The sequence below is a fragment of the Elgaria multicarinata genome, chromosome 11 (assembly GCF_023053635.1).
Source record: "Elgaria multicarinata webbii isolate HBS135686 ecotype San Diego chromosome 11, rElgMul1.1.pri, whole genome shotgun sequence".
Classification (NCBI taxonomy): Eukaryota; Metazoa; Chordata; class Lepidosauria; order Squamata; family Anguidae; genus Elgaria; species Elgaria multicarinata.
Genome location: NC_086181.1, coordinates 24,519,394 through 24,591,271, shown reverse-complemented (window position 1 = coordinate 24,591,271; position 71,878 = coordinate 24,519,394). Strand labels below are relative to the sequence as shown.

Here is a 71,878-nt window from a genome sequence, read left to right as displayed (position 1 = left end):
CTCTTTTTGAGGGTGGGAATGGGAAAAGTGCCCGTTTGCAAGAGGCACGTGGCAGCAGTGCCATTAGAGGAGGAGGAGTATCCCCAACTCCTTCATTCTCCTTTCAGCCCACGAGCCCGATGATGGACCTAGACGAGGTCCTCAGCACAGTGGAGGGGGGGGGAGGAGGAGGAGGAGGCGGTGGGCCTCCAGGATGTGGGGGCTGAGGAGGAGCAGCAGCAGGCCGAGGCTCTCTCCCCAGTCTCATCCCACACCCCTGTTTCTGTGGCAACACCAGAGAGCTCAGGCGGGCAATTGGTGGTGTCACCACGGAAACGAAAGACAAGCATCGTGTGGGACCACTTTGAGTTGGGAGCGGATCCCCGCTTTGCTGTCTGTCGCCACTGCAAACTCAGCCTAAGCAGGGGTTCATCGACAGGGCATTATGGAACCAGCAGCATGAAGATGCATCTTAAGAGGCAGCACCAGTCGGTCTTGCTGGGGAAAGAGGCGGGCAAGGCGACTGGTTCCAGGGGAAAGCCGAAGGCGGCGGCTGCTGCTGCTGCTGCTGCTGCTGCTGCTGCTGGCACTTCCAGTCTCAGCTCTCCATCTCCCATCCCCACAAGGGTTAGGCAGGCAACCCTGCCGGAAATGGGGTGGGGGAAGTATGGAACCACAAGATGGCGTTTTCCAACGCCCTCCCAGATCACCACGTCAATCGGTGAGATGGTGGCGTTGGACGACCAGCCATTCAGCCTCGTCGACAACGCAGGCTTCAAGAGGCTGATGGCGCTTGTGGTGCCATACTACAAGCTGCCGTGTCGCACCACCCTGAGCAGGCGGGTGGTGCCTTCCCTGTACCGTTCCTGCAGGGAGTTAGTGCTGGGTCGTCTGTGCCAGGCAGAGGCACGGATGGTGCACTTCACCTCGGACATTTGGTCCAGCGAGGGCGGAGTGCACGCTTACCTGTCCCTGACGGCACACTGGTGGGCAGCCGTGGGGCAGGAAGGATCCAGCACTACAGGGACTGGCAAGGAGGGCTACTGCTGGGCCCTCCTCCACACGCAAGTGATGGACCAGTCCCACACGGCAGGGGAGATTACGGAGGCCATGAACCGCATGGTGGATGGGTGGCTAGCTGGGCAGAAGGTCACCCGCGGTTACATGGTCACGGACGGGGGAGCCAACATGGTGAAGGCGGTGCGCGACGGCGGATTCGAGGGCGTCCGCTGCATCGCGCACGTCTTGAACCTGGTGGTGAGGGATGGCCTTGGGATGGGCAGCAGCAAGCCCAACCTCGGTCCCCTGTCCGGGATCCGTAACCTCCTGGAGAGCTGCAGAAAGGTGGCAGGCCATTTCCACCACAGCGTCAAGGGCAGTCGCTTGCTGCGGGAGAAGCAGGAGGAGTTGAATCTCCCGCAGCACAGGCTAGTGCAGGATGTGGTGACACGCTGGAACTCCACCTACCTGATGCTGGAGCGGATGGTGGAGCAACAGCGTGCCATCCACGACTTGTTCAGGGTCAGGGACATGGGCGTCCACCACCTGGGCAAGCAGCAGTGGGACGCCATGTCCCAGCTGGTGGCGGTCCTCAAGCCGTTCCTGAACGCCACCGAGACCCTGAGCAAAAGCTCTGCCCTCCTCAGCCAGGTGATCCCTGTATGCAGGCATCTCCAGAAACAGATGGGCGACTTTCTGGAGTACAGGGATCCCGTCACCGGCAGGCGCTTCGAGCCCGAGGTCCGCGAAGCGGTGACTAGGCTGAGGGACGGCGTGACGCGGAGGCTGGAGCCCATCCAAACCGACAGGGTCCACATGTTGGCAGCCATGTGCGACCCTCGTGTGAAGGATGGGCTTTGTGGGCCAAATAGCAGGCAGCACTGGGTGGAAACGCTGGTGGGCGAAGTGCGGGCGGCATGGGCCAAGAGGGTGGGGCAGAGTGAGGCAGAGGAGCAGGCCACCCCTCCCCGCAGCAGCACCAGCAGCACCAGCAGCAGCCTCACCTGCATCCCTCCCAGCAGCAGCACAGGCGAGGGGTATTGGGAAGAGGCTCTGCACACCGTGTTTGGGCAGAGACCCTCCCCAGCCACCAGCCAGGATGACGCTGCAACCACCGTGCAGCGTTACCTGTCAGAGCCCATCGAGGACTCCTCCATGGACCCCCTGGCCTACTGGTCATCCCGTTTTCAGATTTGGCCGGACCTGGCGCGGGTGGCCATGGATCGACTCAGCTGCCCACCCACCAGTGTTCCAAGCGAGAGGGTGTTCTCTATGGCGGGCGACATAGTGACCCCTCACCGCTCTCGCTTGGAGCCGGACTTGGTGGAGCAGCTGGTCTTTCTGAAGGGCAATCTCCCCCTGCTGGGATACCCCACCCTCAAGCCCTCGTGGGAGTGACAGGCAGGCTCCCTTTAATTCCACCCCTCCTTGGGTTGGCAGGCACACTACAGTTCAGGCAGGCTGGTTTTTTCTCTGTAGGCACTAGGCAGAGTTTGTCACCGTGCGTGTGTGTGACTGACTGTGAGGGCAAAGCACCGCACTTGAGTTCATTTCATTTCTGTGGCGTCCGGTACAGCTTAGTCAACTCATCCGGATAGTTTTCCACCCAGTTCCAAAAGACTCCATTTATTTATTTATTTATTTATTTATTTATTTAATTAATTACATTTATATACCGCCCCACAGCCAAAGCTCTCTGGGCGGTTTACAACCGTTTGTCCATGATTGACTGCACGTTTAGGTGAGGTGCAAGCAGGGGGCAAGGCAATGCCTGGCACCACCACCACCACTAGCCAGGCTGCCTCTCTCCAGCAGTCCACGGGTCGCCCTTTGGAGTGCCCTGGGAGTGGAAGACGTACTCCCTGATCCAGAAGTATGGTTTTTTGAGAAGCAAACAGGCGAGTCCTCGCCTTTGAGAAGCAACCTTTCACTTGAACTCATGGAAGTCATTGACTTCAGCACAGCCACTACATAGAGGCTGTGGACCTCTGGGTGACTCCATCTGTGTGCTGATTTTGAGAAGCAACCTTTCACTGAAACTCATTCACTTCCCCAATTGTGGCTGGTACTCCAACAGTCCACCGAACTCCCATAGCACAGCCACTTAGTGCATACTAGGGACAGTTTAAGTTTCCTCCTGAGAAGTCAGCACTCACTTCGACTCATGACAGCCATTGACTTCACCACAGCCACTTTGTGTGGGATGCTGTGGTCCTCCAGGATGTGGGGATTAGTAGTAGTCACTGGTCGAGCTTGTCTCCCCGGTCTCGTCCCACCCCTCTTCCGCTGTAACCCTGTCTTTGAGAAGCAAGCTGTCACTTCAACTCATGGACTTCCCCTCAGAGAAAAAGCTAAGCTCCAGCAGTCCACCGATCTCCCGTAGCACAGCCACTACATTTCCTGAGAAGTGAGCTCTCACTTCAACTCGTCTTGTAGTGCGCCCGCCGAGTTGAGCACAGCCACTACAGTGGAGGCGCCTGCCCGCCTGCCTGGGAGCCATCCTTGTGAGGTAGCTGGATCTGCTGGGACTGACTCCCCCACAGATCTATGGCTTACTTGTGCAAGGTACCAGCTTTTCTGGGCCCGCCAACCCATGCCTGCCTGCCTGTCTGCCCGCCTCCCCCGGGGTGCTGCTGTGGTGGGGCATCTGCCAGGACTGACTCCTCGCCTGCTCTGCCCGCCTGGTGCCTGGGAGATGGGCTTTGCGGTTCGTGGCCAGCACCCTCCGGCACGCTTGCTCCCAGTCGTCCTCCTCTGTGCCCCTCAAGGCGTAACTGCTGGCTTAGAAAGAAAGAACCAGCCATCTTTGCCTCACTTTGCGCCCACTTATGGGTTGGTTTGCTATGCGTTAGTGCTCAAGCCATCCTTGCGGCACTACAATGCATGCTGCCTGCCTGCTTTCCATTGATGGTGCTATATAAATAAATAATAATAATAATAATAATTCTCCCCTTCCCGCCTTGCAGCGATGGTGTATGTGTCTTGCTTTGACTAAGGGGAGAAGTCCTTCCTGCGCTCACTTAGACTTTATCAAATTCAATAATCCCTTTTTCAAATGTGCCAGAAGATTTAGGGTTATCTCGTGGCATGTTGGGATTGCCTTGGAACTGGCCCCATTGAGCTGTCTGCAATTGCAACTTTAAATCCCTGACATACTGGAGTGTTCAAATTTCAAAAGTTCCCCTAACATCAGGGGATGATGGGATTGCCTTGAAACTTGGTGTCCATGGGGACACATGGGTAAGCTGTCATGGGACCAAAGGATAGGTTTCTAACGTGCAAATTGACGTAGTTGTAGAATGGGACTTGATTTGGGGTGAGTTAAAAAGTTTAAGCCGCGCCAAAAATCAGGGGATGATGGGATTTGCTTGCAACTTGGCGTGCATGTGGACACATGGATAAGCTGCCCTGGTGCCGAGTTTGAGGTTTCTAACATGCAAATTGACGGAGCTATCCCAAGGGGTGTGAATGGGGTGCCCGATTTTCATAAATTCCCCAAAAATCAGGGGATGATGGGATTGCCTTGAAACTTGGCGTGCATGTGGACACGTGGATAAGCTATCATGGTGCTGAGTTTGAGGTTTCTAACGTGCAAATTGACGTAGTTGTAGAATGGGACAATTTGGGGTGAGTTAAGCCATGCCAAAAATCAGGGGATGATGGGATTTGCTTGCAACTTGGCGTGCATGTGGACACATGGATAAGCTGCCCTGGTGCCGAGTTTGAGGTTTCTAACATGCAAATTGACGGAGCTATCCCAAGGGGTGTGAATGGGGTGCCCGATTTTCATAAATTCCCCAAAAATCAGGGGATGATGGGATTGCCTTGAAACTTGGCGTGCATGTGGACACGTGGATAAGCTATCATGGTGCTGAGTTTGAGGTTTCTAACGTGCAAATTGACGGAGCTATCTAAAGGGGTGTGAATTAGGGTTATGGGAGGTGCGTTAGAGGGTAGAGCCGCGCCAAAAATCAGGGGATGATGGGATTTGCTTGCAACTTGGCGTGCATGTGGACACATGGATAAGCTGCCCTGGTGCCGAGTTTGAGGTTTCTAACATGCAAATTGACGGAGCTATCCCAAGGGGTGTGAATGGGGTGCCCGATTTTCAAAAATTCGCCAAAAATCAGGGGATGATGGGATTGCCTTGAAACTTGGCGTGTGTGTGTATACGCCCATGAGGTGTCATGGTGCCAAACGTGAGGTTTCTAACTTCAACGGAAAAAAAGTTGTTTACTTTTTTAGCTTTCAATGCAAGCCTATGGGGGGGCAAAAACGGAGCTCCGGATCCGATCCGGAGCTCCGAGCGGAGCGGAGCGGAAGTGGGCGGAGCGGGGGGCGGGGCGGAGCGACCCGCTCCGAAAAATGGCGGATCTGCAAGTGAAGCGGAGCGGGGGGTCCGTGCACACCCCTAGTGCTTACAGATTGACTTCTTTATAATCTGCTCCAAAATTTCCCCACGGATTGATGTCAGATTGACTGGTATGTGGTTCCCAGGTTTCTCCTTTTTGCCCTTTTTGAAGATTGGGAAAACATTAGCCCTCCTCCAGTCACCCAGCACTTCACTTTTGCATGATTTTGCAAAGATAATAGACAGTGGTTCTGAGAGATCTTCTGCCAGCTCCTTTATTACTCTAGGATGCAGTTCATCAGGCCCTGGAGATTTGAACTTGCTCAAAGACTTTAGGTATTCCTTGACCTCATTCTCAAACTGCAATCCTGCCCCTACAGCTTGTACTTAACTTTTGCCGGGGGTGGGGGAGTTCATAGACCCCATTTTAGGAGTAGGAATTGAGCACTTCTGCCTCTTCTTTGTCATATGTTATCAATTTGCCATCCTCATTGAGTGCTTGAACCACCATTTCTTTCCTCTGTGTTTTACTGTGCACCTACTTGAAGAAAGTTTTCTGTTTCTTTAAGCATCTCTCGCTAGCCTCAGCTCATTCTCAGCTTTAGCTTTCCTGGTGCCATTCCTGCACTTTTGTGCTACCTGTTTGTACTCTTCTTTTGTAGCCTGGCCATTCTTCCACTTCCTTTATGCGTCCTTTTTGTTTTCATGTCATCTCCTAACTTTTTGTGAAGTCACATTAGTTTCTTCCGTTGTCTTCTGTCCTTTTCCCTTTTTGGGATGTTTTGTAATTGTGCCTTTAAAAATTCCTTTTTTAAAAATTCCCACCCATCTTGGACTCCTTTTTTTTATTAGGATCACTTGCCATGGGGTGTGTGTCTTACTTATCATTGTTCTGAGTTGATTAAAAATTGACTTTTCTAAGATCTAGAGTACATGTATGGCTACATTCAGCTTTCGCTTCCTTTAAAATCAAGAACTCAAGTAGGGCATAGTCACTTTTCTCCAGAATTCCTGTAACTGCCACTTTATCTACTAAGTCATCACTATTTTTCAGAATCAAGCCAAGGAGAGCCGATCCTAGTTCCTTCCTCCACTTTATGTAGGAGACAGTTATCAGCCACACATGTCAGGAATTTCTTTGAGGGGGCAGTTTTGGCAGATTTTGCCTCCCAACAGATATTGGGATAATTTAGGTCCCCCATTACTACCACGTCACACTTCCTTAAAGCACTGGCAATTTGCTTTTCAAAAGTTTCATCCTTGTCATCTCTTTGATTGGGTGTTCAGTAGTAGATTCTGACTATCATGATCCTTTTATTCCTTGCCCCATTTATTTTAATCCAGATGCTCTTGATGGGGTTACTTATCATACTCCTACTCATGTGGAAAATATTGACCAACTCTTGACTACAGAGAACTTGCTTTATGGATGCTGATATTGTCATGGTCCCAATCTACACCCAGCAGAATATAACACTTTGAAGGCAGTTCAAAAATGGTATATGGAATTATGGTCCCCAACAGTTGTCAGTTCAATGCCATTATAAAGCAGTAGTCTAGATCATGCCATACTGTGGCAACAGCAAGTTTAGTTTCAATTAAACCAAACATCATTGACATACATTTTCTCATAGTTAATTCTTGATATTCCTTGAAAAGGTGGTGCCCATTTCTCTCTGTAATGACAACTGCCATCCTGGGTATCAGAAGAAAAAGAAGGAAGGGGAGCCATTTTGCTGCTATGATTGTGCTCAGTGTGAAAAAGGAAAGGTTTCTCATCAGAAAGGTAGAGTATACACTGCATTGAATAATCAAACATATTGAACTTTAGAGTATGTTCTCAAGAAAGATCAAAGGTAATAATGAAGTCCCTATTTGATAAAGTGGTTGGCAATAGCTGTCATAGTTGGGCCATATTTCTCATTGTTACCGCAGTTGAAAATAGTAACAATAGACACTTTTTATATAGTCAATGAACTGCTCCATCTGGGAACTGTTCTTCCAGTTCTCATCCAAGCTATTTGAATCCACACCTTGGTACCCTCAAAACTAGGCTAAAGACAAGCATTGACATGCCCAAGAGTAATCTAGACAGGCACTTTTTAAAAAGCTGCCTTATTTATAATGACCAAAATTAAATAACCCAATACTTCTTTAAAATTGAATCCAGTCTTTGGGCTGAAAAAGTTTCTCTGCTTTAAAGAATATAAACCTTTTGAAATACATTGGCTGAAAAGCCCAAGGCAATTACCTGGGTTGAAATTCTGAACATTTCTCCAAAGGCTTTTAATCTGCTGTATCAGTTTCATCACAGAATTGACCTCCAAGCACAAGGGAAAGAGCTTTTCCTTTCCTGCTTTTCCACTACATAACCTCTAGGTGGTATATTGGAATAGTGCAATTACACGAGAGCCAAGTGTGTTTTCTCTTGCTTTCTTTAAATAATATTGCTGAAACTGCTGTTTAAAAACAGAAGCAAAACCTAGGGATGGGTGATCCCTCTCTCAACTGCCTCAAGTGCTACTTGCCAGACCCCGACCACTTACCGAATCCCTGTTCTTTTACTTAAAGGACCATTTATTCAAGTAAAGATTCAATACAGAGTTTAATAACCTTAGTACTGTGTGCACTATCCCATATGTCCATCCACTGCAATCCTGCTGGTAGAAACACAAGAAGAAGGGCCTCTGAACATGGCCTACATGGCCTAGCAGGCTAAGGTAGAAGAAGGAGGTATCTTTGTCTCAGATCACTGAAGACCTTAAAGATCAAACCCAGATGAGGAATTTTTGGAAGTGGCGGAGTTGGTGACCAGCTCTGTCTGATAAAACATAGAGTTCACCAGTCCAAGACATGGAAGTGAACCAACAAAGCCAGATACAAAGATGAGGTCCAACCGTATTCATTTATTCAGTTTATTCATTTCATTCAGCCCAAAGCTGATCTAGGAAACAGCGAAGCTGTATTTTTTGTTTATCCTTAGGTCTGAGAGAACTCAAGTACTCCAAAACATCTATCAGATGCAATTAGCAGTGACAGAGATCCTTGCGTCAATGTTAATCCTTAAAACAAAGCCAACTCACAATGAAGGTCTATGCCATTCTTTCAGAATCAATGCCTACTGTTATTCTCCAACACAATTGTTTGTAGAAATAGGAGATATGTCTGCAGCTGCAAAATGCAGCATTTGAAATATCTAGGGGGCCTCCTCTGAAAATACATCTCATCTTTTCTCAGATATGGATACCTGCACCACCTGCAAAGAAGACCACTATCCAAACAAGGAGCAAGATCTGTGCATTCCCAAAAGAGTAACGTTCTTGACTTATGTGGAACCTTTGGGAATGAGTTCAGCATTGTCTGCACTTTTATTTTCTTTGATCACTGCTTTGGTATTAAGAACATTTATGAAGCACCACAACACTCCCATTGTCAAAGCCAACAACCGGGACCTGACCTACACTCTCCTCATCTCCCTCCAGCTCTGCTTCCTTTGCGTGTTGCTATTCATTGGACGTCCTCAAAAGGTGACCTGTTTCCTCCGACAAACTGCTTTCAGCATCATCTTCTCGGTGGCTGTTTCCTGTGTGCTGGCAAAAACCATCACAGTGGTTCTGGCTTTCATGGCCACTAGGCCAGGAAGCAGCATGAGGAAATGGGTGGGGAAAAGACTGACCAGCCCCATAGTCCTCCTCTGCTCTCATATTCAAGCAAGCATTTGTGCTGTGTGGTTTGCAACCTCTCCCCCTTTCCCAGACGTTGACATGACCTCAGTGGCTGAAGAAATTGTACTAGAATGTAATGAGGGATCTGTAACTATGTTTTACTGTGTTCTTGGCTATATGGGCTTCCTAGCATTTGTGAGCTTCACTGTGGCTTTCATTGCCAGGAAACTACCAGACAGTTTCAATGAAGCCAAATTTATCACTTTCAGCATGTTGGTGTTTTGCACTGTCTGGTTGTCCTTTGTTCCAAGTACCAGAGTACCAAAGGGAAATACACGGTAGCTGTGGAAATCTTTTCCATCTTAGCCTCTAGTGCTGGGCTGTTGGGTTGCATCTTCTTCCCTAAATGCTACATTATTATTCTGAGGCCAGATCTGAATAAAAGAGAGAATCTCATGAAGAGAAATGCATAACAAAATGTAATTGTTCTTTTCTAATGTTCATCTATGTGTGTGGACACTCTGTAACTCAATTTCCATAGTAGCCTTCCAGCATGGCTTCGATTCACACACACACACAAAGAGAGAGAGAGAGAGATGCAAGCCATGGGTTTGGGGGAGAAAGTAACACCATATTTGAATATGACATTGTTCTGAGCTTATATAGGGCTTCCCAATTCAACACCATCTCAATCTGTCTAACTCTTACTCTGTCTGAAAAAGCTCCTCATCTGTAAAGAAGTGCCTCAATGTGCTCACTGCTCCTATTAGTAAGCTATTTCCAATCATTTAACAGCTTGCAAAATGTTGAGTAACACCTAAATGTGGTAGAAATCCCTGACCTCCTCCTCCTTCTACCAACACCATCTACCAGCACCATTACACACACACACACACACACACATAATGCACAGAGAGATTTTCCTATGATCTATACATTTGTAAGATGTAGGAGGCTAAGACACAAGATATTAATTCATTGCATTTAAAGATAACAACCAGCAGGGACAGAAATCACCTCTACATTTACAAATCCCAAAATTAATGAAAGTTTAAAATTTCCTTATTAATTGTTTTTTATATTTTGATTGTCTTGAATCCAGATATATTATGTAAATGTGAACTTTATAGTTATATTCAAAATCCAATAAAATCATTTTCATAAATCTAAAGCCACTTGTTTACAGTGCATATTTAATGCTATGTCAATATTTTTCTAATAGTCTCAGCATCATCTATAATGGCACAACCTTCCAAATAATTTATTAATACTTTTACTGGATCATTCAGATAACTGGAACTCATAATCTCTTCAATACAGCAGAATACTAAGAGTCAAAAACTTTTAATTTCATCGCAACTCCAAAATATAGACATATTATTTGCATGGGATTTCCCACATATCCAATAATTATCCTGAGATAAAGTGTAACTCAAGTTCATATTAGAATCTGCATTGACTCCCTATTTCAACTCAGACCCCAGTTCAGTTTTGGAAAGGTTGATTTGGCTTGGACTGAGTTGGGATCCACCCAATCCATCCTTGTGAAGCATCGAGTGTTATTGCAGGAAGAGGATGCCCTCTCACCATTTTCCCCATCCTGCCTGCTATTGACAGGGATGGATCAATTCAAAGGAGAATCCCTCTCACAAGACAGCAAGGTGCAGGTATTATTAATAATATATAGTTTGTCGTCCCTTTTTGACTGCTTTCTCGTTGATCAATTCTCATGAAACAAACTGTATTGGAAAGTTCTTGACACACAGATTCCACAAATTACAATAGTTTTCAAGATAATTCAAACTTTTTTCTTTCTTTTTTTTCAGAATTAGGCTATCTTCTATAAAACATACTATAAAGTTTTATTTTAATATCAAAAAAGTCAAGAATAATTAAACAAAGATAATTAACTGCAGTTTGAAGCAAAATGAAATATGAACACACTCAAAAGTCTCTGCACACCTTTATAAATAAAAGCCAAAGTACAATGATGTGACAGTAACATCTGGCCTGTAAACAAATTATGAAGGGATTAAGAGACTAAGACCTTAGCTAGACCTAAGGTTTATCCCGGGATCTTCCCGGGGTCCTCCCTGCTCATGTAAATGACACACAGGATATTCCGGGAGCAGGCAGGGACAATTCCGCGATAAACCTTAGGTCTAGCTAAGGCCAAAGTTAAATGTAACCCAGTCAAAGTTTAGTTATTTCTCAGAAAGACCATCAGTGCCTGCTTCAGTTGGACCCCCCACCTCCATAGGGCTAACTCATCTTGACCCTGTGGGGAAGAAGAAGTGAGGGAGAAAGGAGCAGGTACAGACCATCAGAGCCTGCTTCAGTTGGACCCTTCCCCACCCCCCACCCCACACACACAGGGCAAAATGTCATCTTGACCCTTTGCAAAGAAGAAGGAGCTGTTGGTCTGCCCCTCCATTGGGAGATGAGAGGGGGGAGCAGGGCCTTCCCACCAGCCTGAACAGTCTCCTTAATTTCTTTGTATTTTTCCCTCTTCCCTCCCCATCCCCTTTCTGATCAATTGTAAGCCGCTCCGGGAGCCTTTTTGGCTGAGGTGCAGGATAAAAATACTCTAAATAAATAAATAAATAAATAATGAGGAAACTGGAAGCTAAGACTGATGCCTTCATTGATATGCCCTGTGATCAGTCATGATGTTGTGCAATGTCAGAAACTGTGCTTGTTTACCCTTCATGCACTGACACATTCTGTTGATCAGCAAATATGTTATCTTGCCCTAGACCTGTATTGCCTTATGAAGCATCTAGTCTTACTACTAGATGAGGGCTCCCCCTCAATGGCTTGTTTGAGATCAACTGAAAATACCTGCCAATAGGGCTTCAGTTCTTTTGTAGGATAACCACCAGAGTCTTCCTCTTCCTCCAGACCAGTTCCAGCTGGTGCCCACTGCTGCCAGTGGGGTGTAAGGTGTGTCACATGAGGCAGAGTCAAAAGGTCACCAGAGGTAGAGTAGACTTTTTAGTCTCCAGGAGCCCATATCATACAAATGGCAAACTGAGCTATTTACTGTTTTACTCTGTACAGCACCATGTACACTGATGGTGCTATATAAATAAATTAATTAATTAATAATAATAATAATAATAATAATAATAATAATAATAATAATAATAATGAGTGTAAATGTATGGGTCAGGGAATCCACACAGCCACACAAAAGCACTGCTTTGGAGCCACATTCCCTGTTCAACAAGTAACTCCCATTGCACAGAGAATTAAGTGACTATAAGATCATGAGTGCAAAACAGTGCAGGGGAACTCATCCACATCACCATCTTCATCTCAGTGCTACACAGAAAAGCAGTTTTTGGAATCCAGTAAGTTCTGAGAGTATCTAAAATGTATTTATTTGATTTCTATACTCCCCAGTACCCAAAGCTCTCTGGGAAGGTTTACAAAAAGTAAAACCATAGAGTACAGCCTGAAGCATAAAATATGGAAACTTAAATTACTATATGAATCACAATATTAAAGTGAAACCAAAATAAAACCAAGCAGTATTATTATTATTATTATTTATTTATATAGCACCATCAATGTACATGTACAATGTACAGTAATGCAGAGTTTTCACAGATTCAGAATATAGATTTAAACCTGCAGTACAATTAAAAACATGTTGTTGTTGTTGTTGTTATTGTTATTATTATTATTATTATTATTATTATTATTATTATTATTTAAAAAAAACAGTAACAGATTAAAGGGGGGGAATCCAATACATTAACACAGGTCCAGAGTAGTTCCAAAAGCCTGCTGAAACAAAAACAGGTTTTGCCTGCCTCCAAAACTGTAACACAGAGAGGGCCAGCCTAGCCTCTCTGAGAAGGGAGTTCCAGAGCCTTGGAGCAGCCACCGAGAAGGGTCTTTTCAGTGTACCCATCAGATGTGCCTGGGATGTTGGTGGGACTGAGGGAAAAGCCTCCCCAGAAGCTCTCAGAGCATGGGCAGGCTCATATGAAAGAATACGGTCTTTCAGATTATAGAAAAGGGCCCCTGAAGATGATCTTAAGATCCATGCAGATACATATGGGAGGAGGCAATCCTTCTTTTAGGGCTTTGGGTGTAAATACCAGCACTTTGAATTGGGCCTGGACATGGACTGGCAGCCAGCAAAAGTACCATTTGCATAAAACCCACCAAATTGCATAAAATGATGGTGATCATAATCAGCATAATCAACATTTACACAAAAGCATTCCTTTGGAGCCACATATATATCCAGTAACAACGAGACAGTGGTAATGAATGGGAGAGGCCTGGGGGAGGGGGAGGGTCAGCTTTCTGCAGGTAAAATTTCCACACTACCCCCTCACACCTACTCAAGACAAAAAAATCCACACACTCAGCAAGGGAGAGGTGTGAGAAGTTGGCTATGAGTCAAATCCCATGACTTTTAATATGCAAGTAGGTAACACTACTTTAATTGGGCTCCGATCTCTGCAAAATGGGGGTGATCCCCATCCCTGGTCTGGGCCCAAAGTATCATTTGTCAAAAATAAGGATTATGAAGATATTCAAGACTGACTAAAATGAGTTTGGATTTGTAAGAATCCACCCTGTGGAATCCGCTGTATACCAACCTCCCCAGGCTGCCTGGAGTCAATGGACTTTTGGATATATATTCTAAATTTATTTCCAGGAAGATGCATATGATTCTGCTAAGACATATGGCCTGCTGGAAAATATGCATGGGGAAAAGGGGAATGGAATGGGGGACAGTACACTATCACAAATTATGTAAATAGTTGCAAACTTCCTTATGCAATTATTTATGCATTTTTCTGCATAATACAGGGAGAGGAAATCAAATCTGTCTGTGAACAGACACTGTAATGAACAACACCACATAATACACAAAAAACACACCAGATTGATTTCACAAAATCCAGACATCCCTAGCTACCACTTACTGCCACAAAGACCTTTCACTTCTCAACCCTCCTCCTCCTCCTCTTGACTCCAACTCTGGACTCTAATAACTAACAGTATTGTGCCATCTTTCCTCCACCCCACCCCCCGCCATTTCAGTCAGAATAATCTACCATCCAGTTAAAGTTCACACTCTCTTACTCTAATAGCCCTTTCTTTCTCTTTCTTTCTTTAGCTAAAGACTAATGAGTACAGATGGAATGCCCCTTAATGATCACTGCCTGACCTTTGTTCTCTTTTTGATTCCACTGCCCACTGCTTCCAAAGAAGCAAGGGCCTGAAATGAGCATTTGAGGCACCCTAGTCTTTTGTACCTTGGATCGAGAATTAGTCATCCTTAAAGTAGACTGATTACAAATGATGGGACTTCCATTAGCTTTGACTAACTTAAATTTCATTGATATTTATTTATTTATTTATTTATTACATTTTTATACCGCCCAATAGCCGAAGCTCTCTGGGTGGTTCACATCAATGGCCCTGTTCAGACAGCACACTAAACCGTGATCATTAAGTGTTTTGAGCTAAACGTTCTGGCTTAGCATAATGTTAACCATCTTTTTAATTCCCCCCTCCTTTCACCTACAAAGGACTTCAGTATACCTTTCCTGTGACATTCTAGTTTCTAATGTGTCAGGGCATTTTCATCAGGAGGGGAACATTTCATGAATTTCTCTTACTCAACTGTATGTAAATTAAAGATAGTGGATCAGGGCTCTAGATTTGAGGGAAAACTTTGTAAGTTGGTCTCAGGTGGCTTCCATTCTACCTGGAGTCACCTCTTTCTTGCATTTTAAATATTAAAATATATTTTGGGGACTGCTGTCAGCCTTGGGCCTCATCTACACCAAGCAGGATATTGCACTATGAAAGTGGTATATAAAAGGCAGGAGCCACACCAAGCAGGATATAGTGGCATGAAAGTGGTATACGTTATGTGTCAATGGGCCCCAACAGTTGTCAGTGCACTTCAATACCACTATAAAGCTATAGTGTGGCTCCTGCCTTTTATATACCGCTTTCATGCCATTTTCATGGTGCAATATCCTGCCCGATGTAGATGAGGCCTTAGAGGCATAGGTGGTTTTGAAATAGTTAAAAGAAATACTTTCCCATATTGCCATAGGCATATGCTAGTTACTTTTATCCCAAATATATCTCAATTCCTGGACCTACTTCTTCAATTATTTTTTCAACACACTTAAGGATATAGAAAAGTTATTGCTAATCCAGTCAACATGTTATCTTTAACCGAGAAGGATGCTATACATAATGCCACTAAAGGCCCAATTCCTGGGGGGGGGGGCATTATTATTATTATAGAGCTAGTTATTTTCAATTATATACCCTATAATTTTCATCAGGACCTCAGTGGATTACTTGAATGATATATCTTGTAATTCTCCCATTGGAAAAGTCTCCATTAAAACAGAGCTAAAGATTTTTAGGTGAGGGAAGGAGGGTAAGTGCTTCCAATATTTAATGAGCTGTGTCTGTCGCATTTCAAGACAAGGTGGGAAATCAGGAAGCTGTATCTAGATGGGACATAATACAATGAAGATGCTGCTGCTGGAAGGGCTGCTGTTGTTATTGCAGATACCTCAGGCTGAATTTTGGGTAGATTCTGCTAAATGCCCTATCCAGAATGACATCTATACACCTCATACATATTGTAAGACTGGTGACCTCATCATTGGTGCAACTGCCTCTCTGATGCTTGCATTTTTTGATCAATTTTCCTTCCGTGAATATCCTAGCTGGGATTCTGACTTTCCTATGTAAGAACTTATTATTTTTCTGTTCTATGCAGTTACCTTGGGACTTTCCAATGATTAAAGAGGTGGATGTAAGTCCCACTAAATTCTGCTGGACTTACTACCATGTAATTGCACTGATTGGAAACCTAGTTGACTTAAAATACTAGCCTGAAAACTATTTTAAATAACCTTGATTCAACATTCATTCCTTCATTCATTTATTCATTCTTTTCTTCTTCTTCTGTTTTTTTTTTTTATCATACTGTTACATTCATTTTCTGTCTTTTCTACTTTATCTACCACACCACATTTCTATATGATTTTAATCATTCCTGTCCATATCATATATAGGTCTCCTTTCATCCCTGCTCTCTTTCTGTACCACTTTTTCTCAACTATGTTTCTAGTACCATCATGGCTTTTAATTTCAGTATTTGTAAATTACTGCATGAGCATCTGCTACCAGCACCCCTCCTCTGTGATGATATTTTTGTTATTTAGCTTCAAACTATGGTGGGATAAGGCATCATTGTGTATACACTTAAACACTTGTGTGCAAAAGGTAAGTTTTTTTGTTTGTTTTTTACAATGTCTCCTGCTCCTCCCACACCAGTAACTGCAAGGAGCCGGGACAAACCACGACACCCGCCCACACATTGCATGGTCTCAGGATCATCTCAAGACTGTGGAAAAAGTGGGCTCAAAGGATAGGGTGAGATCCCGGGGAAAGGGAGGGGTCATCTCTCCCTGCTCCTGGGATCTCCTGTGCATCATGTGGATATCACCCTGTCTAGCTATGACCTAAGGCTATCTCACGTTGGTTCAAACTCAACAAACCCAGGAAATTGGAACCTAAGGCTGATTCCTTATCTGGTGTGCCCCGTTATCAGTCATGATGCTGTGCAATAAGATAAATTGTGTTTGCATACAAGTTACCCATACTTTCCTTGGGTCATTCAGTCCCAAATCCAGTCTCATCTCCCATAGGCTTTCATTAGCAAATAACATTATTTTAAAAATGAGTAAATTGAATAGAAAAAGAGAAGAAAAGAAAAGAAATTCATTTCCAACAACTACAATATAAAGGGAATGAGAAAATAGCAATGTTTAAAATATGGAGTCTATAGTGTTTTTACAAATGATGCACACGACACATGTTTTTAGGAACTAATAATAATAATAATAATAATAATAATAATAATAATAATATTTATTTATTTGTTTGTTTGTTACCCACCTCTCCCTCTGGATTGAGGCGGGGTACAACACAATTAAAAACATAAAATACATAAAACTAATTCAAACTTTTAAAACCAGTGCATCCTTAAAAGCAGCACACCATTAAAAAAGGCATCTTAAAATTCAGCTGGGTAGGCCTGCCATAAGAGATCAGTCCTTATGACTTTCTTAAATTCTGGAAGACTGTTAAGTTGATGAATCTCTCCCGGCAAGCCATTCCACAAACTGGGAGCAGCAGAAGAAAAGGTCCTCTGGGTAATAGTTGCATGGCTGAAGGTTTTTCTCCCCACACTTTTTTTTTACGAGAACTATCTTTTCTCCCTCGGTGTTTAACCAATCTTTCCAAAATTTTCAGGTATGTAAAATAGACATTTCTTTCTAGCATGAACATTTTCAGGATGTTTTGTGAAACCAATCCAATTTTGTTAAGGTCGAAAGAACCCCCCTCCAAGCTTTCCATTTAACCTTATTGAATTCTTATTTTGATGATTGCCTTTATTGGAGCCATAAATGGAGCTCCAATAATTAAAGAAGAAAAGGAAAGAAAAGAAACTTCCACAGTTGTTGCATTCTACCGTGACAGATCATATATGTTTTGCTACAGGGTAGTGACAAAGAATTACCAGCAAGTCCTGGCTTTGGTTTTTGCTATAAGTGAGATAAATGAAAAACTCCAGATCTTGCCCAATATGTCCTTGGGATTCCACATCTCTGAGAGCTACTTCAGTCCAAGAAGGATTTACAACATCGCAATTGAATTTTTTTCCACACTACATAGATTCATCCCCAACTATCAGTGTGGCATTCAGAACAACCTAATAGCAGTAATTGGTGGACTGGGCACAGAAATCTCCCGTAATTTGGCTGATATTTTGGATTTATACAAGCTACCACAGGTAGATTGTTCCCACATTTTCAGAATGATGGCATAGTATTTTCCTGTCCCTTCCCATTCTGGTATGTATGTGTAATTGTTTATGAATGTATATTCAGAGAAAATAGGTTACTTAGACTAACATCTTGATCATACCTTCTTTTCAAAGGATGAATCCAATTTTAGGGGAAGCAATACTCCCAGATTATCTTCATTATTCTAGCTAGTCACACATCTGTGAAGGACCATGTCTCTGTTGTACAGAACTGATCTTGCATGCAAAAGGTCTTTGGTAAAATTCCTCACATCTCTACGTAGAGTTAAGGACATTTTCTGAAATGTGGCAAGATGCTAAATGAACACAGCTAGTTGGACCTGTTGTTTAACTCAGTATAAGAGACACTTCTAGGTACAGTATCCTACACTGCCCCACACTACTAACCATTCATTTCCAGTGATGCAGGTGAGGAGAGCTCTCAAAATAGAGCTCTACTAACTACCTAATTCTGAACTTGACCATTTCCGCTGGTTTGCATTTGATGTGTTCTGCCAGTGGAACAGAAATTGTATGGGTACGGCAGTGGTATATTCACCCACAGCAGCATGACCGGAGCAATTTTCTTGGATCTATATTTCTGTCCTTGTTTTCTATAAAGGAATGTCCATTAAAATAACTAAAATGAGCAGGGTATTTTGATTTCTACTACCCCCTTATAAACAATCCACTGACTCAATTTCCAAGCAACATAAGGTCTATTTCTCCATATATTTATTTTTTCTTAATTTTTCTTCTTCATACAAAAGTAGACTGTTGTTTGTATCCTCCCCTTGCTCTTTTGATCTATGCCTCTATGTTTTGAATAAGATACACCCAAATAACATTAGTGATGCATTTTTTTTTAAACTAAACTAAAGTAGGATACAAACACCTTAAAAAGGAGAGGGATACTTAGACAAATGGAAGAGGTCGTTACAAGGAAAGGGGACACCATATATTTCAGCACTGATGAGAACTGTCAGACCAATCAAAGACCTCCAACAGACAAGCATTTTATTGCATGTTTTTTATTGGGCACTCATGGGTTTTCGCAGGTCCCTCTCACAACATCATCTGCCTCCTGCCCATTCTAGCTTTCTTCACACCACAAAAAAACACCCCAGTAAATCCGACATAATTTTAAAGATGGAAGTTGCCACTATCTCCTGCTGTGTGCAGGAGAAGCAGCACAATCAAAATAGCCCACTTAATGGGCTACATGCACGTTGTTTACTACGCCTTTCAAAAAAGGAAGTAATGAGGGACAAACCTGTGGAGGGAGAAGTGGCAGTAAGCAAACACGATTTTCCTCTGTGTGATCATGCTCTAAACGCTGATGCATTTTGTTTCAAACATCTGTTCAGCTTGAATTCTTAAGTAAGCAAGCCACTTCTTAGAAATTAACCATACCATTTTTGTTACCCATGTTTGGAGTGTTTGAGTGTTGTTGTGTTTGTATTTGTCAGATTGTTGCCTATGTTTATGAAATCCCTTGAATGAGAAGAGTTCTTTGAAATTTTAATTCCTTAGCCACATCTAACTAAAAAAAGATGCCAGGACTTTACAACATTATACATTTTGAGTGAGATGAGCCTGGCTTTCATTATTCATACTGTAACTATACCATTTTTCACCCTTTTAGTTCAGCTATGATGATTTTGCCCCCTTGTTGAATGGGCAATCTCATTTTCTTACATTATACCGGATGGTTCCAACTGAAATCCAGCAGTACAAGGGGATTGTTCAGCTACTTCTACATTTCAGATGGATGTGGGTGGGTCTAATGACTATGGATGATGATAGTGGAGAACTTTTTGTCAAGAACATCCTGCGAATCCTTAATCAGAGAGGTATATGTCCCGCCTTTACAGCAAAAATTGCCAAAATGGTGTTTTTTGATGACTTCTTAAATGTGCAAGCAAACTGGAATAAAACATTTGTGGATCTTATAGAAAAGAAAGCCAATGTTATTGTAGTCCATGGGGAAACTAAGACCATGTTATGTTTGAGAATGTTGTTGCGTGGAGGAGAAAATGATTCGGATAAAGTGTTCGGTAAAGTATGGATTATGGTGGCCCAGTTGGATTTTGCTGCTTTGGCCATTCATAAAGATTGGGATATAGAAACCTTCCATGGTGCCTTAGCCTTCACAACCCACTCACATGAGGTGCCAGGATTCCAATATTTCCTTCAGAATTTAAGGCCTCATTTAGACCATGGAGATGGCTTCATCCAAACATTCTGGGAGCAAGCATTTGGCTGTTCATTTGCAAATTCTGGTTCTAATGAGGAAGATGTAAAATCATGCACCGGGGAAGAGAAGTTGGAGAGCGTTCCTGGGCCTTTCTTTGAAATGAGCATGACTGGCCATAGCTACATGATCTATAATACTGCACATATTTTGGCAAATTCTGTACATGCCATGCACTCATCCAAATCCATGTTCAAAGTAATGGCAGCCAGAAAGAGGCTGGAGCATAATTATATGCATCCGTGGCAGGTAACAGCTCTTAAAAGATTCTTGTCAAATGCAATGGGCAGTATGAGATCACAAGAACTTTGTGACTCTCGAGCAAGTGTACTTCAAGCCCAATTTATATCTCCCAAAACACTCAGCCTCTGCTGAGAACACAACGCCATTCAGTGTCTTTGATTTCAGAATGCTAATGTGTTTGAATGCATAAATGCTGGTTGGTGTCCCCACTTGGCAACCCCAATAAAACTGGCATTTCTGGTTCCAGGCTGCTAATGAGGGCATAAAAACAGCAAAGTTCTTCAGGTTGCTAGGAGGGTGGAGGAAGTTAAAGCCTCCTCCACCTGGCAGTGACCCCATAGGAGCTGACATTGCTTCAAAAAGAGCAATGCCTGTTGGAGTCACTGTACAACTTGAGAAGGCATCCCTTCTGCATCAGCTGTCAATGCCATAGAATGTTAGTGTGCACCTTGAATTTTATATGAGTCCACATTAAGCCAGTGAAATTTCTCTTACATCAAGTTTAGCATTCAGTACCCTTGCCTCTAGTGCAACTTTTTTCCTGTGTCATATTTCCCTTCTCTACTTCTATAGGTTTTAGAACCCAAACAAACAAATTATAAAAGCCATTTTCATAACAGCTTCTTTTACAGAATAAATCTGATCTAGGGCAAAACAATCTCAGCCCATCAGCATTTTTAAAGCCATCAAAACATGCCAACATGGGATTCTTTCTTCATTTCTTTTCCCTATTTCTGTGCATCTAGAATAACTGGTTTTCCCAAAACGTGTTATTTCTTTTGTCTTTCCATTTAGCTCCATCATATTCTGAGGAACTTCTCATTTAACAACAGCGCTGGTGAGACAGTGTTTTTGAATGAGAATGGGGAGTTTACAACATGGTTTGATATTATAAATGTGATTACTTTCCCCAATAACTCCTTTGCCAGAGTGAAAGTTGGAAGGATGAATCCTTGGACTCTTTCAGGCAAAGATTTCAGCATTGATGAGGATGCCATTATATGGCCCAGAAGCTTTAACCAGGTGAGACAACCTTTAGCTTCCATAAGATATCAGTATGATGGGAGGAATGGGCCCCTTCTTTGCAAGGCTATTACAGTCTTTATACTGGGAAATTTATCTTGGTACATTTACAGCACAACCCTATACATGTTTACCTGGAAGCAAATCCTATTGTGGCCAGTGCAGCTTACTCTTAAGCAAGTGTGCACATGATTGAATTCAACCAGTATGGTTTCAATGACTATGTGGCATTCACCATCAAAACCCCTTAGGAACAGCTGATGGATATCAGAGTAGTGGGACACAATATTTGGGCATGGCGCTCTTCCTTTTCTTCACTTTCAAAGGAGCTTCATATTCCTGTAGCTTTACAGGGCTCAGAACCACAATACTTGACAGAGCATCTCTCTTGGTGTGAACCTACCCATACACTATGTTCAGCATCTAAGAGCCTCCTCCAGGTGCCTGCTCTAAGGAAAGCTTGGAGGTCAGCAACAATGGAGAAGGCATCCTTGATGGTGGCTGCACAATTGTGGAATGATCTCCCCAATTGGGCCTGCCTATTGTCAATGTTATTATCTTTTCAGTGCCAGGTTAAGATTTTTCTCTTCTCTCAGGCATTTGGCAATATACAATGAACATAATCAAGACCTGCAGTGTTCTTACTGTTGATTGTTTGAAATTGTTTTAGATATAAAGTGCCTTGCAGAAGTATTCACCCCTTCCTTTGACATGGCCATATTTTGCTGTGTTACAACCTGGAATTAAAATGGAGTTAACTGGCATGTTTACCATTTGATTTATACAACATACTTATGCAACCAACAAATACCGGTTTGCTTTTATTTAACTAAATTTTGTGCCACAATAACAATATTTTGCACCTTCAAAGTGTTAAGTCTGTTGTGTAAATCAACATGCCAGTTAACTCTGTTTTCATAGAATTATAGAATAGCAGAGTTGGAAGGGGCCTACAAGGCCATCGAGTCCAACCCCCAAAAGTTGGACATCAAGTCCAAAAGTTGTATTACAACTTTTAATTCCAGTTGTAATACAACAAAATGTGGTCAAGTCTAAGTGGTATTGTGAATACTTATGCAAATTCACCTATTCCCAGGTTAATGTTACTCTCCAGACATATACTAAAATATTTTCTTGGCCCTACAAATTATTGTTTACTGTTCAGCTCTTGCTGATGAAAATATTAACAGAGAGGGACACACACAGAGAGGGACCAAATTCTCACATGCTTCAAGAAGAGCTAGAATAATGTATGTGAAAATTATATTACATGGGCTTTAAAGTGTGCATGATTGTTTGTGTCATTGTGTGAGGACTTTAAGAGAATATAATTGGTTCATCTTTGTAGTAAATGAGTATGGGAAAATGCCATTTTGGACTAAAGAGTAGGGTGTAATTATTTCAAAAACAAACATATTTTTCTTGAATAGGTGATACCCCTTTCTCTCTGCAATGATGTCTGCCATCCTGGTAATCAGAAGAAAAAGGTGGAAGGGAAGCCATTTTGCTGCTATGATTGTGCTCTGTGTCCAAAAGGGAAGATTTCTCAACAAGCAGGTAAAACTATATGGTGTGTGGAGTGATCAAAATGCTGCATATTGCAGCCTATCCAGCCAAGAATAAGATGATGTTGGTAATATGTTCCTATTTTCTGAAGTGGTCGGCAGTAGCTCTCATTGCTGTGCCATGTTTCCCATAGTCACAATCCTTCTTCATGTGCTATCCTTCTTGGAAGCACACCTGTGCATGATCAATTAGTTTAAAATAGACGTTATTGTCACTTTGTCACTATGTTGTGCCATATCTTCATCTAGATTCCATCCTAGCAATAAGACACCAGCAAGTAGTATTTGTGTAGCGAAAGCCATTACAATGAACAAAACACATTAAAAACCAAACCAAACTAAGAGCAAGATATACATCAGTTTCAGGTTAGGGTTAAAACCTAAAACCTAACAGGACAATTCAACTTCTCACAGATCCTTCTTGGAAGCATACCTGTGCATAAACATTTAGTTTATGATAGGAGTTATTATCACTTTGTCAATATGTTGCTCCATATCTTCTTCTAGATTTCATCCGAGCAATCAGAAACCAAAGATTGTTGCCATTAAAACTAGGCCATCAATATGCTTTCACAGACCTAAGAACACCATTCATTGGCACCCAAACGTCCCAAAACAGTGATGGAACTCAATATGAGGAGTCGAGGACAAACCTATCCATTACTAGCAATTCACCAGGCATATTTCCAGCTTTTTTTTTTTTAAGCTTTCAAATGCACTTGGTTATACCTGGGATATGTCCCCCCCCAGGATCCCCCCTCCTGGCCTGATGGGCACAGCGCTGAGCGCTGTGCCCAGTCCGTGGCTTTCTCGGCTACTCACGAGTAAGCGAGCAGCCGCAAAAAGCCACGGAAGTCGCTAGACGTTCCGCAGCAGTGGCCTCAGGCCGGGGCTGCGGAAAAGGCGCACCATAAGCGACTTCGCTTATGGCGCGTTAAGGGAGGCTTTAGTGCGGCCTGGGGCCAGATTCCCCTGTGCGTCATGTGGACGCACAGCAGGGAAACCGGCTCTCAAAGCGCACTAAGGCCTCGTCTAGCAAGGCCCTCAGTCTACCCAAGTAAGGGTGAACTACTTCATCATGAGGTGACTCTCTGATTATTCTGATCAGTCATTTGCATCAACATGGATGCAGAGATCTGTGGATTGAGGGGAAATGTTGTTTATTTATTTCATTTTTATACTGCCCATCAGCCGAAGCTCTCTGGGCAGTACACAATGTGTTGTTGTTGTTGTTGTTGTTGTTGTAAGCAGGTGGGCTTCCAGTTCACCTCACTCATACTTCCCTGCACAGGTTTGATATCACTGTGTAACCTACCAGATATAGCAGAAAATGAGGGAATGAGTCTCCCTAATGCTGGTACTGATGTCAGATGAAAGATTAGCACTGTTCACTTCTCCTGAGAATGTGGCTTTAACACACACACACACACACACACACACACACACACACACACTATTGTTTGTAGAAGACAGAACAATGGCTGCAACTGCAAAAGGTTGCCTTGGTTCAGCTCTGAAATACACATTTTCTTTCCTCAGACATGGATTCATGTGCTACATGCCAAGAAGATCATTATCCAAATGTGGAACAAAATTGGTGTGTTCCTAAGGTAGTAACCTTTTTGTCTTATGCAGACCACTTGGGGATGAGCTTAGGCATTTCCACACTTGCCTTTTCTTTGATCTCATCCCTGGTGCTAGGAGTCTTTATAATGCATCACAACACTCCTATTGTCAAAGCCAATAACCGGAACCTCACCTACACTCTCCTCATCTCCCTCGAGCTGTGCTTCCCTTGTGCTTTGTTGTTCATTGGCCGACCAGAGAAGGCGATGTGTCTCCTCCAACAAATTGCATTTGGCATGGTCTTCTCACTGGCTGTGTCTTGTGTGTTAGCAAAAACCATCACTGTGGTTCTGGCTTTCATGGCCACCAAGCCTGGAAGCAGCATGAGGAAGTGGATGGGGAAAACAGTGGCCAACTCCATTATTGTTTTGTGCTCACTTGTTCAAGCAAGCATTTCAGCTGTGTGGTTGGCTACCTCTCCCCCTTTCCCAGACAGTGACATGAACTCAGTGGCTGAAGAAATTGTACTGAAATGTAATGAGGGATCCGTAACTATGTTTTATTTTGTCCTTGGCTATATGGGCTTGCTGGCTTTTGTCAGCTTCATTGTGGCTTTCCAGGCCAGGAAGTTACCTGACTCTTTTAATGAAGCTAAGTTCATCACTTTCAGCATGCTGGTGTTTTGTAGTGTTTGGTTATCCTTTGTTCCAAGCTACCTGAGCAGCAAGGGGAGATACATGGTAGCTGTGGAGATCTTTTCTATATTAGCCTCCAGTGCTGGGCTGCTGTGTTTCATCTTCTTCCCTAAATGTTATGTTATTGTGCTGAGGCCTGAGCTGAACAAAAGAGAGCAGCTATTAAAGAGAAAAAAATGAATACACATTATTTTTCAATTATACTGTTCCCAACATTTACTGGTTTCTTTGGACAGTTTGCAAATATTACTCAATTTACAGAACAGTGTTGCAAAATGTCTTCTACTTATACATTCTGTAATATGGCATAAGGGAGAAAGAAGGTACCTGTGGAGATGCTTGTGGAGGGTGACCATATGAAAAGGAGGACAGGGCTCCTGTATCTTTAACAGTTGCATAGAAAAGGGAATTTCAGCAGGTGTCATTTGTATGCATGTCACACCTGGTGAAATGTCCACTTCATCACAACAGTTAAAGCTGCAGGAGCTATACTGCAGCTATACTGTGACCAGATTTAAAAGAGGGCAGGGCCCCTGCAGCTTTAACTGTTGTGATGAAGAGGAAATTTCACCAGGTTCTCCATATACAAATAACACCTGCTGAAATTCCCTTTTCAGTACAACTGTTAAAGATACAGGAGCCCTGTCCTCCTTTTCATATGGTCACCCTATGCCTGTGAAATCAATATCTCTTCCCTAAATAAATAAATAAATAAATACTCTTTCTCAACATGAACTAGAAACTTCTTTCCATATTTTGGCACTTTGTTTTACCTGTTATAATTCTTTTTACTGCTTTTAAATTATATATTGTTTTAACTTGGTTCATGGTTTAATTTGTTTTTAGCTGTGTATATTTATTGTTTTATACTGTATGCTTTTATCTGTACACTGCCCTGAGATCCTAATGATATAGGGTGGGATACAAATGTTTTAAATAAACAATAAATAAATAAATAAATAAATAAATATTTTCCTTTTGCCCCTTATTGAGCATCACTTGCTGGAGTCTGCCCCATTCCCTTGACAGTTTCTCTTTCTGACTATTGTATCTGAAGACAAATACACATTTCTGCGCAAAACTTTTTTTAAATCAATCAATCAATAAGTAAATCTCAAAGTGTAGAATAAACCAAATTTAAGAATGGAAAATTTCTCAAATTGTGAGATGAACTGAAACATAGCTTTGATGAGAAACTGAAAGAAACCACAATTAGCAGATTATGCCACCCTTACTCAGCACACATTCTGTGTCACAACTGTTGGCAATGTGGCACTTACAGGTGCAACAGGATCCACCATGACCCCTTTCTCATTACTCACCATTTCCTTCCTCACCACTAAACCCTTAATATCTTGTTGCCACCATTTCCTACCTCCACGGCATGGAGATAACAAATAACAATAATGGAAGTGGCTGGGAGAGAGAAGTGGGTGAAGCAGTGACAAAAGGAAGCAAGTGGGCAGCTAGAGCAGAAGCGGCCACCTTGTCAGGAGGAAAAGGAAGAAGTGAATGGGTGTGCAAGCAAAAAGCTGGAAGCCATAGCTCAGTGTGGTTGTTGTGGCCACAAAAAGGAAATTGTGAGTAGGTGGGAGGAGGGGGAGGAGGAAAGGAGTTCAACAGCAGTGAGGAAGGAAATCGTGTGGTGGGCAAGGGGAGGAAGTGAATGTGAGTGCAGTGGCAGTGGTAGTGGGGGAAAGGAAATGGCATATGGGGAGGAGGAAGTGAGCCCGATGGCAAGGAGAAAGAAGAAGAAAGAAGAAATCCTAAGCAGGGAGGATAAGAAGGTAGTGTGTGGCCGATAAAAGAGGATCAAAGAATCCATGGACTAGTTGGAGAGAAGAGATACTACCCCAAAATGGCAAGTACACCCCTAGGCTTGGGGGGAGGGGATGACAAATACACCCATGGGCCCAAAAAGGATTCATACTCCACTATATATTCTCATAATCTGAGCTTCATCACACCTACCCATTTCCCTCGAATTATCCCATAGCATATGAAAGTGGTCGTTGTTGTTAGCTCCATCACATCAACATTATACTTCCTATTTCTGGCCTGAAGCCTGGGGTGCAGTTGAAGCTGCTGCCTGGACCGCGATGAACCCAGGTTAGTCCCCCTTCCCCACTTACCTGGCTCTGCTGCCGTCGCCGCACAGACTGCGGCAGCAGCAGACGGGGGAACCAGGTAAGCTTCCCCTTCCCACTTACCTGGATCCAGAGCTTCAGACTGTTCTGAATCGCTTCAGACCGTTCCGAACCGCTTTGAGCCTATCTGGACCTCCCCCAATCTGTTCCGGAACCAGGCTTTGGAGGTCCGGATCGGCCCACTCCGCTTCAGATCCAGAGATCCGTAATGGAGCGGAGCACACCCCTAGTAAAGAGAAAGAAAGCAATCTTTATTTATCGGAGAAGGGAAGGATAACAGGCTGAATGCAAAAATGCCAACAGAGAAGGGGAGACGGAGAGAAAATCCTATAGCTAGGCAGCAAAAATCATTTGTAAGAAAGAATTTCCTCCTTAAAATTATGCCTTCCCCACACACAATATAAGGGCTGTCTGTCAAAGTGAACACCAAGTAGCATCAGGTACCTCAGTTACTCCCAAAGAATCCCCTAATTTATAGCAAGGTACCTCAGAGTATTTTTAAATATTGGGTATGTTTCCTCAATTTGCCATAGTTTGCTGAAATTCATATTTCACAAGTCTTCCCCGTGATGTGAACCAACCCTTAGGAAATCCAAAGGCCTTTTACAACTACTTTCTCAAGCCCTTGAAGTACTCTTTCATATGACAACATTCCTTTCATCAATAATGTATCTGGGCAAGTGACTACATCCCAAAAGCCTAGCAAGGAATCAGCCACAGACCCAGTGAACCAGCACTCTTTCCTGAGATTATGAATGCACTAATTCCAGTGGTGGTAATGATTAGGGATGTGCTCCGCTCCGATTAGGAGCGTAGAAGCAGTAGCGGATTGGCCTGCTCCGCCTTACCCAGAGGCGGAGTAGGAGCGGACCGCGGACCCCCTAGAAGCAAGGCGAAGAGAAGCGACCATTTTTCGGAGCTCCGAGTTCAGTCGGAGCGCTCCGGTCGCCATCTTGAAAACATTTCGCCATAGGATTGCATTGCGGCAAATAATCGCGCATAACTACGTTGTTTTTGAAGCTATCGTTCTGGAAATTCTTGTGCACAGAGAGTCGTGGATGGGGGTCATTTTGAGACCACTCTCACCTCTCTGCGTGCTGTGGTTCACGTGCAATATTTTTTTAAAAATCGGGTCAACCGCGGGGCTCAAACTGCGTTTCGGCTTTTCGCCCATAGGATTGCATTGAGGGAAAGAATCGGGGATAACTGGGGGGGGGTTTAAGCTATCGTTCTGAAAATTCTTGTGCACAGAGAGTCGTGGATGGGGGTCATTTTGAGACCACTCTCAACTTTCTGCATCGTACGGGTCGCGGGCTAGAAGTTTTTTAAAAATAGGGTCAACCGCGGGGCTCCGTTTCGGCTTTTCGCCCATAGGATTGCATTGAGGGAAAGAATCGGGGATAACTGGGGGGGGGTTTAAGCTATCGTTCTGAAAATTCTTGTGCACAGAGAGTCGTGGATGGGGGTCATTTTGAGACCACTCTCAACTTTCTGCATCGTACGGGTCGCGGGCTAGAAGTTTTTTAAAAATAGGGTCAACCGCGGGGCTCCGTTTCGGCTTTTCGCCCATAGGATTGCATTGAGGGAAAGAATCGGGGATAACTGGGGGGGGGTTTAAGCTATCGTTCTGAAAATTCTTGTGCACAGAGAGTCGTGGATGGGGGTCATTTTGAGACCACTCTCAACTTTCTGCGTGCTGTGGTTCACGTGCAATATTTTTTTAAAAATCGGGGTTTGGGTTTTTTTTTTTTATTATTATTATTTTTTTGGAAGCGATGACAGGCACATTCAACTCCCAATCCTGATGAGAATTCATCTCCTCAGAAAGCATCCTCCTCCAATCCCAGCGTTGGAGGGGGGACTAAGGCAGACCCACCCTGAGAACTTTCTGTTTTGTGTCTCTTTGTGGGTTGGCGTTCGTGGAGGGAACACTTACTTAGCTAGTGCTCCTGCTTTGGAGATAGATTAATTTAATATAGGTTTAGTTTGGCGCGTGTGTGTGTTTGTTTGCTTCTTTCTGACTTGTAGCTTAGTTTGCCCTGTGTTTTCCCCTTACTTTGATTTAATATAAACTTTATTTTTGAATTTTGGAGTGTGTGGTTGGGTTGGTTGCCCCCCCCCTTCCCTGTATTAAAGCCTGACTGTTCTGCTTTTGTGAAAGCTTTCTTTTGAAAGCATACACACACTTTTTGTCCCATTTCCCTACATTTATATTCTTAAACATATTTTATTATATTCTTTCACATAGTCCATTAGTATATATTCTCATACATATTATATTAGTATTCATATTTTGTTCTTCTTATAGTAGTGGTTGGTTCTTTTTCCCCCTCCCCTCTCTTAAATCCTGATTGTGTTTCCTTCTATCTTCTATATACCAAATATACCAAAAAAATTGGATTCTCTTTTTCTTCTCTGTGTAACTTCGACGGAGTGGGCTGCTTTTGTCAAGTTCAACAGGCAGCCACAGATTGAGCATTTGGGGGAAAGCATACGCACACCATTTCCCTATTCTTAAACATATTATTATTATATTCTTTGACATAGTCTTAGTAGTCTATTAGTATACATTCTCATACATATTAGTAGTAGTATTCATATTTTGTTCTTCTTATAGTAGTGGTTGTCCCATTTCTTGTCCCATTTCCCTACATTTATTAGTAATATTCTAAAACATATTATTATATTCTTGTAGATATTCTTAGTAGTATATTCTCATACATATTAGTAGTAGTATATTTTATTGTTCTTGTCCCATTTCCCTACATTTAAACATATTATATTCTTCTTATACATATTCTTAGTAGTACCTTATACATAGTATTAGTAGTATTAATATTTTGTTAGTCATCATGAAAAGAGAAAGCAGGCGTGCTGAAAGCAGCAAGGCTCAGTCTGCCAGCAGGGCTTCCTCTCCTCCTGTGAAACTCAAACGGGCAACTCCTTGGCTGACTGCTCCAAAACAGAAGCAGGACAAGCAGCAGGCAGAGCCACTCTCTTCTGCAACTTGTGCCCGGCGTTCTCTTTTTGAGGGTGGGAATGGGAAAAGTGCCCGTTTGCAAGAGGCACGTGGCAGCAGTGCCATTAGAGGAGGAGGAGTATCCCCAACTCCTTCATTCTCCTTTCAGCCCACGAGCCCGCTGATGGACCTAGACGAGGTCCTCAGCACAGTGGAGGGGGGGGAGGAGGAGGAGGCGGTGGGCCTCCAGGATGTGGGGGCTGAGGAGGAGCAGCAGCAGGCCGAGGCTCTCTCCCCAGTCTCATCCCACACCCCTGTTTCTGTGGCAACACCAGAGAGCTCAGGCGGGCAATTGGTGGTGTCACCACAGAAACGAAAGACAAGCATCGTGTGGGACCACTTTGAGTTGGGAGCGGATCCCCGCTTTGCTGTCTGTCGCCACTGCAAACTCAGCCTAAGCAGGGGTTCATCGACAGGGCATTATGGAACCAGCAGCATGAAGATGCATCTTCATAGGCAGCACCAGGCGATCTTGCTGGGGAAAGAGGCGGGCAAGGCGACTGGTTCCAGGGGAAAGCCGAAGGCTGCTGCTGGCACTGCCACTCTAAGCTCTCCATCTCCCATCCCCACAAGGGTTAGGCAGGCAACCCTGCAGGACATGGGGTGGGGGAAGTATTGACCCACAAGATGGCGTTTTCCAATGCCCACCCAGGGTGCTACTGTGTTGGGGCATCTGCCGGGACTGACTCCTCCCCAATACTAGATCTATGACATGTCACTCTGCCTGCCCCTCTGCTAGCCTGTCCTCCTCGGTGACCGACTCGCTGGGATGGTTTGCGTTTGCAATGCGTGACTAACTGCAATGCTGGCTTAGAAACCAGCCATCACTTCCTTGTGCCCCCAGAAATGCCCGCAGCCTGCCTGCCTGCCTGCCCGCCTCCCCCGGGGTGCTGCTGTGGTGGGGCATCTGCCAGGACTGACTCCTCGCCTACTCTGCCTGCCTCTCTGCCCGCCTGGTGCCTGGTTTGCTCCCAATCGTCCTCCTCTGTGCCCCTCAAGGCGTAACTGCTGGCTTAGAAAGAAACAACCAGCCATCTTTGCCTCACTTTGCGCCCACTTATGGGTTGGTTTGCTATGCGTTAGTGCTCAAGCCATCCTTGCGGCACTACAATGCATGCTGCCTGCCTGCTTTCCATTGATGGTGCTATATAAATAAATAATAATAATAATAATAATTCTCCCCTTCCCGCCTTGCAGCGATGGTGTATGTGTCTTGCTTTGACTAAGGGGAGAAGTCCTTCCTGCGCTCACTTAGACTTTATCAAATTCAATAATCCCTTTTTCAAATGTGCCAGAAGATTTAGGGTTATCTCGTGGCATGTTGGGATTGCCTTGGAACTGGCCCCATTGAGCTGTCTGCAATTGCAACTTTAAATCCCTGACATACTGGAGTGTTCAAATTTCAAAAGTTCCCCTAACATCAGGGGATGATGGGATTGCCTTGAAACTTGGTGTCCATGGGGACACATGGGTAAGCTGTCATGGGACCAAAGGATAGGTTTCTAACGTGCAAATTGACGTAGTTGTAGAATGGGACTTGATTTGGGGTGAGTTAAAAAGTTTAAGCCGCGCCAAAAATCAGGGGATGATGGGATTTGCTTGCAACTTGGCGTGCATGTGGACACATGGATAAGCTCTCCTGGTGCCGAGTTTGAGGTTTCTAACATGCAAATTGACGGAGCTATCCCAAGGGGTGTGAATGGGGTGCCCGATTTTCATAAATTCCCCAAAAATCAGGGGATGATGGGATTGCCTTGAAACTTGGCGTGCATGTGGACACGTGGATAAGCTATCATGGTGCTGAGTTTGAGGTTTCTAACGTGCAAATTGACGTAGTTGTAGAATGGGACAATTTGGGGTGAGTTAAGCCATGCCAAAAATCAGGGGATGATGGGATTTGCTTGCAACTTGGCGTGCATGTGGACACATGGATAAGCTCTCCTGGTGCCGAGTTTGAGGTTTCTAACATGCAAATTGACGGAGCTATCCCAAGGGGTGTGAATGGGGTGCCCGATTTTCATAAATTCCCCAAAAATCAGGGGATGATGGGATTGCCTTGAAACTTGGCGTGCATGTGGACACGTGGATAAGCTATCATGGTGCTGAGTTTGAGGTTTCTAACGTGCAAATTGACGGAGCTATCTAAAGGGGTGTGAATTAGGGTTATGGGAGGTGCGTTAGAGGGTAGAGCCGCGCCAAAAATCAGGGGATGATGGGATTTGCTTGCAACTTGGCGTGCATGTGGACACATGGATAAGCTGCCCTGGTGCCGAGTTTGAGGTTTGTAACATGCAAATTGACGGAGCTATCCCAAGGGGTGTGAATGGGGTGCCCGATTTTCAAAAATTCGCCAAAAATCAGGGGATGATGGGATTGCCTTGAAACTTGGCGTGTGTGTGTATACGCCCATGAGGTGTCATGGTGCCAAACGTGAGGTTTCTAACTTCAACGGAAAAAAAGTTGTTTACTTTTTTAGCTTTCAATGCAAGCCTATGGGGGGGCAAAAACGGAGCTCCGGATCCGATCCGGAGCTCCGGGCGGAGCGGAGCGGAAGTGGGCGGAGCGGGGGCGGGGCGGAGCGACCCGCTCCGAAAAATGGCGGATCTGCAAGTGAAGCGGAGCGGGGGGTCCGTGCACACCCCTAGTAATGATGAAGATGGCTACCAGCTCATCAGGAGGACTTCCTTTCTCTGAGTTGTTATGGATTTGTGTACACTATTACAAATACTGGATAGTGGATGACTCAGCCATAAATGCCTCTGAAATAGAGAACTTTGGCCATTGGATGGGATAGAAATGAAATGAATGAATGAATGAATGAATGAATGAATGAATAATGGAATGAGTTGGAACTCAGTTCATCACTTTCAGCATGCTGGTGTTTTGTAGTGTTTGGTTATCCTTTGTTCCAACCTACCTGAGCAGCAAGGGGAGATACATGACAGCTGTGGAGATCTTTTCTATTTTAGCCTCCAGTGCTGGGCTGCTGTGTTTCATCTTCTTCCCTAAATGCTACATTATTTTGCTGAGGCCAGAACTGAACAAAAGAAATCAGCTAATCAAGAGAACATAAGAGCATAAGAAATGCCAGGCTGGATCAGACTAAGGGTCCATCTGGCCCAGCACTCTGTTCACACAGTGGCCAGCCAGCCATCAGCCAGGGACCAACACACCGGACATGGTGCAACAGCACCCTCTCACCCATGTTCCCCAGTGTTTAAAAAAGTGTTTAAAAACTTATTATTCAATTACATATTTTCTAGTTTTCGCTAAGTCATGTGGAGGAAGTGAGAGATAATGTTCTTATCAACAAACTATAGTTGAAAAATTATGGTCCATATGGCACACCATTTATACCTTATAATGGGTATTATTTAGATAGAAAGAAATTGTTTAATTCCTACAAGATATTTCCCCCACACCTGAGTTGGCATATTGTGGCCTATATCTTTAGACAACAAAAATTTAGATGATTCTTGCCTTGTTTTCAAATTTAATACAATGTGGCCATCAAGATTAGTTATTCACAGAAATTTGTGGGTCCTTTACATGATGTCACCCTCGAGGGCCTGTCTCATACTTTGTGACCAACTCCACAGCTTTATTTCTCATGGTAATAATGAGTTATTTAAAAATAGCAATTTGAAGATCAATGTAATGATGGACTTGCAGTATAACCACAGCACCACCTAGTGGCAGTATAATAAACACATAGAACTTGCAGATAAAGGAAATCCCCATGGGGAAGGGGGGAGTGCATTTAAAGGGAAGATCTTAATGCCTCAAAGAATCTGAAAGCTGAAGCCCCAGTAAAGTTGCAGGATAAAAAGCTGGTTTGGAGAAGCCCCTAGTCTCTTGAGAATATACATGTCCCAGAGTTCATGAGTTGATCATGGTATTTTCTGTGTTCTTGAAATCAACAAGGCAGTCAACTGACAGTGGGATAGGGAAGAAGCATGAGCAACCAGAAACCAGATTCCTGAGCCATTTCCATTTCAAAAATTTACAGGGTTAAAAAGATATCTGAGCAACTAAGTTTCCCTTAATTTAAAAGTGTATCATAGATTTTTGCCCAGAAAATTTTGTGATATATATATATATATATATATATATATATATATATATATATATCAAGTTTCCAGACATTTTTTTAGAGTAATGATAACTTTCCTGTAAAATTCTTAGTAGTTTATATTAAAATGAATGTGTCACAATATTTCTTGATTGGAATAAAGATGTATTTAAAGAAAAAAAGTAAGTACCTCTATGTAATTTCTTACCCATATAAATAATGGGTATTTATATGGCTACCAGGAGGAGGGCCTTCTCTGCTGTGGCACCCCAGCTGTGGAATGAGCTCCCTAAGGAGGTTCGCTTGGCACCTACATTATATGCTTTTAGACGCCAGGTGAAGACCTTTTTATTCTCCCAACATTTTAACAATCTATAAATTTTAAATAACATGGTTTTAAATTTGTAATTTTGCATTGCTGCTGTTTTTATCTGGTTGAGCTTTTATATTGTATTTTATATTATGGTTTTATACTGTTGTTTTATACTTTGAATGGTTTTAATTTTTGTGAACCGCCCAGAGAGCTCCGGCTATTGGGCGGTATAGAAATGTAATAAATAAATAAATAAAGTATTGTTTCTGATTAATCGTTATGTATCTCACTGTCTTTTTCATTGAGCTTCTCATTTTCAGTTTCAGGTTTGCCAGATAAAAGTGCAGCAGGTGGAAATGACCATATGAAAAGGAGGACAGGGCCCCTGTATGTTTGACAGTTGTATTGAAAAGGGAATTTCAGCAGGTATTACGAAAAGAGAATTTGAAGGTTGCAGGTTTGCATATGGAACTGTTAAAGGTAAAAGGAAGGAAGCTGGGTTTCATAAGGAGGGAAAAGATCCCGGAATTGCTCAAGGGGTCCAGGACATTGAAGGAACCTTGATATGATAATGGCAGCAGTCTACTTGGCATGGCCCCATTCCTGCTTATGCGTTGAGTTCCACCACTTTTCATCATTTCTGAAAAGGGCTCTAGTGTACAGTATTTCCCTCAATATTGTTTATTAAACCTGTTATTAGAAGATCTTCACAGATCTTCATTGGGGATTCCTAAAGTAGATGTGGGGCTCCATAGCCTTGTGGTTCTTCTAAACTCATCACTCTATCTGTGATATCAAGATATTACTCTGGCTAGTTCAAGGTATGTTTCTCAAATTGGCCTTTATGATATAGGAACAACTTTTTTGTCCTTAACAATCCAAGGGTGTTAGCTAGGTCATCCCACTGATGACCTAGCTAGGTCATCCAGCTAGGTCATCCCACTGATGGAATGGCTTCTGACATTAGAACAAGGAGGAAAGCATTTCCCACCTCCACTCCCTCACAGCTCTGTGGCACCCTGGTAATCCGCTTTGGGGTGTTGGACACTCCCCCGAGCCTTTTCATTCTAGTTTCTGTCCATCCTAAGGAACTGAACCAGTCTTAGTAGATTAGGTGGAGAATGAAAAAAAAAAAGAGTTTTCTCCCAGCTTCTATTTTGGGGTCGAAGCGTTCAGCGATGTTCTCACTATGGGCCAGAATAAGCCCATGAGTTCCTTCTCCCTCATTAAGAGCGGGGGAGAGGGGAGATGAGACATAACAAATATGTGTTCTTCAACTATTCTTCTGCACATGGTAAAACACTACAACATTCTCGAGGGAGACGACTTTGAGAACTCACTATTATCTCAAATTACTAGGATGAATACTTCATCATGACAATCCCATATGAATTTTCTATGGCCACTTTCACAATCAATAATAGAGCTTGAAAGTTATATGTCATATCTGTCTGCTGTTGAAAATAGAAATAATGGACTGTAGCCAAGCAGAGCTGCATCAGTCTGATCTTTCAGATTATCAGAGGAATCTTTTGACATTGAAGGAAAGCTATTTTGGCTGATAACTAAGGATAATAAAAGGTTTAGTTCACTCTGCATTTTTAGGTGAGCCAATTTAATGTCCTGGACTAATATGTGTATTGGAATATTGTTATTCTTTGCATTGTGCACTTCTCTGATTTTGCAATGCAGTTATTGGTTTAAAACATATATAAACATGCATAGAGGGGAAATGCATGCAAAGATGTGTATATTCAGGAAAATTGATGCAAATAAATTTCTGTTTTAGGAAAAGTGCATACAAAAATGCATAGTTTAGGAAGGAACTGTTCAATTTATTTATTTATTCCTCTGGATTATTTTTTTAAATTGCAGCGATCAAGAAACAGGGTGGACGATACTTATAACAGAACATACACAGACCTGACACAGTGCATAAATAGACTAGTCCCTATTGGTGTGTCCATCTGTATTGGGGACTGATAGTGGTTTAGACAGAGACTGGACATCTTGTGTTAAATTGACCTATGTTATGGAACGGTTATTTTGGCTACAGCTATTTTTCTGGAATCTCCCACAAATGCCACAAACTAAGTGCAAGCCACAAACTACAATGTACACCATGAATGAGCTCTACCAGATCCCCTACGAGTATAGTAAGACAGGTGATATAACCATTGGAGAGATGACTACGCAATTTGACTTCCTATTTGACACAATGTCCTTCTGTGAACACCCTCAAACCGCTGTTGTAAATGAACTGATGTAAGGCAATAAATGTGTTTTTCTCCATAATATGCACTAGACCAGGTTCTAACCACAACAACTACTTCATATGAATGCATGAAGATGAACTATACTTCATCTAATACTTTTTTTTCTGTATAGCCCAGGAGTATCTATTTTGACTGCCAGTGGCTCTCCATAGTCTGCTTAAGCATGGCATTTCCCAGCAATCTGAGACCTTTTAAAATTGGATATGCCAGTAACTCAAAGTAGGATATTCAGGGCTCATCTACACCAAGCAGGATATTCCACTATGAAAGTGGTATGAAAGCAGTATATAAAGGGCAGGAGCCACACTACTGCTTTATAGCAGCATTAAAGTGCACTGCAGGATCTACACTACTGCTTTATAGTTGTACTGAAGTGCACTGACAACTGCTGGCGCCCATGACACATCTTCATTGTAAGCCTATGCGGCAGGGCCTTGCTATTTACTGTTTTACTCTGTACAGCACCATGTACATTGATGGTGCTATATAAATAAATAAATAAATAATAATAATAATAATAATAATAATAATAATAATAACAACATTGTGAAAGTGGTATGAAAGTGGTATATGGTATGTGTCAAGGGCCCCAACAGTTGTCAGTGCTCTTCAATATTGCTATAAAGCAGTAGTGTGGCTCCTGCCTTTTCTACACCACTTTCATACCACCTTCATGGTGTTATATCATGTTTGGTGTAGATGTGTCAATGGGCCCCAACAGTTGTCAGTGCACGTCAATATCGCTATAAAGCTCCTGCCTTTTATATACTGCTTCCATACCACTTTCATAGTGCAATATCCTGCTTGGTGTACACGAAGCCTTAGTAACCAAATCATGTGCTTTATAAATAACTGTTCTCACCCCAATAAATATAGTTTAGAAAACAGATTGCAAACATTTTTTTTAAAAAAAGTAAATTTAGGATTGTCTTGTTTTATCTCATATTCATATATATATAAATGAGGTATATAAATTTAAGCTTAAAATATGTACGTTTGATGATGTGCACAGGAATAGTTTTAAATCCTTATTTATAGCTCTGTATTAGTGCTATTCACTGACTACAAGACTTGACAGTGACTCCAATTCTACTCAGACTGCTTAGAGGCCTTCTACTTCAACTCAAGTACTGACACTGATTTGAGGTACAGACATCTAAGACGTTTTGCCTCCCATTGTCTAAAATGGGAGATTAAAACACAATGTCTCTAAATTGTTTGTCACAGGCAAATGAGATATGCACATATAACATTGCTTTAGGGGGAATTATGCCTGCCAGAAAACTAGGTGCAGCATTTTTTGTAGCATATGCAGTACATCAGGATTGGTAGTGACTTTTGCATTACTTGGCTTTATTGGATGGAATTTGTTGGCCCTTCTGAAAAGATAGAGCCTACCAAGTTTCAAATGAATATATGCAACAGGTTGTTGTTGTTTTGATTGGTTTTGGTTTTGGTGCAAGAGCACCCTTCACATTTCTAGGGTATTCAAAGATGTATGAGCATAACCCACTTTGTTCTTTCTGGACCGTTCCTCTGAAAAAGACTCAGCGATAGGGATGGCCCTAAGTAAAAGAATAAAACGCAAAGTTTTAGAATGATAAGAGCAATTGATTGCGTAAAAGGGGAGTCCAGAAAAGGTATGTTATTGGCTTCCCTTTACCTCCCCTATGATTTTATTGGTATTTGTTTTTAAGAGGGGAATCCTTACATTTTGCATTCGAGCGCTCGTGTGCTCCTTCTCCTTTAAAAACAAAAACAAAATGGCGGGTGTGACATCATCTTCCTCCTGGGATGTCCTGTGCCACATGTAGACAAAGGGGGAGATCTCACGATAACCATATTGCAAGATACTCCCCACTCCATTGTGTTAGACCTTGTAGGTCTAGCCATGGCCTATGTATGAAAATAGCACACGTCATAGATGTATCTCCAGGCAAGGGGTAGTTGCATGAAGCTACAGAGATATGTTGATTGAAAAGCAGTTTAAGGGTTGTTTTAATACTGAGGTCAAGGTTAGGGATTAAAAGAATGGTTGACTGACAAGCCCATCCATGCCCTCCTGCAAAGCATAGTAATTGGTAAAATGTGCCCTATGATTACAAGGTGGACCTATCAGACACTCAACCACCCCCATCAGTGTTTAGAGTAAGAAAATAAAAGATGCTATTTATGGAAACACACTGTTTGCCTTTCAAAACCTAAATTGTGTATGATGCATCATGCAGGGTCCGGCTTTAGTTCTGACGGCTGTCTATACATTCTGGAAGCCCCAAGGTGGCTCTGCAGTGGTGCTGCATCGATTATACAACACAGCAGCCACCTCAAAGCTATTGTGGGGCTTTCCAGAGAAGCTCTGCATTTTAAAAGTCATGGTGTTACCCTGACTTTTCAGCATGGAGCAGCCTTGCCTCATCATTGATGCTGAGACATGGCCAGGCAGATGACACCCCTGATTGGTTGCCATCCCCTCATGCAGATGGCAGGGGGTGGAGCCTGACTGCTGGAAACCCTGCACTTTCACTCTGCATCTGGATTAGCCAGCATCACCCCAATGCAGCAAAGATAAGGGGGTTGGTTATTGTGGCGGTAATGTGCTGCCATATAGACAGCCCCGTGATCACTTCAGAGGGAAGTCCACTTCACTTTGGGGGAAACACCAGAAATGGTCCACAGCTTGGTGCTTTGGTTGCATTTGATGCATATCCCCACTGTCTATACATATCAGTATAATAAGACTTATTCATGCATTCTTCCTTTAGGGCAATGACAAAAAACTACCAGCATGTCCTTTCACTGGTATTTGCTGTGAATCAGATCAATAAGAACCCAAAGATCTTGCCGAATATCAGTCTTGGGTTCCACATCTATGACAATTACTTGAGTGCAAGAATGACATATCAAAACACCATTAAGCTCCTATCCAGTGATAATATGATTGTCCCTAATTACAACTGTGAGAGACAAAATAATCTGATAGCTGCCATCGGGGGACACAACGCTGAAATCTCTCTTCACATGGCCAACATCTTTGGCATCTACAAAATTCCACAGGTACAATGAGGATGTGGCTACTGAAATTTTCCAGTGCTATCATATTACTCCTTTGTTCTCTTTTGGAAAAGAGACTGGATAGAGATGGACAAAGACATGATCTTTGCAATTGCCAAAAACTAAAATAAAAAATGTCTCATTGAAGTTAGGCCCATCTCATTTCCATGCTCTGTGGTGCTCTCTTTTCATTTTATTCAAATGGAAAAAGAGAATGTCAATTAGGAAAATGTGATTTTTTTTAAAAAAAAAAGGAAAATTTCGGGATTTCCCCCCAAAAGTGTTTGTATTCACATTTGTGAATGGGACATGTTCTCATGATTTGTAATCATAAACAGAATTCTCATATATAACATGCCTAAGGGCTCATCTACACCAAGCAGGATATAGCAGTATGAAAGTGGTATATAGTATGTGTCAATGGGCCCAACAGTTATCAGTGCACTTCAATACCGCTATAAAGCAGTAGTGTGGCTCCTGCCTTTTATATACCGCTTTCCTAGTGGAATATCCTGCTTGGTGTAGATGTGCCCTAAGACAGGATGGGAAATGGACTATACTAGGCTTTTTTTGTTGTTGTTAGATCAGAGGGATAAACCTATGTACACCAGTTGCTGGGGAGCATGGGTGGGAGGGTGCTGTTGCACCATGTCCTGCTTGTGGGTCTCTGGTCAGCAGCTGGTTGGCCACTATGTGAATAGAATGCTGGACTAGGTGGACCCTTGGTCTGATCCAGCAGGGCTCTTCTTATGTTATTCAAACACCAAATGTAGAAGGGAGGATATAAATGAATACATGGGAGAGGACTTGCTCAGTTTTCAACAACTGAAAAACCCACACTGAGAAAAACATTCTCTCTCATGACCATCCTTTTGAGGAAAGCTTCCCATTCAATAATAGAAATAATCTCAAGCACATTTCCCTCTTTTGATGGTGCCCTGTTCAGACAATGTGATGTAATATTTCAAACCAACTGGTTTGTTGCATATCTGTCCCTGATCATGGCAGTTCATTCACACCAAACCTTCAGCTCACAAAAGGGGAAAAAAATGAATTAAAGCTGCAGAGTTTCTAGGTGACTGTTTTGTGATCTTTCTCCCTGTGTCAGTTTTAGTGCAATCCTATACATGTTTACTCAGAAGCAAATCCCAGTCTATTCCAGGGGAGCTCAGGATATTACTCTTTGCCTCACCTCCCCACTCCCATTTGCCTTTGCCCTCCTTCCACATGGGCTTATGAAGTCTCCGGTACGATTGAGCTCGACACTGATATAATTTTCTCAAATATCTCCATTATAGCATTATTGCAGAGCACTGCAGGAAATTAAAATGCCACCTTCTGGCTGCCAGGCATTGATAAACATCAAAGGAAAATAAGTTGGGCCCAGGGAAGGTATCAGCAGTGAAGGTGCTTTATTACACATATTGATGCCGGGCCGAATCTAATACTAAATGCTGTTTCTTACAGTACTTTGTGATTGCTGCTTTTTCTACTCATGGCAATGGGCATCATAGGAACTTCAAGAACTCTTTGAAAGAAGTTATGAAACAATGGGCAGATTCAAAAAGAAATGTATCATGCCAAAGTACAAAGCAATAAACATCAGGCCCACTCACGAAGCAAAACCAATATTGTATGAAAGTCTGACATTTTGTAAGAAATGAATAGAAATTATTTACTGAAAATTATGTTCACCCAGGCTGAAAATTATGTTCACCCCATCCAGTGCTTGAATGGCATTCTGGATGATTAAATTGGCTTCTAAAGGCTTGTCCTCCAGTCCACAGGTGAAGTCCATCTGGCTAATAGGCACAAGAGACAGGGTCTTTTCAGTGAGGGGTTTCATCACAGTGGAACTCCCTGACGTGAGAAAACCATTTGCAGGTCTGTCCCAACATTGAAGCAGCCTGATTCAAGCACAGCAGGCAGCGGTATATGGAAAGGGCACCAAATTGTGCCACTCTCCTCTCCAAAGGGCCTGCTGCTGCTTCATCCTGCTGGTTGCCTGCATGGCAGCCAGCAGGACCAAGAAGCATCCATTCACTTGCCCTCTTGCCTCCTGCTCTGCTTGCCTGGTTGTGTGTCTCCTGCCACCATGACCTGCTTGGCCACCCAACACAGCTGGCCTGCCAACCTGCCCAACTTATTTTTTTGCACACATACCTGTGCCTGCCTTGCCAGCAAGCCACCTGTCGGGGGTTTCCAAATTCAGGAGCTGACGAGTACCTGTGAGATCAGCTAAAATATCACAAAAAGTGCTCAAACTTCTGGAAACATGCAGGATGTATCATGATACTTTGCCTGAACTCACACTGACATTGTTTGCCTGACATTGTACTGTTGAGAAATGTGCCAAAAATGGTAAGCTGGCCTGCTGGCAGGTACACACATTGGGTGGGAGGGGCCAAAGTAGTGGCTTCCTTCTACAGGTGGTGTCCTGCCTAGGGCCAGGACTATTCTCTATTTCAGTATTTTTAAATGTATATATCTTCTTTCATTTGTTAGCTTTAATTAGTTTATTTAAAATTACCTCAGGCTTTTAAGGTGGAGTTAACTTCACTGTTGCTGATTTTATTTCATTTTTGTTGGTCTTAGATGTTATGATTTTCTATTATTTCTTTTTTGCTCTGTATTGTTTTCACAATTACATGCATATGAATTTGTGTGTGTTTTTACCAAATAATTTTATTTGGCAGATCTGTAGAGCTCAAATTTTATATGAATATTTAAAATAAAATAACGAACAAGCTAACAAAGAGATGGTCTCAATGAACTTTTTTTTTTGCTTAGATTGCATACAGTATATTAGCTCCAGCAAGAAATGTTAAAATACAGCTCCCTTCCTTCTATCGGATGATCCCAAATGAAGCAAATCAGTATGCAGGAATTGTCCAGTTGCTGCTTCATTTCCAATGGATCTGGATTGGAGTCATTGCTTCAGATGATGATAAAGGAGAACAGTTTCTGCATACATTGTTACCAATGCTTACCCAACATGGCATCTGTACACCTGTCATTGAGAAAACACTAACTCTATCTGATGTTTTAGAGAACCCAGAAACATTAGAAACCCTCCATGCTATTACCTTTTCAATAATCAATTCCAGTACCAAAGTATTTGTTGTAAATGCAGACCCTCAAACAATTGCATGCTTGAAATGGCTGATATACCTTTACAAACAGTTAGAAGACATCATACAAGTATCTATAGGCAAGGTGTGGCTTATGACAGCCCACTGGGATTTCTCATCAGAGACATTTCACAGGGATTTTGATGTACAGGTCTTCCATGGTGCCTTGTCTTCGGCAATTCACTCAAATGAAGTGTTGGGTTTTAGAGAATTCCTGCAGCTCCTTCATCCTAACTTGCCAAAAGGAGACGGGTTTATCAGGATATTCTGGGAACAGGCATTCAATTGCCTGTTTTCTGATTCAAATGGAGACAGTGAGAACTCAAATACTTGTACTGGTCAAGAGAAGCTGGAGAACCTCCATGGGACTCATTTTGAAATGAGCATGACTGGCCAAAGCTACAGCATCTACAATGCAGCCCAGGCCATAGCATATGCTTTACAGCAGATGTTGTCATCTACAATCAAACACAATAGTGGTAGACTGGATCCCCCAAATTTTACTCCTTGGCAGGTAATATTTCATTTCAGGAATATTTTCTTGCCATCACTAGTTCTATATACAATAGCTTTTTGATTCAGAGAAACCCAAGAGATCCACATTTCCTATCTACAGTTACCTTCCTGAAAACCACACATGCTTAGATAGATGTCTTTCCTCTCCCGCTAGCTGAAGGTACTACAGATTTCTACAAAGTCCTGGCCTGGATTGGATTGATTGTGTTTAGGGATCAAGATGATAATGCCCCCAGCCACATTTACAGAGCCTATGTGCTTATGCAACGTGCATAAAATTTGGCTGGGCTTTGCCTCCAGGACCCAACTCTCTACAAATGTACATTCAGTCCAGCCAGATTGGTCAGTTTATAAGTCTGAAATTATCATCCCCCATGCTTTCCTCTTCCTAGTTGGAGCAATTGCTTTGGGGAAATTGGCAAAATTTTGTAAGGTTGCATTAAAACACAAAAGTGAAGAAATGTTTTCCCATTCATTAGCGTTGGGCCTTCCAACTTCTCTCAGAGAGTCTTCAGGAGTATTGGAAGACCAAATACTCGATTTTCCATTTTAATACAAACTTACCAAATTTTGCACTTTCAAACCAAAACACAAATTGAAATGCGGTTATCTTTTATAACTGGTACCAATGGAGTTTAATTATTATTTTTTAAAGGAGGTGTGTAATACTGGAATGTGCACACAAAAATGTGCATATCAGTGAAAATAATATTAAAATGCATTTTATAATAAAAAAAATTTCAAAAATATGTATGGCCAGATCTACACCAAGCAGGATATGATACTTTGAAAATGGTTTGAAAACTGCATATGCATTGTATCCTGAGTCCCAACAGTTGTCACTACCGTTATAAACCATTTTAAACCAGTAGTGTGTAGATCCTCCCCATGTTATGCAACATTAACTTCTTCTTTTTTAAAAAAAGGCATGTATTGGGAGAATTATGAACAAAAATGTACAAATATTCATGAAAAGCAATGAAAGAGAGAGAGAGAGAGAGAGAGAGAGAGAGAGAATGATAGAAATCAAAAAGTTGTTAATTGTAGGATTAGTTAGGGTGACCAACTGTCAGGATTTCCCCGGATTTGTCCTGGTTTTTGTTCTTTCCATGGTGTCAGGGGGGATTTTCTATAATTTTCAATAATGTCCTGGAATGATACACCTTCCTCTTTAAGGCTGCCATTAGCATGGCAGGAGGGAATGACATGCTTTCTTGAGGCACATCATTCCCCCACCCCTAGCTCCAATTGAGGTCTTAAAGGGGAAAGTGGGTCATTCGTGGACATTATAGAAAAGGCCCCAATTGGAGTGGATGGTGGTGGTGCAGAATGAAATCCTTTCCCTTCCTCCACTCCAATCGGGTTCTTTAAGGTGGCGGGGTGATAACGTACTTTCTGCAGGACTCAGAAAGCTGCTTCCCCACACACAAACTAGGTGTCCTCTTTTTTGGTTTCCCAAATATGGTCACCCTAGATTAGTGTGTTGAACAGGAGAGGAAATTTTCAGTAAATTCTCTCACTCTCCCCCTTTCAAGTTTCCAGGCAGTTTTAATTAAAAAGGATACAATCCCCTACACACTTACCTGGGAGTAAGACCATTACACTCAATGGAACTTACTTCTGAGAAGACACTGATGTTTCCACTAAGGAAATAACTGCTCATGTCATGTTATGGTTAAAGCAGGCCTCTGTATTCACTCTAATTGGATGAATAGATATTTATTAAAAATCAACAGAATAGAATTTTTTAAAAAGAAAAGCCATTCCACCAACTACAATAAAAGTGGAAGAAGACCCCACCACTGGATTCTTGGGTAAGGAGCTCAATAGTCCAAATTTCATGTATAAAAAATCGCCTACCTATACTATCAGAACCGCTTTGATTCAGAGAGTTTTTTCTTTTGTACTTCAAACTGCCTCCTTCCCTCAATCTTAAACCAACCTTCTTGAAATTTTCAGGGTATGTACAACCAACTTTTCTTTCTGGCACACATAAATTTCAGCAAGATTGGTGAAACATTTTCGATTTTATGAACCTTCCCAAACCAAAGATCCTTCTGGGATTTGGGGCATTGCTGACATTACGAGAATTAGCATCTCTGTTCCCTCTGATACAAGCTTGGAATTTTGAAGTTATAAGAGCAGTTTGGGAAGGAGACAACTTACAGAGACACCCACACCACTTAAGTTGAGCTTTTATCTAGGGAATGCCCTAGGTTGTGGTGGTGGTGGTGGTGATGATGATGATGATGATGATGATGATGATGATAATCATTATCATCTACTTGCAAGCAAGACAGTTTATGGAGTACAAAGAAGGTACATCCTGGCCCTTCTACACCAAAAGCATTTTGTAAGAGTCAGAGTTGGAAGACTTGACTCATTCATTTTGCCAAATAAAGTTACAGTATTGATCAATTATTAGAAACTTTATTATCCTTAACAAAAACAATATTGTGAAATGCATTGCAACTTGAATTCTACAACTTTAACTCTAAAGAAAGAAAACCAAATTCTTCAAGAGACTTAAATAGTAAAATGGAAGATGAAAAATCCCTCTTGCTTCTTTTCTGTTCTTATTATACAAATACTTATTACAAATTCATTTTCACTACTTTGTAAAATATGTATTTGGTTGTGTGTGTGTGTTTTTTCCTCTCCAATCTAGCTTCATTCTTTCTTGAGCAGCATCTCATTTAACAATAGTGCTGGGGATTTTGTGTCTTTTGATGAGAACAGAGAACTGGCAGCTGAATTTGATATTATAAACTGGGTTACTTTCCCAAACAAATCCTTCTTAAGAGTGAATGTGGGAAGAATGGATTCAAAGGCCTTACTGGAACAAAGGTTCAGCATCAATGAGGAGGCCATCACCTGGCACAGTTCATTTAATCAGGTGGGATACATATATGGATTTTAAGGCACAAAATGGAATGGGAAAGTGTTCCACACCTTCTAATCCTACCAGATGGCTTTGAAAGGGGGGTTGGTAAATTCCTGGAGGCAACAGCTATCAATGGCTACTAGTCATGATGGCTATATGCTACCTCCAGTATCAGAAGCAGTAAGCCTATATACTCTAGTTGTTGGGGAACAGGGGTGGAAGGGTGCTGTTGCACCATGTCCTGTTTGTGGGACAGCTGGTTTCCACTGTGTGAACAGAGTGCTGGATTACATGGACCTTTTGCCTGATGCAGCAAAGCTCTTTCTTATGTTCTGAATTCTTTCTGCTCTTTCCTGTCACCTACCACGATTGGCAGTGCCCCACCCAGGGAAGGCATGATAGGTGGCTCCCAAGCTCTTCCTGAATGGGATTATTTCCCCTGCTTATAAATCCCGGCTGGGCAAGAGTGACAGGGGTTTCTGCCGTTCTTGCCTCGCAACTCTGAAAGCAGGGGAAATAATCCATGGAGCCCAACAGATGACACAATAATCAACAGTTGTGCAGATAATTAATTCTGCACAGTGTTGATTATTGGAGTTGGTTTTTTCTAGAAAATAATGAACCATGGGGTGGTTTTTGCCCCACAGATGACACAATAGTCAACAGTGGACTATTTAGCCTACTGTGGACTATTTAATCAATTGTTGACTATTGTGTCATCCGAACCCAACCAGTGTATGACCATTTTTTTTTAAAAAAAAAAAAAGGCACAAAAAGCCCAGTAGAGATTTCTAAACTATACACAAAAACACTTTAGTCAATATAGCCATACATACAAAAATGTGTATATTTGGGGAGGGGGGGAATGGACATAACAATAGGTACTATACAGAGGAAAATAAAACTTTGCACACCATAACCATTTCTTGAAACACCCTCATTTTAAAAGAGCATTGAATTTCAGAATGATTTACCAACTCAGAATCCCATCACGGGCACAGTGTGTGTGTGTGTGTGTGTGCATAAAGACAGAAAAGGGTTCTTAGGATGCAAAGTACTTAATTTCATGAAGCCCAATGTGTTTGGGCCTGTACTTTATTCAACAGCTTTCCTCAGGAGGTTCTTAGATGATTGTGTCTGCAGAAATTCCTCTAGCTAAATAATTGTCTCCTGTGATAACCCATGGTTGTCATAGATCATCACAGGAGACAATTATTTTGCTAGAGGAAATTCTGCAGACTCTATCATCTAAGAACCTCCTGAGGAAAGCTGTTGAATAAAGTACAGGCTAAAACACGTTGGGCTTCATAAAAATAAATATTTTTCATCCCAAGAACCTGTTTCTCTTTTTTCTTACTTGTTTTGGATGTTCTCCTCCTATCGTTTTGTGTGTGACATGTGTTTGCATTACAAATTGTGTAATTTAAAAATCCATTTAAAAAAAAGAAGCAATTTCATACTTTAGTGAATGGATGAAAAGTACACATTTTTTTTTAAAAAAAAAATCACACTTTTCCTGTTAGAAATTTGCTCTTTGAACATTTAAACAAACCCCTCTACTTTTCTCCTTCTTTATGAATAGGTATTGCCCATTGCTCTGTGTAATGACAACTGTCATCCAGGTTCCAGCAGAAAAAAGAAAGAAGGGGAGCCATTTTGTTGCTATGATTGTGTTCCATGTCCAGATGGGAAGATTTCAGATCAAAAGGGTAGGTGGCTATATATATATATAATCATCAAAAGAAAGATGATGACAATGTTGGATTGTTTTAGAATCTGTTCTATTTTTCAGATATGAATGATTGTTTCCAGTGCCCGGAAGATGAATTTCCAAATAAGAACAAAGACCAATGTCTTCCCAAAGTCATCATCTTCCTCTCTTATACAGAGCCTTTGGGGATCACATTAGCTTTTGTAGCTCTATCTTTTGCACTAGTCACACTTTGGGTGCTAGGGATTTTCATCAAGAACCAGCACACTCCCATTGTGAAAGCCAATAATCGGGACCTCACCTACTCTATGCTCATTTCCTTATCATTCTGCTTCCTCTGCTCTTTCTTATTCATTGGTCAACCTCACACAGTAACCTGTTGTTTACGACAAATTGCTTTTGGCATCATCTTCTCAATGGCTGTATCTTGCATATTGGCAAAAACCATCACAGTGGTTCTGGCTTTCATGGCCACCAAGCCAGGATCCAGGATGAGGAAATGGGTGGGGAAAAGTCTAGCAAATTCTATTCTTCTTAATTGTTCCTTTATTCAGGCTATTACTTGTGCTGTATGGCTATGTACTGCTCCTCCATTTCCTGATTTTGATATGGATTCTCTGACTGAAGAAATCATCCTGGAATGCAATGAAGGTTCAGAAACGATGTTTTATTGTGTTTTGGGCTACCTGGGATTTCTGGCCATTGTCAGCTTCACAGTGGCTTTTCTAGCAAGGAAGTTGCCAGATAGTTTCAATGAAGCCAAGTTCATCACTTTCAGCATGTTGGTGTTTTGCAGTGTTTGGTTGTCTTTTATTCCATCTTACCTGAGTACCAAGGGAAAATACATGGTTGCTGTGGAGATCTTCTCCATTTTGGCCTCTAGTTTTGGATTACTAGGTTGTATCTTTTTTCCGAAATGCTACATAATTATCCTAAAGCCTGGATTGAACAACAAGGACCAGCTAATAAAGAGAAATAACATGTAACTAGATGTTTTCTTATATATTATTCTGAAATTGCATCATTCTTTTTCATGTTCTGTATTGATTATATTATTGATAGTTGGGGAGTCCAAGCTTATATTACCAAGTGAAACTTGGCCCATGATGAACCTAGGATTGGAATTTTACACTTGTCCTTTCTCCTGCTTTGTTGTCGTCCTCAGCTTCTCAGACTTGACAAGGTCATGTTTTTCACTACTGGTGCCTGGCAGCATTGGCAAGGCAACAACCTTGAGTTGATAGTAAGGACTTTCTTTCTCAGGTTGTAGATAATGTATTTTATGTATGACAATCCAGGAACATTATGTCCTTTTGGGTGGAGTAGGCTTGAAATGGGGATTATGAGGAGGATGAAAAGGAAGACCCTACATCAGAAGAGATCTGGACTTCTGGGCCCTAAATTTTAATGACAATGATATTTCTTTAGAAAGTGTTGAATGTAAGGATATCTATTATTATTATTATTATTATTATTATTATTATTATTATTATTGTGATTCCTCTTTTTATGAGGCGTAAAAGGCTAACAGGAGAGAATTGAACCAATTCAAACTCAATGGTAGATCAATAAAATTACACAAAATTCATGATGGAGTAGTAAAGCTCAAGGAAATTATGCAAATTGCATAACAGAACAGTGAGACAGATCACCAACAATATACAAATTTCATGGCATAGCAGAAAAGCTGAGGGGAAATTACACATATTTCATACTGGTGGATTTCCACATCTGGGCACTTGCATGGGACTATTTTTTATTTTTTTAAGGTTGTGATTACATACAGGATACACTGCAGTGTCCTTTCTTCTTAATTTTAGGGGCATGGGGTGGAGGGCACTGAAATAGGAAGGATGATGGTAACACTAGTGATATTGTGAGGAGGAGAAGGGGTTTTCCCTGCTCTTGCTTTTTGTGAACCGCCCAGAGAGCTCCGGCTATTGGGTGGTATACTAAATAAATAAATTTTAAAAACCCTGTAGGTGTCCTTAATGATTTGTTTACAGGCCGCACGTAACTGGCATATCATTGTACTTTGGCCTGCACTTGTGTTTATAAAGATACACAGAGATTTTTGTATTCATATTTGTACCTTTACATACATAAATAAACTCCCAACTTTGAATTATAGTGAAAACAGTTGTAATTCATGGAATCTGTGCATGAAGAGCTTTCCAATGTGTTTCATGAGAATCGATCAATGGGGAGGCAGTCAAAAAGGGATAATCAAACTAACTCCTGATATATTTTTTAAATAGCACAATAAATGGACATAAGTAAACTCCCAAGTTTAATTATAGTGAAAACCTTTGTTGTTTGTAGAATCTGCATGTCAAGGGTTTTCCAATGCAGTGTGTTTCATGAGAATCAGTTAGTAGGAACAAACTCCTGACTTGATAACTTGTTTAACGATTTGTCTTGTCTCTAGTGTTAGTGCCCCTTTCATGCCTAAGCCTCTTATACCAAGCTGCTAGGAATTTTCCAAGCGTTCTGAGACCTCTTTTGGCAGCACAAAAGAGTCAGCTTGGAGAACTCCGAGTTATAATATCTGAGAGTTCCTTACAGCTTAAAAGAAAGCATTTTCTATAAATTAGAAACCCTATAAGTTAGATTGCCCAGTGAAGGAGAAGTTTCGCAACAAAAGGTGACAGTACTGGAGAGGAAATCACCATACTTTTCCTTTTACTCTCAACTGGATCTAGATGAAATTAATCCCATTAAAACCAATATCAAAGTTTTACTGACTAACTTTTATATATATATATCATGTTACAATAGCAATTGCAGGAGTGGAATCCAGTTAGATCATCCTAATGGCTTCTGTCAGTGGAACAATGATGGAGGCAACTTTGAGCCCTCCTGCAGCCCCCTTGCAGTCTCAAAATTTATTCTGGAGGGTTGGAGACCCCGTGGAGCAGATTTTGGAAGGAAGTCAATAGCTGCACGTGCTAAGAGAGGATTAAATTTGCATTGTGCAAACTGACATCCATTCAGTGTTAGATTCCAACATAGTTTTGCTGGAAGATACATAGGCCTTTGGCATTTTTCGTTCTGATCCCTATCCAACCTATGGTGTAGGGTGACCATGTGTCTTCTTTTTCAGAGGACAGTCCTCTATTTGAAGGGCTGTCCCATCCAAGTATTATGTAATGATAAAGAACCATTGTGAAGGAGAGCTAAGTCTTGAAGCTGCCCGTCAGCAGTACCTGGACAGTAGTCAGAACAAGGCACACAGCTCATCTGGTCCCAGTCATCCACAGTATTGTGAGATATAGGGCCTGTTCAGACGACACTTCAGGCTCTGTGGTTAGCAAAACTGTGGTCCTCTAGGGTTGGCACTAACCACAAACCATGCTGCCACACACAGCACTTTAAGCCATGGTTAGAGCTGCTGTCCCTGCTTCAGATGTTCCAGCTGTGGCTAGTGAGTGAACAGGGTTTAGCAAAGTACATTTCACAAGACACCTAAAACCCTGCTGCTGACTAACAAAATAGCTTCAACCAGCAGGGTTTAAGGCAGTGGTTCCCAAAGTGGGTGGTACTGCCCCCTTGGGGGCGATGGGATTGCATAAGGGGTGTTAAGAGGCAAAGGGGTGGCAGGGGGATGCTAAGAGGCAAAGGGGCAGTAGGGGGGCACTCAAGGTGGTCTTTTCTGAGAAGCGCCTCTCCAGAACGTCTTAAAACCCATGGACATTTTTATGGGAGAAGGTAGTTTGGTCCCAAGCCATATAGGGGAAGAATCCACACATGTATTAATACCATTTAAGAAGAGTCCTTTTAACAGTGAATTGAAATGTTTCAAAAGCACCAAAATGCTAATGAAGAGACATACCCTGCTTGGTGTGCCCCGCCACACCGGCTGCAAAACAGAGGCATTCGCTCTCTTTTCCCTCCCTCCCTTGGCAAGCCTGCAGCAGGTGCTTCGGATTTTGAATAAATATTCAATTAATAGTTACTGTTTTGAATTTTATTTTTATTACCTTCCTTAGTGGGTCATTGAAACCTGCTATTCTGAATAATGATTTTTATAGTGTAGGGTAGGGGCACTGGGCGTGAGTTTGTGGAACCAAGGGGGCGGTTACCTGAAAAAGTTTGGGAAACATTGGTTTAAGGTGTCTTCTGAACAGGCCCATACTGTATTTATATTTAAATTATATTTTTCATTTTTAAATCCAAATTAGCATGTGCAAATTGTAAACATATTGCTGACTGCTTTTGCCTTTTTTATCTTTCTTTTTCTGCTGATGCATTACCCCTTTTTTTCTACAAGTAGCCACCCCATCTATGAATAAGACTTAGCAGATGAATGATCTTTGTCTGGAGATTAAGAAAAGTGTGCTATCTCCTTAACTTCCATATCAGGGCTGAAGGTTTCTTCCAGGTTCTCAGTATACAGTAATCCCATGTGAGTCTTCTTTTTCTAAAAGGGCAAAAGCTGAGAACTAACAAATACACTTTCTTCAATTAATCAATTATTCGGATATGCATGGTAGACCACAGTGCACTACTATCTAGGGAGATGACTTTGAAATCAGTAATTATCTCAAATTCAAAGACCAATGCCTGAACATGCCAATTCCATTTGGATTTTCTGAGGCCACATTCACAATCAATAACAAAGTTTGACAATTTCTACATAATATCCCTGATCTGTTGAAAACAGATTAAGGGACTGATGACATTCTGAGCTTCCACTTTAGCAGAAGTGGCTAGCGATGTTCAGGGATTTCATTTGCTCCATGTTTGTAAGTAAATGAGGCTAATTTTACTTCCTGGACTAATACATGGAAGTGAATGTGATTATCCTTAGAATTATGCACTTTCTGAATGCTGTGATGCAGTTCTTGGCTGGCAAATGCATACAAATATGCATATTTTAGGAGGAAACCACATAGAAAAATGTGTTCTTTAGGGGAAGATGATACAAAAACATAGCATTTTTTGAAAACAGGGATACAAAGATGTATATTTTTCGGAAAATGTCCAATGTATAAGTTTTCTTTTCTCTTTTTTTCTTTTAATCGTAACCTGGTGCAGAGATTGGATGGAAGAGATTTAAGATTGAAGAAACACAAAACCCGCCCAACAGGAAACAGACTGAGCCATCCATCCACACTGGTGACTGATAGTGAGCTAGTGAGATAAATAGAAACTGGGCACACTGTTTTAAACTGATGTATGCCATGGAAAATATATTTCTATTCCAAGTATTTTTTTGCTGGCTGCGGCAGCTGGCTCAGACTGAGTGCAAGGAATATTCTGCAACTTGCACCACTAATGATCTCTTCCAGATTCCATACACGTATTGTAAAATAGGTGACATAACCATTGGTGAGATAAGTACCCAGTTTGACTTCTTGTTTGAAACAATGTCCTTCAATGAACACCCCAAAACCAAGCTTGGAGATGAACTCATGTAAGGAAATAATTTGTTGTTCATAATATGCACTAGATCAGGTCATAACCAGTATAATAGGTCAACTATTCTTCCATCTAGCACAATAATGTCTGTCTTGACTGATAGTGGCTCTCCATGGTCTCCGCAAGATATTTTTCAGAGCTTTTATCCTGTTCACTCCATTTACCAATAAGTTTGGTATAAAAATCATGGGCTTTACCTATAATTTTGCCCACACTCACCAGTGCAGTTAGTAAGACAACATACAAGTTGTTGGGTTTTATGTTGTTGTTGCGGCTGCTGCTGCTGTTGTTTTAGAAAGACATTTAGGCTTGTCTTTTGTTTATTGAGAACACATTTAGCCTTGTCTGTTGTCTCATATTTATATATGAAGGTACATGCATTTAATCCTAACCACCCATATACCTAAATGATATGCTCCGTTGTATAGTTTTATGACCTGACAGTTTTATAGTGGTCTACACATATGAACATATCACTGTATATGTACCTATCTCAACCATAATGCAATTCTTCCTTCAGCTCAATGACAAAAAACTACCAGCATGTCTGTTCATTGATATTTGCTGTGAAGCAGATCAATGAGAACTCCAAGATCTTACCAAATGTCAGCCTGGGGTTCCACATCTATGACAATTACTTAAGTGCAAGGATGACTCATCAGAACACCTTGAAGCTGCTATCTGCCCAGGACAGGATTGTCCCCAATTACAACTGTGACAGCAAAAATCATTTGATAGCTGTCATTGGAGGATTTGACTCTGAAATCTCTCTTCACATGGCTACTATCTTAAGCACGTACAAGATTCTGCAGGTACTATGAATAAATGGGCCATGGAATTTTCCATTCGGGGCATATGTACCGTTCTAGTTGTAGTAGTTTAGTTCCTTGTTGTAACCACAGATCATACCATAGTTACTCAAAATATGCACTTTAAAATAATAAAGGCTATATACATCATACATCAAACAACAGCAAGGCCACAGCTAGAGCTAAGGTTTATCCTGGGATCATCCAGGGTTCGTCCCTGCCTGAGCACTGGATCCCCTGTGTGTCACCTAGATGAACCGGTTTGACCCCTGGACGATCCAGGGATAAGCCTTTAGTCTAGCTAACCGCCCAGAGAGCTTCGGCTATTGGGCGGTATAAAAATGTAATAAATAAATAAATAAATAAATAAATAAATAGCTATGGCCCAATTAGTTACTAAAGAGCAAATAAAAATAACTAAAAAATTAATGAATGTCTAACTGTGATTGTACGTATAATGAGAGCCATCATTACTAAACCTAATCTGAAACTACAATTTAGCAGATTTCCTGAAAGAACTAGTAGATACAGTTCTCTTTCTAATTTTCATAGTCAGCAAAGTAAAAATGGTGACTTGGTAAGGTAACATAGAGAAGTGCATCCAGCAGTAGATAATAAACACATTCTTCAGAGCCTGTGAATTTGGTGACAATTTGGCCTAGCATTTTGATTTTAACTCTTATTACTTCATAAAACAGGCACTGTTGGACATAATGTTTGATGTCCTTCACTCGCCCCTTGCTACAAGGGCAAAGGCATTCTTCCATAGGCACTTTGTTGAATCTGTCCTCAAGATATGTTGAGGGCATAGGTTGGAAGTGCAAGCCTTCTGTAATGGTGCATCCATAAGATTGAGTAAATAGTGTGAAGTGAATTTGTTTTTCTCATATCAGAGGGACAACTTTGAATGCTGGATCAAACTGGCAACTTGACTGTAATCCTGCTCATGGAGCTAGTCGTGATATTTTCTGTGTCCCAAGACTTAAGGGCAAACAGTACATTTGCAGAATTTGAGACACCATCTTTGCTTGCTGGTTGTCCTCATAGTAGTGCCAGTAAAGCACTTCTAAATTCCTCATCTGGAAAGAAAAGGCATACAATTATTTTCTTTCAGGGTTTGCATCTGCCTTTCATCACAGTAGCTACCTGAAATAAAGCATGAGGACCTGGAATATATGTTTCCTGCATTGTTAAAAAAAAAATCCACATCTTCTTTGTTTGTTTGTTAGATTGCGTACTGTGTATTAGCACCAGCAATGAATGATAAACACAACCTCCCTTCATTCTACCGGATGGTTCCCAGTGAAGCATTTCAGTACAGAGGGATTGTTCACCTCCTTCTGCATTTCCAGTGGGTGTGGGCTGGAATCATTGCGTCTGATGATGATAAAGGAGAACAGTTTCTGCTAGCATTGCTTCCAATGCTTTTCCAACATGGAATCTGCACAGCTCTCATTAAAAAAACAATAACCTTCACTGATGTTTTAGAAAACATGCAGTCGTTAGAACCCCTCATTGACATGACTGTATCACTAATCAACTCCAGTGTAAATGTATTTGTTGTAAATGGAGACCAGATAACCATGTCTTGTTTGAAATGGATGATATATTTTTATGGAACTCTAGGCGGTAATATCCAGCTATCTATAGGTAAGGTGTGGATTATGACAGCCCACTGGGATTTCTCAACAGAGACATTTCACAGGGATTTTGATACATATGTCTTCCATGGTGCCTTGTCTTTGGCAGTACGCTCAAATGAAATACTGGGGTTTAGGGAATTTCTGCAGCAGCTAAATCCTAACTTGCCAAAAGGAGATGAGTTTATCCAGATCTTTTGGGAACAGGCATTCAATTGCCTGTTTTCTGATTCAAATGAAGACAATGAGGACTCAAATACTTGTACTGGCCAAGAGAAACTGGAGAACCTCCCTGGAACTCTTTTTGAAATGCGCATGACTGGCCAAAGCTACAGCATCTACAATGCAGCCTATGCCATAGCACATGCTTTACAGAAGATGTTGTCATCTACAACTAAACTAAGACCAACAATGGATCACAGTCGAAAGGGTCCTCCAAATTTGCAACATTGGCAGGTAATGTTTCAAATATGAGTCATGATAGCTCTTGATTCAGGGGGGATCCCAAGACATCCAGATTTCCACACAACAATCCCTTTGAGGATTAGGCAACAGTTGTAGATTTAGATCTATGTTTACATGCAAACTGCCATGATTGATTAAAAGGATGATTGAAAGAATAAAGCTGCAACAAAGATTAAACTGTTAATCTTATGGCGCTTATGGCGCACCTTTTCCCCAGCTCTGGCCTCAGGCCGGAGCTGGGGAACATCTAGGGACTTCCGCGGCTTTTCACGGCTCCTCGTGACGAGCCGCGAAAAGCCGCGGACCGCTGTGCCCATCGGCGGGGGGGCGAAGGATGGCGGGGGGGTGGCAGGGTTTTTAACTAAAAACCAAAAAAAACCCCACTTACCTCTCCGGAGTCTTCAGGCTGCACCCAGCCCCTTTAAAAAAAAAAAAAAATGGCGGACGCCGCAGGGACGCGACATCCCTGCGCATCGTGCGTGTGGTAGCCTGGGGGAGGCACACTAACTTCAGCGTGCCTCAGCCCCGGCTCCCTGCCGGCGTAAGCCGGCAGGTCTAACAAGGCCCCTAGTCTGCTTATAACTGCATTCTGAAACAACAAGAAATTGGAAAAACATGTTCCAAAGCCATGCTGTTTAGTTCAGAGATGGAAAATATTTAACTAATTTATTCTTCCAAATCAAGTCATTGTTATGGAATAGTTATTGGAGACAAAATAAGGTAAAAAAAAATTCTCAGATATAATGCTTTGTGTACTGATCAGTGTTTAGAGTAATCATACCAATAATATTGTTTTGTGTCCCCCTCCGCTCTTGATGAAGATACTGGCCCTGTGATGGGACAGCATTGTGTGTTGATCATGATGGCTTGATATGTCATGTGAATGGCATTTCTTAACTATGGTGGCTACATAACCATGGTTTAACCATACTCACTAACTACTTGCTGCGAATGGGTTAGCACCCTAACCAAGGCTTAGTGTGTGGTCTGAATAGCCCACCGTCCATGGTTAAGGAAGCACTGCCTTAGAGCTCTGAGGCAAGATTGTCCAAAACACTAGTGCTGGTCCTGCCAGCCTGTGAGATCTCCATGGTTGAGATCTGCCTAGCAGCACATGATTATGCAGCCTAGTGCTCACCTTTTTCACCTGTACCATGCACTTGGAGAAGTATTATTATTATTATTATTATTTATTTATTTATTTATATAGCACCATCAATGTACATGGTGCTGTACAGATTACACAGTAAATAGCAAGACCCTGCCGCATAGGCTTACAATCTAATAAAGTTGTAGTAAACAGTAAGGAGGGAAAGAGAATGCAAACAGGAACAGGGAAGTGTAAACAGGCACCTGGTAGGGTAAGGTTAACAGTATAGAGTCAGAACAAACTCAATATTTAAAAGCTATAGGGAAAAGAAAAGTTTTTAGCTGAGTTTTAAAAGCTGTGATTGAGTTGGTAGTTCTCAAGTGTTCTGGAAGAGCATTCCAGGCATAAGGGGCAGCAGAAGAAAAAGGACGAAGCCAAGTAAGGGAAGTGGAGGTCCTTGGGCAGGCGAGAAGCATGGCATCAGAGGAGCGGAGAGCACGAGCGGGGCAATAGTGTGAGATGAGAGAGGAGAGATTGGCAGGAGCTAGACTGTGAAAAGCTTTGAAGGTCAGCAGGAGAAGTTTATATTGGATTCTGGAGTGAATTGGAAGCCAATGAAGAGATTTCAGAAGTGGAGTGACATGGTCAGAGCGGCGGGCCAAGAAGATGATCTTACTGATAACAAAGAACTCACCCATGCCTACCTTGCGTGCAGTTTGCTGAACTCCCGTTACTTACCTGCCCATGTTCCACTCCCTGGGCCCTGCCATTCAGCCCTGAAATCTTGCACACATGGCCACTTTATGGCCACCATTTACATAAGGTGTCTTTTACAGGAAACAAGATGCCTCCATTTCTATACAAAATGGCAGGTTGCTGATGAGTCGGGCACCCATGCACTGCTTAGCAGCTCACCCAGCGAGTGGAACAAGGATGGGTAAGTGGTGACAGTTCTTACATAAGAGTCTGGGACTCCTGGCAGGGCTTAGCCATTGGACTCCACTACCCCTCAGATGCCTGTGATATCCCTAGAACCTCTATCCGAGGTTCTTCAAGCATTTATGGAAGAGCACCTAATCCCTCACCTCACAACAATGTAAGGAGAAGCTACACACACTCAAGAAGCATAGTTACAGTAGAGGGTAGTTAGACAGTGGTTAAAGTTCCCATGGTTATTGCTGTGGTTCTGTGCACATGTTAGCAGGAGCACTTGGTGTAGTTAGTGCTAACCAGCATGCACTGTGGTTAGTGTAACCTGCCTTCCCTTAGTTCTGTCTGAGCAGGGCCACTCAAATACCACCAATTGGTGAAAAAATGCTTAGTTCAGTGTTTCTTTAAAACTTTGGCTTACCCAATTTTTTAAGAATACTTATAAAGAAGGATTATAATTATTATTATTCATCACAACCTCTTTGCAATAGCTTTGTTTTCTTCCCTCCACCTAGATACACCCTTTCCTGAGGAGCATCTCATTTAACAACACTGCTGGGGATTTAGTGGCTTTCGACGAAAATCAGGAGTTAGCAGCTGGGTTTGATATTATAAACTGGGTTATTTTCCCAAACAAATCCTTCTTAAGAGTAAAAGTTGGAAGCATGGATCCACAAGCTTTTTTGGGTCAAAGGCTCACTATTAATGAAGAGGCCATCACATGGCCCAGCTCGTTTAATCAGGTGGGTTAGAAATATGGATGCTACATCTTTCATGTAATATGTTGGTTGGTTTAAGACAGCTGTGAAGAAGACTAGTCTTCCAGCAGGCCTACCCAGATGAATTTTAAGATGTAGTGATTGTTATTTTAATATTGTATTGTTTTAATATGCTCTTTTAACTAATTTTATGTATTATATTTTATTTGGTTTTGTTCGCCATCTCGATCCAGAGGGAGAGGCTGATAATAAATAAATTATTATTATTATTATTATTATTATTATTATTATTATTATTATTATTGAATGAAACTGAATTATGCCCCAATCTAGAAACTAGGGATGTGCTCCGCTTCTCTTTGGTTCAGAGAACCAAGAGCGAGGTGGCCTAATTCGCCTCCGGAAAAGGCGGAGGCGAAGAGAGTCAGGGGGGCTGCGGATAGAGACAAAGAGATCGCCTCAATCCGGAGCTTCACCTGAAAGTAAGTGGGGGGAGGGGGTCTAATCTGGCGCTGCCGGCGCCGCCATCCATGCGGCGGCGGCAGCAGCACCAGGTAAGGGAACAGGGAGGAGGGACGCTTACCTTCCTCCATCGCAGGCTTTAATTGAGGCCCCGGTTGAAGCCGGAAGTGAAGGCCGAGGCCTCTTCCGGCTTCAACCGGGGCCTCAATTGAAGCCTGCAATGGAGGAAGGTAAGGGGGCGGGGGCAGGGGTGGCGGTCTGGAGACGGGCACAGCGGCACGAAGATGATCGGGCCCAATCAGGATTTTCTGGATCGGGCCACGAAGCAGATTGGGGGGGGGGGTCTGTGCACACCCCTACTAGAACCTATCTATTTCAGCTTGCAGCTCAAAGACTACTTCAATGTACCTAGTGAACCTTTCATTTGAATCTTTGGACAATGGTGCAGTGTTGTTGCCATGAGATTGATCAAAAAGTGAGGAAGTGCCCAGTTTGAATCTCACCTTTGCTATGAACTCATTAGCTCCCTTTTGGGTAGATCAGCCTTCCCCAGCCTGGTCCTCTCCAGAAGTTTCGGACTTCAACTACCAACTGCTCCAGCTAGCATATCCAATGGTGAGGGATATTGGGAGCTTTTGTTCAAATCATGTGGAGAGAATCAGTTGGGGTAGATTATGCATGTTGAAGGGCTTGGGACACTTGAAAGTTCAGTGGACATATAAGGGGTAAAGATGATTAAAATGATACCACATGCAGGACCCTTCTTGAATAAAGCATGCCACTTCTCTGTGTTCCTTTGCTGTGTTGTTGTTGTTGTTGTGCATGAGTATTCCAGGCAACTGGGGCCTTAGCTAGACCTAAGGTTTATCCTGGGATTGTCCTGGAGTCATCCCTGTTCATGTAAATGACACACAGGGGATTCCGGGAGCAGGCAGGGATGACCCCGGGACAAACCTTAGGTCTAGTTAAGGCCCGAGTGGTTATTGCCACTATTTTGTGTGGGGAAGAGTTGTCTAATAAAAAGAGTAAAAATCTGAAAATCTGGAATACTTTTCCACTCCCACCACTAAATATGGCTCTGTATTGCGTTGCATTTTAAGATCACCTCCAGAATGCTGGAAGGTTGGAACTGGCTTTTCAAAGTGAGTGGCTATTATTATTATTATTATTATTATTATTATTATTATTATTATTATTATTATCTGTCCATCAAATGCGGCACTCCAATCAGTTGCTGAGGCTGCCTGTACCAGAATGGGTAGCACTGAGCACCTCAGCCACCTCGCTTACTCAGGACTAAAATGGTCCAGAAATTATGCCAAAGCTTTATCATGTGACTACTCATGCTTTTGATCAGCAGTTGGAGCCAAGTTCACTTCTTTAGGAGCTCTCCCCATCATCCTAATGTTGGATTCCAAAACCAGCCTAGTTAGCAAGCTCTTTCACTGGTTTAAAACCAAGGTTGTTGTGTGTCATGTAATATGATTACTAGTTTTAAAAGTTACTCATGGATTTATGGATTGGATAGGCGGTACCTGTTGCCCTGTGTAATGATAAATGCCATCGAGGTTACAGAAGAAAAAAGATAGAGGGGAAGCCATTTTGCTGCTACAGTTGTGTTCCCTGTCCTGATGGGAAGATTTCAGACCAGACAGGTAGGAGCCATTCTGGGTAGTGATATGAATTATACTTAGCACAATACTTTACAGATATGGAAGGACAAATACATGTCTTCTAACATTATCTTCATGACCAACATTTCCTGAAACGAAAACATTTACCAAGATACGCTGATAAACGTCAAAAGAGCAATTCCTGACACAGTCACTTGTGACACTTACAGGTACATTTCGAGGCCAAGTAAGTGTTTTCAACAATTGATCTTCAACATTTCCATCCCTATAAAAGACATTTTCTAAGGCAGGTTGGTAAATATCCCAAAAGCAATATGCAGATGATGCAATGCACATGATACAGCATTCCAGAATATGAAACAAACAGCTACTGGTAGCACATACCATTTAAATATTCTGATAGATTTTTAAAAAAAGTATATATATATATATATATATATATATATATATATATATATATGCCTGAAACTGGTGTTATATACCAAAACACAATGTACTGCTTGGGTGTCCTGGCCAACAGCTGGCTGGCCACTGTGTAAACAGTGTGCTGGTCTGATCCAACATGGCTCTTTCTATGACCTTATCAATGTCCCCTACTGGATGTCTACAGCTATCCTGTTTGCCTTTCTAACATCTGTCTGAATGACTTGACTCAGTGATATATGCCTTGCTCTTGGAGCTGTGACCTGGCAGAAACAACTGGAAGAATCAAAGTAGTGGTCTGTGCTGAAATGAAATTGCCAATGTGAACCAGCGAAAGAGGCTGGGTAAGCGTGCAGAGCTGGCCTTTATGATGTAGAGTAACGTGCAAAGGCATGTGTTGTGCCATTTCCTCTCTCCCCCACCTGCAACAACTTGCTACCACCCTAGCCATACCGGCAGGGTGGGAAAAAATCTTTTCTTCACACTATCCTATGGCTCATTTTCATGAATTAAAACCTGATTTAAGTTAGGCTTGTTTTTATGTTCTTAAAATCAATAGGACTTAAGATAGTCATAATGGAAATAATATTGCTTTCAATGGAATTAAAGCATGTCTGACCTAGTCTAGATCCAACCCATTATGTTTCGAGTTGAACAACCACCATCTTTAATGTTCCACTTCTTTATACTTATCTATCTTATTTTCATTTTCTTATCAAATGGTCCAGATCTGTTCATTTACAGTAGAATAATTTTCATTTAAAGATCAAGGCACCAGACTTTTGAAATAGATTGATTCAATTCATAATGTATCTGAAGGGACATGATGATATAATTGGTTTGATACAAAATCTGTTTTGTTTTTTAGACATGGATGGCTGTTTCCAGTGCCAAGAAGATCAATTTCCAAACCAAAGCAGAGACAAATGCCTTGCCAAAAATATAAACTTCCTCTCTTTCATGGAGACATTAGGGATGATATTAGCTTTTTGGGCTCTATTTTTTTCTCTGATTACAATTTTTGTGCTGGGAATTTTTATTAAGTACAAGAACACTCCCATTGTTAAAGCCAACAACTGGTATCTCACCTGTTCTCTGCTCAACTCCCTCTTGCTGTGCTTCCTCTGCTCCTTGCTGTTCATCGGCCAGCCTCAAACACTGACCTGCTATCTAAGACAAATTGCTTTTGGCATCATCTTCTCAGTAGCTATTTCTTGCATATTGGCAAAAACCATCACTGTGGTTCTGGCTTTCATGGCCACCAAGCCAGGATCCAGGATGAGGAAATGGGTGGGGAAAAGATTGGCTAGCTCTATTGTTTTCAGTTGTTCCCTTATCCAAGCCATTATTTGTGCTACTTGGCTATGTGCTGCTCCTCCGTTCCCAAATTTTGACATGCATTCTCTTGCTGAAGAAATCATACTGGAATGCAATGAAGGTTCAGACATAATGTTTTATTGTGTTTTTGGCTACCTGGGATTTCTGGCCTTTGTCAGCTTTACGGTGGCTTTCCTAGCCAGGAAGCTGCCAGATAGTTTCAATGAAGCTAAGTTTATAACTTTCAGCATGTTTGTATTTTGCAGTGTTTGGTTGTCTTTTATTCCATCGTACCTGAGCACCAAGGGGAAATACATGGTTGCTGTGGAGATCTTCTCCATTTTGGCCTCTAGTTCGGGATTACTAGGTTGTATCTTTTTTCCTAAATGCTACATAATTATCCTGAGGTCTGAATTGAACCACAAAGGCCAGCTAATAAGGAAAAATATTTAAACGGATTGTTACTTTTTATTTGCCTTAAATTGTAATGTTTATCTGAGACAAAGGCAAATAAACATGTTGACAGAATCCTCTGTCATTCCAAGGCCGTAGCTAGACCTAAGGTTTATCCCAGGATCATCCCAGGTTCGTACCTGCCTGAGCGCTGGATGCCCTGTGTGGCACTTAGATAAACAGGTTTGACTCCAGGACAATCCTGGGAAAAACCTTAGGTCTAGCTACGGCCCAAGTCTGTTTCTGTCAGCACATCCTGTAACACTTTTTCCATCTAGTTTCTTGAGGCTTGAATATAATATAATATAATATAATATAATATAATATAATATAATATAATATAATATAATCCATTCTCCTAAAGATGGCAAAATAGGAAAGTGCCTTGTAACTCTTTGTGTAATATCATGAAGTGTTGTGCTTTTCATGCCAAAAATATCCAAAGTGAATAGCAATAACATGTAAGTAAGATTTAGTCAGTCATATTAACCTTCATTAGACTTGAAGTTGAACTGTTTTCTGTGAGGGACTTTTTATTATTTACCTGTATTTTATTTGTCCCACGTACATTATGGTGGGACATGGGAGAGGGCTTTCTCTGTTGTGGCACCCCAGTTGTGGAATACCCTTCCCTTGGAAGTCCAAAAGGCATCGACACTGGCTTCATTTCAGTTCCAAGAAAAAGCATGGCTCTTCATCAAAGCCTTTGAGGGCTAAATTCTCCATGGTCACACATAGTTGTAATTGTTTTAGTTGTTTTTATTGATTTTAAAAAAAATCTACACTTTTTAATTTCTTAACTATTTGATACTTTTTAAGCTGAATATATTTATGTTTACATTGTCCTGATTTTATGTGTACACTCCCCTAAGATCCCAGTGATATAGGGTGGGATACAAATTTTTCAATAAATAAATAAAATATGTATAAAATAATTTTATTTTAGTAACTGACATTTTATGCATCATGCATATATGATTAAATATTTCTATGTATATATTTGATTTACTGTGTTGTTACCTGTGGTTTTAACAATAAACTACTACTCTGCAAAAATTAGCTGGGCTGAACCCCCAGAATGATGCAACAAGAGGTTCACTTACTTCTGTTTAGAAGGGAGCAGGGACGAATAAGTGTGGTGACCAAGGCTGACCAATGGACTTTTGGTTAGCCTTGCGCTTGGTTGCCTGTGATGCGGTGAGCACCCGAGAACCTGCAAGGGCTGACACACTTTGGACGGGGAGCAAACCTACCTTCAGATTCATTTCTGAATCGATGCAGCCCAATCCTGAAGCACCCTGAGTCAAAATAGTGCTAGTTTGTAGGCTCTGAAGTGCTCTCCAGGGTGTATCTGTGCTGTGTGCATGTAGAGCCCTAATTAATATAAAACCTTTTGGATATTTAGAAAAGGACTGGTTTTCATTCACAAAGACTATCATGGAAAACTATGGAATTTCTATAATGTATCATTAGGGTTCACAAACTTTTTCTCAACATTGTAAGTAGGTGGATTTGCATCACTAAGGTTGAACACTATCTCATATTTCGTTTAATAGAAGGAAGTTTATCTGGGAATTTCAGCAAAAAGCAGATATTGATAAATACTGATAAATACTATCCAAACACCACTGTGAGCTTGTCCCAACTACCCTAAATGTTAGGGGTGTGCACGGACCCCACGCTCTGCTCTGCGGACCGATCCGAAAATTTTGGATCGGCCCACTTTGCTCCGCGCCGCTCCGCCCATACTCCGCTCCTCTTCGCCATGGAGCTCCGGCTCCAAATCGGAGCTCCGCAGCAGAGGGGAGTGGCTCCAGGTAAGGCCCCATCCCTCCTCTCCCTTACGTTCAGAGACCAAGGGGGAGGGGGGCCTTACCTGCGTCCGTCCGCGGTCCCTCGGCTTCTTCAATTGAGCCCGTGGCTCAACCAGGAAGTCTGGGCTGCAAGTGCGGCCTAGACTTCCTGGTTGAGCTGTGGGCTCAATTGAAGAAGCCGAGAGACCGTGGACGGAGGCAGGTAAGGGAGAGGAGGGCGGGGGGTTACAGGGCCCTGCCGCCGTCACCACATGGGTGACAGCGACAGTGGCAGAGCCTGGTAAACCCCACTTACCTTTCTGGCGGAGCTCTGGATCGAGGCGAAGGATCTGCCTTCACCTCTATCGTCTTCGCCACGCTCCCAATCCTCTTCGCCGCCGCCTTAAGGGTAGGCGAAGCCCCCCGCTCCGCTCCTGCTTCTCCGGTTCGAGGAGAAGCGGAGCACATCCCTACTAAATGTGTTCCCTTCTCCATTCCTTCTGTTTCATGGTTTATGGTTCAGACTCTCTGGGTTCATGTACACCATGCAGGATATTGCACTATGAAATATCCTTACTTTCAAGTAAGAAAGTTGTATATAAAAAGCAGGAGCCACACTGCTTCTTTATATTGGTAGGCACCACTACAAATGACAATGAACAATGAACTCTATCTTGAACAGTGGAAAGATCCCTGATTCATGGCAGAGTGCATATATAACACTTATATCAAAGGAAGGACAAGACCCAACTATTACTTAAGAACTATAGACCAATATTGTTATTTAATAATGACTATAAACTATTTGCAGAAATTTTGGCAGAAAGGCTTAAAAAAAATATTACAATACCTCATTCATGAATTTCAAAGTGACTTTCTACCAAAAAAAATCTGAGGGATAATGTAAGAGTGCTGTTAAATGTGGAGGAATACCTGGAAAAACATTCAGAAAAACAAGCAGCATTTATTTTTTTTGGACACAGAGAAAGCGTTTTTGGACACTTAACTGGAATTTCCTGTTTAAGACACTGGAAGTATTTGACTTTGGGGATAATTTTATAAAATGGATGAAATCCATTTATAATTTACAGAAAGCTCAAGTAATCATTAATAGAGATTTTACAGGTTCGTGTGATATACAAAGCAGGACAAGACTGGCTCCTACACTATACTCCTTTCGTCGCCAGTTGAAGACCTTTTTATTCTCTCAGTATTTTAATATTTAATTTTAACTTAAATTTAAATTTTACTGCTTTAACTCTGTATTTTAATTTTATATCAATTTTGCTGCGTGGTTTTTATTCTGGTTGTGCTTTTTATATTGTATTTTGTATTTGTGCTTTTAACCTGTTGGTTGTCTTACTATGGTTTTAATTTTTGTGAACTGCCCAGAGAGCTTCGGCTATTGGGCGGTATAAAAATGTAATAAAATAAATAAATAAATAAATAAATAAATAAATAAGACAGGGTTGTCCACTGTCGCCCCTGCTGTTTATTCTGGTGTTGGAAGTCTTGAATTGAGACATAAGACAAGAGGAACTAATTGGTGGAATAAACATTAATAAAGAAACCTATAAATTGAGGGTGTTTGCAGATGATCTGGTCCTTACCCTGGAAGTTCCCTTAAAAGGATTTGAGACCTTGATGAGTAAGCTGAAAGAGTTTGGAGCAGTAGTGAGCTTCAAGCTCAATAAGCAGAAGACAAAAATATTAACTAAGAATATGAAACCCCAAGAACAAAGAACATTGATAGAGAAGACAGGTTTTAAAATTGAGAAGAAGGTAAAGTATTTGGAAATTGTCCTGACAAATATGAATAGTATGTTATTTCATAGTAATTATTTTAAAGTCTGGAACGATGTCAAAAATGACCTAGCAAAATGGGATAAGGTTTGAATGTCTCTTTTGGGAAGAATTGCCACTATAAAAATGAATGCATTGCCAAGAATGTTATTTCTATTCCAAACAGTGCCTATTGTAACAGGGGATTTACCATTTAAGTGGTGGCATAGAGATTTATCTAGATTTATATGGCAAGGGGGGGGGGAAACAAGAGTTAAACTTAAAACACTACAGGATGCCAAAGAAAGAGGAGGTCTGGGGTTACCAGATCTGAAATTGTATTTCAATGCCTGTTGCTTGGTTTGGGTGAAAGAATGGGTCCTGTTCGAACACAGATGATTATTGGAGCCTGAAGACTATGAATTGAGGTATGGGTGGCATGGCAACCTGTGGTATGAGAAAGCTACGGTCAATGTAAAATTTAATAATCACTATGTCAGACATGCAATTCTAAGTGTATGGAAAAAATATAAACCTAGACTCTGTCAGAAAACACCAATGTGGGTATCAGCCCAGGAGGCCTACCATAGAAGAGAAATGTCCAGTGGGCACAAATGGTTGAGGTACAGCGATTTACTTGAATTGTTACAAGGAGAGTACAAATTAAAAACAAGGGAAGGGTTGTTAAAAGAGGGTCATATATGGTTTTCTTACCTATAAATTGCTGAAAGGTTTAAAAGGTATATAAAAGATTGTGGTTTTTAACAAACAAAATCAATATTTGAAGTAGCACTATGTACCAATGATGAACATGTTATCTCTAAGGTTTATAAATTATTGTTAAAGCTTGAGACAGAGAGTGAACAAGCAAGGGATTGTATGACAAAATGGGCCCCAAAATTTTGGGCACAACGTACCAATGGAACTATGGAGAAATATGTGGGTAAAAGGTTTAAAATATACATTAAGTACCAGACTTAAATAGAAGTTTCATAAAATGATGTATAGATGGTATATGTCTCCCTCAAAATTAGCCAAAATGTATGAGGGTGCCTTGGGAGACTATTGGAAATGTGAAGAACAAGAGGGAACCTTGTGGTGGTCCTGTAAAAAACAAAAATCCTTTTGGACCCAGATTCATTTGTTAATGCAAAAAAATAGGAACACTATTTTTGTATATGACAACAGCTGCTAGACTCCCCTATGCGCAAAACTGGGGGGGGGGGGGGAAGTACCATCAATGAAGGAATGGCTATTGAAGGTTTTGTAGTTGGCAGAGATGGCCAAACTTATGGTGTTAGTAAGAGAAAAATTGACAGCTTCGTTTGTATTGGACTGGAAACCTCTGATAGAATATTTGCAAGAGTTGGAAAAATGATTTATATGTCTGTGGATTCAATATATAATGTCGGTGGACTTTGTACACAATACTCGGCTGGCTAGAGTGAAGTAAGAATGATATAATGTTACTGTATTTAGGGAACTAACTAGTAAGAACAGATAGCCCATGTGTCTGACATGAAGAATGCCTTAAATGTAATATGGCCTTGTATGTTTTGTATGTGTGCTTTTATAAGTAGTGTTGTCTTGTTTGTTAAGTTTTGTCTTTTATTGTAGAAAACAACAAAATTGTTGAAATGAGAAAAAAAGAACCATTGTAAAGGAGAGCTAAGCCTTGAAGCTGCCCATCAGCAGTACCTGGACAGTAGTCAGAACAAGGCACACAGCTCACCTGGTCCCAGTCATCCACAGTATTGTGAGCTGTAGGGCCTGTTCGGATGACACTTCAAGCTCTGTGGTTAGCAAAACTGTGGTCCTCTGGGGTTAGCACTAACCACAAGCCATGCTGCCGCACACAGCACTTTCAGCCATGGATAGTGCTGCTGTCCCTGCTGCAGACGTTTCAACTGTGGTTAGTGAGTGAGCAGGGTTTAGCAAAATGCATTTCACAAGACACATGAAACCTTCCTGACTAGCCAAAAAGCTTCAACCAGCACAGTTTAAAGTGTCTTCTGAACAGGCTCAAACTGTATTTATATTTAAATTATATTTTTTACATATATTTTTCATTTTTACATCCAAATTAGCATGTGCAAATTGTAAACATATTGCTGACTGCTTTTGTCCTTTTTGTCTTTCTTTAGCTGAGGCATTACCTCTTCCCCACACACACAAGTGGCCACCCTCCCTATGAATAAGACTTAGCATTAGTGGATCAGATGAATGATCTTTGTATGGAGATTAAGAAAAGTGTGCTTTCTTCTTAACTTCCATATCAGGGCTGAAGGTTTCTTCCAGGTTCTCAGTATACTGTAATCCCATGTGTGTCCTCTTTTTCTAAAAGGGCAAAAGATGAGGCCTAACAAATACACTTTCTTCAATTAATCAATTATTCTAATAAGCATGGTAGACCACAGTGCACTACTATCTAGGGAGATGACTTTGAAATCAGTAATTATCTCAAATTCAAAGACCAATGCCTGAACATGCCAATTCCATATGGATTTTCTGAGGCCACATTCACAATCAATAACAAAGTTTGACCATTTCTACATAATATCCCTGATCTGTTGAAAACAGATTAAGGGACTGATGACATTCTGATCTTCCACTTTAGCAGAAGTGGCTAGCGATGTTCAGGGATTTCATTTGCTCCATGTTTGTAAGTAAATGAGGCTAATACATGGAAGTGAGTGTGATTATCCTTAGAATTATGCACTTTCTGAATGCTGTGATGCAGTTCTTGGCTGGCAAATGCATACAAACTATGGCCTCTCCTGGACAGGGATAGCATGACCACGGTGGTACAGGCATTGGTAATCTCAAGATTGGATTACTGCAATGCGCTCTATGTGGGGCTGCCCTTGAAGCTGCTCCGGAAGCTGGAGCTAGTGCAGAATGCTGCAGCTCGGCTGTTGTCTGGGGCTGCCCCTTTCCAGCATGTAACTCCTCTGCTGAGGGAACTGCACTGGCTGCCTATTCGCTACCGGGCCAGGTTTAAGGTTTTTGTACTTGTATACAAAGCCCTAAACAACTTGGGACCAGGATACCTGAGAGAGCGCCTTCTCCCTTACCAACCTGCCCGGTCACTGAGGTCATCCGAGGGCTTGCTCCTGGTGTTTCCACATAGATCCATCCTCCGATTGGAATCCACCAGGGGAAGAGCCTTCAGTGTGGTGGCGCCCCTCCTGTGGAATTCCCTGCCTCTGGAGGTCAGGCAGGCTCCAAACTTGTACTTCTTTCGGCGCCTCCTGAAAACAACTTTATTCCAACAAGCCTTTCTTTAACATCAGCCTCGGATTTCTGGTTTGTTTGTTTGTTTGTTTTCGCTTCTTTTTAAATTTTGTTTTAACTGTTTTATTTTGTTTTTATTTTCATTTTACCTTGTACACCGCTCCGAAATTTTTCAATGGGGAGCGGTATATAAATATTCTAAATAAATAAATATATAAATATGCATATTTTAGGAGGAAACCACATAGAAAAATGTGTTCTTTAGTGGAAGATGATACAAAAACATAGCATTTTTTGAAACAGGGATACAAAGATGTATATTTTTCGGAAAATGTCCAATGTATAAGTTTTCTTTTCTCTTTTTTTCTTTAAATCGTAACCTGGTGCAGAGATTGGATGGAAGAGATTTAAGATTGAAGAAACACAAAACCCGCCCAACAGGAAACAGACTGAGCCATCCATCCACACTGGTGACTGATACTGAGCTAGTGAGATAGATAGAGACTGGGCACACTGTTTTAAATTGATGTACGCCATGGAAAATATATTTCTATTCCAAGTATTTTTTTGCTGGCTGCTGCAGCTGGCTCAGACTGAGTGCAAGGACTATTCTGCAACTTGCACCACTAATGATCTCTTCCAGATTCCATACACGTATTGTAAAATAGGTGACATAACCATTGGTGAGATAAGTACCCAGTTTGACTTCTTGTTTGAAACAATGTCCTTCAATGAACACCCCAAAACCAAGCTTGGAGATGAACTCATGTAAGGAAATAATTTGTTGTTCATAATATGCACTAGATCAGGTCATAACCAGTATAATAGGTCAACTATTCTTCCATCTAGCACAATAATGTCTGTCTTGACTGATAGTGGCTCTCCATGGTCTCCGCAAGATATTTTTCAGAGCTTTTATCCTGTTCACTCCATTTACCAATATGTTTGGTATAAAAATCATGGGCTTTACCTATAATGTTGCCCACACTCACCAGTGCAGTTAGTAAGACAACATACAAGTTGTTGGGTTTTATGTTGTTGTTGCGGCTGCTGCTGCTGTTGTTTTAGAAAGACATTTAGGCTTGTCTTTTGTTTATTGAGAACACATTTAGCCTTGTCTGTTGTCTCATATTTATATATGAAGGTACATGCATTTAATCCTAACCACCCATATACCTAAATGATATGCTCCGTTGTATAGTTTTATGACCTGACAGTTTTATAGTGGTCTACACATATGAACATATCACTATATATGTACCTATCTCAACCATAATGCAATTCTTCCTTCAGCTCAATGACAAAAAACTACCAGCATGTCTGTTCGTTGATATTTGCTGTGAAGCAGATCAATGAGAACTCCAAGATCTTACC

General features: G+C 41.8%; 5 protein-coding genes across 5 annotated transcripts in view; all 5 read left to right on the top strand.

Annotated features, from left to right (window-relative positions):
- The window catches only part of LOC134405527 (vomeronasal type-2 receptor 116-like), a 20,455-nt gene extending 10,988 nt beyond the window's left edge, over positions 1–9,467 (top strand). The window contains 3 exon segments of the mRNA XM_063136773.1: positions 6,989–7,115; positions 8,567–9,301; positions 9,304–9,467. Of these exon segments, the coding sequence (XP_062992843.1) occupies positions 6,989–7,115; positions 8,567–9,301; positions 9,304–9,467 (1,026 nt within the window).
- A 10,191-nt stretch (positions 9,468–19,658) lies between these two features.
- On the top strand, positions 19,659–25,392 carry LOC134405526 (vomeronasal type-2 receptor 26-like). The gene is made up of 4 exons (XM_063136772.1): positions 19,659–20,369; positions 21,159–21,386; positions 22,817–22,943; positions 24,587–25,392. The coding sequence occupies exons 1-4, from the start codon at positions 19,659–19,661 to the stop codon at positions 25,390–25,392; spliced, it is 1,872 nt and encodes a 623-aa protein (XP_062992842.1).
- An 11,493-nt stretch (positions 25,393–36,885) lies between these two features.
- On the top strand, positions 36,886–49,318 carry LOC134405525 (vomeronasal type-2 receptor 26-like). Its single transcript, XM_063136771.1, has 6 exons — positions 36,886–37,028; positions 39,802–40,093; positions 42,881–43,735; positions 46,406–46,633; positions 48,204–48,330; positions 48,414–49,318. The coding sequence occupies exons 1-6, from the start codon at positions 36,886–36,888 to the stop codon at positions 49,316–49,318; spliced, it is 2,550 nt and encodes an 849-aa protein (XP_062992841.1).
- A 4,383-nt stretch (positions 49,319–53,701) lies between these two features.
- On the top strand, positions 53,702–63,695 carry LOC134405524 (vomeronasal type-2 receptor 26-like). The gene is made up of 6 exons (XM_063136770.1): positions 53,702–53,748; positions 54,274–54,565; positions 55,792–56,658; positions 59,203–59,430; positions 61,397–61,523; positions 62,794–63,695. Exons 1-6 carry the CDS (start codon positions 53,702–53,704, stop codon positions 63,693–63,695), a joined length of 2,463 nt encoding a protein of 820 aa, XP_062992840.1.
- A 3,437-nt stretch (positions 63,696–67,132) lies between these two features.
- Positions 67,133–71,878, top strand: part of LOC134405523 (vomeronasal type-2 receptor 26-like) — an 18,480-nt gene continuing 13,734 nt past the window's right edge. Inside the window, exons 1-3 of the mRNA XM_063136768.1 lie at positions 67,133–67,270; positions 71,088–71,272; positions 71,798–71,878. The exon at positions 71,798–71,878 is cut by the window's right edge and continues 211 nt beyond it. Coding sequence (XP_062992838.1) covers positions 67,133–67,270; positions 71,088–71,272; positions 71,798–71,878 — 404 coding nt within the window. The remainder of the gene's footprint in view (positions 67,271–71,087; positions 71,273–71,797) is intronic.

Coding starts and splice junctions, on each gene's coding strand:
- LOC134405525 (XM_063136771.1), top strand. CDS start 36,886: ATGAATGAGCTCTACCAGATCCCCTACGAGTATAGTAAGACAGGTGAT. Junction 43,736..46,405: donor CAAATTTTACTCCTTGGCAG/GTAATATTTCAT, acceptor TCTCCAATCTAG/CTTCATTCTTTCTTGAGCAG. Junction 46,634..48,203: donor GGCACAGTTCATTTAATCAG/GTGGGATACATA, acceptor CTTTATGAATAG/GTATTGCCCATTGCTCTGTG.
- LOC134405526 (XM_063136772.1), top strand. CDS start 19,659: ATGGATGATGATAGTGGAGAACTTTTTGTCAAGAACATCCTGCGAATC. Junction 21,387..22,816: donor GGCCCAGAAGCTTTAACCAG/GTGAGACAACCT, acceptor TTTCTTGAATAG/GTGATACCCCTTTCTCTCTG. Junction 22,944..24,586: donor GAAGATTTCTCAACAAGCAG/GTAAAACTATAT, acceptor TGTCTTATGCAG/ACCACTTGGGGATGAGCTTA.
- LOC134405524 (XM_063136770.1), top strand. CDS start 53,702: ATGTCCTTCAATGAACACCCCAAAACCAAGCTTGGAGATGAACTCAT. Junction 53,749..54,273: donor AAGCTTGGAGATGAACTCAT/GTAAGGAAATAA, acceptor TTCTTCCTTCAG/CTCAATGACAAAAAACTACC. Junction 56,659..59,202: donor CAAATTTGCAACATTGGCAG/GTAATGTTTCAA, acceptor CCCTCCACCTAG/ATACACCCTTTCCTGAGGAG.